Raw genomic sequence first — 72,089 nt, 5'->3', positions numbered from 1 at the left:
CAAGTATTTCCTGATTTCAACTATAACTATCGACTAACAAAGCTTTTCGTGAACTAGAAAAAAAACCCATATGGTTTTCTATGCAACTAATTTAAACAATGACAATTACAAATTCCTAAATACCGTGCATTAATCATCGATTGTAAGGCATATTCATTATATGAGGCAAAATATTTGATCAGTTAATTGTCATTCGCCCTTTTGATAAACCATTCATGACCAACGCCATAAGACGTAAAATGTGCCAACGTAATAGGATTTATTATAAAGCAGAAAACTAATAGTGACTACCAATGGAACAAATATCGTTGCTTAAGAAATCAGGTTTTCGACATAGTTCGTACTGAAAAAAATAAGTTTAAGCAGAAACTTACATCACAAATATTAGATAAATCAATTCCTCCTGGTAAATGGTGGCGAATAGTTAAATCATAAACAAAGTGTAACAATAAGAAAAAGTACCACCTCCAATGAAGTCAATTGGGAAAATACATATACATTCAGTAGATAAAGCATCAGAACTTAACAAAAAATTGGAAGCATATCACAAATAGAAAAAAACCCCTAATGAACCCAGGCTTCCACCTCAGGGCCCAGGGCCCCCTCACAGCATAGAATGAATCAACATCATAGCCCAAGATGTTGTTGTTCAATTATTAAATCTAAATATCACCAAACCTCCTGGCCCAGAGGGTATCTCACCTAAGATTCTTAAAAATGTCATACCTTCAATCTAGCATCCAATCGCTAAATTATTTAACCTTACACTATTACCTTTTATATGGAAATAGTCACATATTACACCTGTATGTAAGAACAAGGGCAACCCAGAGGACCCTTCAAACTATAGACCAATTGCTATCACATGACATGCACCTTATGCAAAATAGTGGAAAAATTATTTTCAAAAACCTGCATAATTATATGAAGGACCACAATCTTTTATTTAAAAACCAATCAGGATTTCAACTATTAATCAGCTTACTGAAATTTATAATATTTTAATATCTAACCTTGATAAAAGGTAAAATATTATGTTCATATTTTTGTGATATATCAAAAGCATTTAATAAGGTCTGGCATAAAGGTTTCATCTATAAATTACAAAAGTTGGGAATCAGCGGAGAAATCTTTGGATGGATATAAAACTATATTACTGATAGAACACAAAAGGTTGTCATCGAGGGCTATTCCTCAGGAATTGAAACCACGAATGCAGGAGTACCCCAGGGGTCAGTACTAGGACTCTTTCTTTTTCTTATTTACATTATTGATATTGTTGAAAATATATGCAACCAAATAAGACTTTTTGCAGATGACACATCACTTTTGTAGTGGTTGATGATAATGATAATAATTCAGCTAAATCATTAAAAGCTGATCTTGAAAAAATCAAACAGTGGTCTAATCAATGGCTGGTGGATTTTAATCCAAACAAAACAATAAATGTTAACTTTTCTATAAAAAATCAATCCTCAAGTGTCTTTTGGTAACAATTTAAACAATTTAATCCAAAAATATAATCATTGTCTCTTATGACTTACTTTGCAATCAAATGGGGGATGGTCACATCATATGTCAAATATCTACGAAAAAGCATGCCAAAGATTGAACATGCTACGCATTCTTAAATACAAAATAGATAGGGAATGATTGATTAAAATATACATTGCATTCATTCGCCCTGCGTTAGAGTATGATGATGTAGTCTGGGACAATTGTACATATGAACAAAGTAATTTATTGGAAAGCATAAAGATTGAAGCGGCACGAATAATTACTTGTCTTGGACAAAACTCATCTGAACAATACATGTACCTTTATCAGGAATTAGGCTTGGAAACACTTAAGAAACGTCGAAATAAGCATCAATTATTATTGTTCAAAATATTAAACAATTATACCCCTGAATACGTATCTAAAATTCTTGGCGAATGTTTCCCCCACATAATACCTACAATCTTCGTTACAATTTCATCTATTGCACTCCTGTTACAAGAAGAACATCTTACTTCGATATTTTTATACCATTTACAATTATACTTTGGAACAATCTACCTCAAAATACAAAAAAAGAAATATATAACTGCAGTTTCAGCATTTAAGAACAGCCTTAAAATATAGTTTTTACACTGTCAATTATATGCCTCCCAAAGAAAATCTCTATGTAATTATATAAACGACAATGCCATACCAATCACAATTAAGAATCTACTTTTTGGAAGTGATAAACTAACATTTCAAAAAAATAACTGGCTACTTTTTGATAAAACTCACTTTTACATAAGAAGTACAAACATATTTAAGTAGGTTAGGTAAAAATGTACACATTGTATAAAAATGTATCAAAATGGGTAAGTCTGACTTTCCCTACACCCCATTCTTTTCATTTTTTATTGCCTATTTGTTTTCCCCCTCCCACCACCACCCCCTTCCCCTTCAACTTTCCATTTTATGTACTCTTTTTTCAATTTTTGTTTTGTTATTATTACATTACATATACTTTTTTTCTATTTTCATCCTTAGCAATTAACCAGTATTTTTCTATTTTTTTTTTATTTTCATTTTCCTATCATTGGCTATTTGTTTTGTTTATCTATTTATTTTTCTTACACTGTACCTCCTATGCTATATATTATGTTAATCCTTCATTGTGTTGTCCCATTGTTCATTATATATTATTCTGAATTGAAAATTATAGTCAGTTGGAATCAGACCTTAGGTGCTGACGCATACCAAACTCACGAAAAAGTATATTTCATGTAAAGTCTAAATAAAAGTCTGAAAACTAAAATGCGTGTTGGCTTGTTGGAGAATACATGAGACTGGATCAAACAACAAGAGAATAAGCTCACGATTGGCCCACGATTAGTCCTGCACGGGAGAGAGCGTCCCGTAATAAACGTGTAAAAATGTCCCTTCATTTGGTCACTATTCTTTAACTAGGTAATTTGTATACTCAACGATCTACGCAATCTTTAACTTGAACATGGTTTTCAATGAGATAATTATATAATGTATCAACATATAATTTTAATGACAACTATTTTTTATCACAAATATGGAACTTATATCATCTAAATCGGTGCAACAATTTAGTATTCAAACCATATCAACGTTGCATTAATGTTGTACTAAATCTGCATTACTGGTTGCTCATGACGCATGTTATAGTGTTTTCTGCAGAGAAACTGTTAAAGTTTAAAAAAAAAATAGATGACCCTCAAAATGTTATATGCAGGAAATACGTGGGAAAATACCATGTGAATTAAGTGATTTTTTAACGTTATCTACGCCATGAGCGAGGCTATTGGAAATACATTTGCTTGGTAGATAGATGCATAGAATATATGCATAATTACCTTTGAATGGTTTTTTTTTCGCATAAAATACATGTATAATTGACCTAATGATTGAGTAATAAAACAATCATTTAACCCTCAAACAATGAACAAAGCATATTGATTTATAGACGATAATGCGAGCTTAGAAGTTTGAGGAGGTGATAAACATTACAGTTGACAGTTAAAATTACTAACTATAGAATGATTTGTTACAACTGTAAGGAAATGGGGCAAACAACGGTGTGAAAATTAAAAACAAAACCAAATGCTTAAGAAGAAGCACTAAGGGTTCTTTTGTTTAACTGACTCTCATGACAGCTTATTTGAGTAAGTTATAGCCATTTGTACAGTGTTGTGTACGTTTATAAGTTACTGAAGTTATGGATGATGGAAAAGTTAATTTGTTACATTATAAACCATGCAATACTGTGATTTATCGAAAGAAAAAAATTGATATTCTTTCTCACTGTGAGTATATGGAAATGGATTATGTCACAGTTAAGAGTATATGTCAACCTACGCTACGTTTATATATATATATATATATATGAATAAGTGATATCCCGTAATTACTTCTTATAAGTATATCGTTGAAGTGTCGTCTGGATAACTCAAATAAAATATTGAAAATCGAAAACACTTATCTGACAGATAATACTTTACAAAATCCGGATTTTGAAGCAATGACAGGAAATCAATTAACATGGACAAGTTAAAAGAACACACAATTCCTGGTCAGATTACTTTTAATATAGCCTACAGAAATGGTTACACACTCACAAATGATGGCACATGCGTGTCAAAACATTTATTTATACATAATATGTAAACAAAACAAGACTTGGTATATGTTGCTCTTTGCCACCAGCGTCACTTTAATTGTTACATAAAATCTTTACACATAACGTACAATTACATGTACATAAAATAATATTACGTAATACTATAATTGAGATTTTATAAAATGATGTCACAATTATGCATTTGGTATTAACATTATGTAATTATCATAAATTTCTGATAACAGTTACATGTTTATACAATTATGCAGTTTATTGATTGGCTGTATTTGGAAACTGAAATCGAAAATTAGTTGCGAAATATTTATAATTGTACATAAACATTAAAATACACGCATGAAACAGAAGAAAAAAAAAGAAAATTAAAGAAAATACTATGAAAAATTAAACATTAGAGGCAGGTGGGGAATTTTAAAGAAATATTCCGAAAGAACAGAATTGGTAGTCACAGGTTTTACGTGTACATTTGCAGCGTCCTGAAAGAAAGTGAATTAGCGCATTTTTCAAAACATAAAGAGTCGCTAGAGTCCCCGCGTTTAATTTCATTCGTCAAATGATGACAACAATATTGAGTGACCAAATACAACACTTTCTACTTCTTGATGATATACATTTAAAAGTGCAATAACTCTAGATCTTAAGCCTAAAAATTGTAAAATCAATATTTATATAGGGGGACGAAAATGGATGTAAATACAGGGTTTTGTTTGTTTTGAAAGTTTAATCCGTCAACGTGACGACACAATTTGTTATATATACAAATAAGATACTTTGTCAGAGAAACAGTACACATAATAAAAAATGTTCAAAGAGGACTAATTTATAACAACTGACGGAAACCGTCCGGTTTATCCATAAAGAATAAATAATAATAATATACTTGTTACGATCAGGTAGTGTTTCAAACATTTAAAATGAATACATTTTTTTTAACTGTTTCATAAATTAATACTTCACATATATAAGATTATTATGCCATTAAAACTTTACAGGAAAAATCTAAAGGACAGTATACAATTAAATCAAATTGCCTTCATTTCTTGATTACCCCATGCATGGCATGAAAGACTGTGGACGTGAAAAAAAAATGCCAATGTTATTAAATCAAGAAACATGTTAATAATATCACTTTTCATCATTGCACCTTTAGAAAATATCTATAGTTTGCTTTTATTCATATAAGCATTTCTTAATTATACCGTTTAACTTTTAATCAACTCGCTCCAAAGACCAATTCCATAGACATTATTAAATGCATGTTTAAGATCATGAAATGCACATTCAAGCATATACACAAGAGTTTATAATTAAAATTGCAGTGTTTTTTTTTTTATCTAAAACTAAATGGTTTTATTTTTCTAAAACAATCTACTTAGATTTCACTGATAAGGTTAATCTCTGATGCATATCTAAGACTCCAAAGTCTGATGATCACGCCAAAGTCCCTTGATCTGCGCCAAAGGCAAAACCATAAACGGGCAAAAAAGTCCGATGGCGACGGAATAAGAATGTCTGTGACGTCTCCTCACACCATCTTTGTTTTCAATATATAGACACCATAATTTTACACCTGAATAATTTTCATATGTACAGCTAATGGCGGGTTTCTTGTTTCAATTTGAAAAAACAAAGAAAACGTTAAGACTTGAGTATGTTCTAATTACAATTGTAGAAATCGATACCATCAAAGTCTTGTAAAATTTTAAGTACAGAAGTGGTATATAGGACATAGTTTACGGTACTACTGTCAATACAAGTTGTCCCACCTTTATTCCTGCCACTACCAGATCGACTATTAATATTGTTTATTTCATTAATTAAAAAAAATCAATTAATTTATATCAATAATTATATCAGTGGTATCTTCTACAGTTCTCTCAAGCAGAACATGACAGCTTTCAAATGCCTGTTCAACAATAAATAATGTACATCGATTTAAAGGGGCATAGACCGAATTTGATTAATATTATTTTTCCGATGATAATATTTACAATGCTTCAGTAAGACAATTTTCATCGGCAACCAAACTTTGACTGTCTTTCGATGAGTAATGCACTGTTTTAATATGTACACGTAACAGCTTTTGTTTACATTTAATGTTGAAGTGGAAATTCAAGTTTTCATTCTAAACTGAATATGTTGAGCGTTACATGTAGGAAGTGTTGACTTATGCTTTAAATAAATACAACGATAGACAAACCAGCTTGAACAGATTTTAACTGGCATATTCAACCTATGTAAACAAACAGAAAACAAAAGCAAAAAAAAAACACGTCACGAGTCTTGTTATTAATCGAGACAAAGTTCTGTGAGCCCTACTGGCACTGTACCAGTTATCGGCTAAAATTTAACATTTTCTTTTCGTAATTCCTTATTTCTTGATATTTGTGGATAAAACTTGACATACTTTGAAAAGTGAACTCATTATTTATCAATCTGGTAGTTTATATCATTATTTAGAACCCAAAACATCTTTCTTTTTTTTTTAGCGCGCCCCGAATTTGCCGAGTTTTTACGATTTACTGTACCAGTTATCGGCTTCGTGATAATAACATAGTAAAATCCGTGTTCATGTCGATTTTATACTCTGCTAAATGTAGTTTGAATTATGCCCCGTGTGGGGTCAGACTAAAGTAGTCGGGGTCATGATACATTATAAACAAATCTCTAAAATTATTCGTTTATTATCAGACGGTAATACGCCAAATCGTAGACTATTCAGAGCATAATTATGCAATCAGGCGTTCAATTGCGCTACGAATCTGTCGGAAATTTGTAAATTCCTTTTGTTTATTCATGTTTAATGTAATGATTTTATATGTGAAATCAAAGAAGGGATATAATTACGTATCACAAAGAGGTAATATTCTATTTTTAACTTATTACGTCACTTCCCCCACTGCCGAAAGTGCAAAGATGTAAACTCAGCGGTAAACAATGATCGTTTAAGCTCATGTATAAAACATATTCAAGAACATTTTCAAACAAACTTACTTTTCTTTATTCGAAAAAGACGACTGAATTAACAAGATATATGTGAGCCAATGCCCACTAGTGATACCCCCGCTCTGATGTGAATATGCAAACTAAGCAAAGTCGACATTTAACAGAAAGCTGGCATCCGATTGGTACAGAAATATATCCCACAATATGGCATGCCTAAACAAATAGTGTGTTAAAATTTCAAGCATCTGCGATAAATAGCTGCTGAGAAATCTTTGAGGAAAATTTGTTTGAAAATTTTGGCTAAAATAAACAAAGTACTCATTTAACAGAGAGATGACGTCCGATTGGTACAAAAATATATCCCACGATATGCCATGCCTTAACAAACACTGTGTAAAAATTTCAAGCATCTCCGATAAATAGCTGCTGAGAAATCTTTGATGAAAATTTGTTTGAAAATTTTGGCAAAAAATAAACAAAGTAATTATTTAACAGGAAGTTGACGTCCGATTGATACAAAAATATATCCCACAATATGGCTTGCCAAAACAAATAGTGTGTTAAAATTTCAAGCATCTGCAATAAATAGCTGCTGAGAAATCTTTGAGGAAAATTTGTTTGAAAATTTTGGCTAAAAATAAACAAAGTCGTCATTTAACAGGAAGTTGATGTCTGATTGGTACAAAAATATATCCCACAATATGGCATTCCTATACAAATACTGTGTACAAATTTCAAGCATCTGCGATAAATAGTTGCTGAGAAATCTTTGACAAAAATTTGTTTGAAAATTTTGGTTAAAAAATAAGCAAAGTCGTCATTTAACAGGAAGTTGACGTCCGATTGATACAAAAATATATCCCACAATATTGCATGCCAAAACAAATAGTGTGTTAAAATTTCAAGCATCTGCGATAAATAGTTGCTGAGAAATCTTTGACGAAAATTTGTTTGAAAATTTTGGCAAAAAATAAATAAAGTCATCATTTAACAGGAAGTTGACGTCTGATTGGTACAAAAATACATCCCACGATATGGCATGCCTAACTAAATAATGTGTTAAAATTTCAAGCATCTGCGATAAATAGCTGCTGAGAAATCTTTGAGGAAAATTTGTTTGAAAATTTTGGCTAAAAATAAACAAAGTACTCATTTAACAGGAAGATGACGTCCGATTGGTACAAAAATATATCCCACGATATGCCATGCCTTAACAAACACTGTGTAAAAATTTCAAGCATCTCCGATAAATAGCTGCTGAGAAATCTTTGACGAAAATTTGTTTGAAAATTTTGGTTAAAAAATAAGCAAAGTCGTCATTTAACAGGAAGTTGACGTCTGATTGGTACAAAAATATATCCCACGATATGGCATGCCTATACAAATACTGTGTACAAATTTCAAGCATCTGCGATAAATAGTTGCTGAGATAAATGCGACAGAAATTTTTGTTACGGACGGACAGACAGACAGACAGACACACAAGGGTAAAACAGTATACCCCCTCTCCTTCGGAGCGGGGGTATAAAAAATCTTGGATTGTTGCCTGCTTTAAACCCGAACTCTCAGTTTAGCCGATAACTGGTCTTAGCCGATAACTGGTACAGTACCAGTGTATTTTGCATACTACTCTACGACTGGCTTTCGGATTTTATTAGATCGATAGTAATACAGTCATAAAGCACTGTAAATAGTTAAAACATATATTTAAAATAGAATTTAACTATCATCATAGCTATGTCCCTTCAAAATATATTAATCAATGTACTGAAGTACTGACGTGGGTTGATTTTATCGATTATTATACATTTCAAACTCGACAATATCTCATATTGCATAAAAAATAGTTTCTAATATGTATTTGAATAACACACATTTTTTATAACATGGATTCTCTGACTTTTTCAACAAGAATTTCGAGAAAACCCAATATGAAACATGTGTAATATTTAAAAACAGAATTAATCCATCAAACTGCGTATCAATAATCGAAATGTGTCTTGAGAAGTTGTATTGATCCAAGCAATATTGAACTCTGGTTTCGTTCACGCAGACGCTCGGCTACTAGTATGTCCTTTAATCTCCGAAAAACAAGAGAGACTCTGCTTGTCGGAGATTTACGGAGACAACCGTCAGATTGAACGAGACTATATTAAACTATGGCGTAGGAAAATCTACGACCAAAAGAAATATTTAGATTGTTTGTACCATTTAATATCTGACAATTTTACAGGTATTAATAAATAAGTTTTCTAGAAAAAACAATGGTTAAAGACAATGTACATCGAATTCATCGATTATTTTTAAGAACTAAGTATTGTCAGTGGTGATTTGTGCTTAGGTCCAAAAACTGTTTCACTTTCGGTTTGTCATAGTAAATGCATAGAAGAGTTGATTAATATCAACTCCCAGAAATCGTCAAAAATAAAAACATCGTTCCAATTTAGCTATAAATCAGCTATGACATTAAAGTTGCCCATTAGACAAGGACATTAAGATTCATTTGTAATACTGATCAATTCTTGTTTCTAATAATTTGTAATAGTTTCTAATAATTTCTAATAGTTTCCAATAAACAGGCAGGTGATGCATGGACTACATTCTATTGGAATGTAATCAACGCCGCAAATAAGTTTTCATGCACATTTGGAAACACTTTGTCGTTTTTAAACCAAAACACATATTCACAATTTGCGTCATTTCTACATATTTTACAGTTGTATCCCTTACCACTTTGAAGATTTGAACAGAGCGGGCATTTGTAATCTATCGTCTGTTTTATATGTTATATCACCAGGTACTTAAGAAATAAACAACAATTTAAAAAGTTCACCGGGATATGATGTTGGTTGGTCACGTGATCAAATCATGTGAAGCCCGAAGGGCTTCTCAGTAGATTTGATCACGTACCAACCAACTTGATTTCCTAATGACGACCTTTTAACATTACTGATTATTACTTATATTTGTGTTTGAAAAAAAAAACACAAAAAACAAAAACCGAATCGTTCAGAACGGTTAAAATTACAGATATTTTATGTATACAATAATTCAAGCGACAAGCGATACACGCGCATTATGGCCATTGTGAAGTCACGAAATATTTCATACAGCATTGAACGTTTTCGCTATTCTATAGGTTTATATAAAGAAACATATTTGCTAGTGTATGTATTTGAGTGTCATCAAAATAGTCAGTTTTGGTTTCAGTAAAACCTATTTCATCATATTTTGTAACGACCTCTGTAAGTTCTCCAGTTGATCCATATCTGCCTGAATGATGATCGGGAGTTGATCTTTTACGCTGCTTTTTGTTTGGTTGTCGGTAACTTCCTCGCAGGGTTTGTTGATGCGATTGCTAGATCCATTCTGTCACTTACATGCAAATTGAGGGTCGGATTCGACACATGAAGACGTTTTCCTCTATGCACAAGACACCACGGATCAGTTTTGCACTTTTTTTTCTTTCTTGGCATAACACGTGTCCGAGTAAAACTTTTCTTCTATCTACAATTTATTTATCAAAACATTCGATCCCTTTATTTTCTCTGCAGAGTGGGCCCGGATGAACTCCCTTGTTATACCTGAAATATGCCACAATGTTTCATGGATGTTCACAAAAAATGCTCAAACTTCCCCTCAAAGAAACGAAATGATATTAGTCTAATTCCCCAAGGTGTTATATACATAGGTGCCATGTTATGTAATAATTATCATCATTATCTTAAAAAAAAATCTTTTTTTAACTTTTCATGTCTTGAACAATTTTCCTCTTTTCAGATAATCTCTCTAAGCGTTCTTCTACAATTATTTCGACCTTTGAGTCTTACACGGCATGCTGGACGAATGATGGGAATTTAAACACGTCGCAAACATATTGCTCTCACACTGGTCTAAATAAAACGATAACATGGTTGCAAGTGGATCTTTGGAAACCTTGCGGAATCAGCAGTGCTAAATTATATTATAGAAGAGAAGGTAGCCACATTTTTAAATCTGTTTATCAAATCCAATTAATTGTGTACATGAACATACCAAAATGAAATGATATTTCAATGCAATTGAGCTTACATTCAAATCAGAAAACGTACAGTGTCATTGATCAAAAATGTAAATAATGGAAAAGAAGAGGCGCGTATGGTATAAAACAATAAACGCAACAATCAAACAGATATGCCTTCAGCTAATGCAGAGCTATTGAACTGAATTTAATGGATTGAACATAAATAGAAAGTTGAAACCTGAATCGGCTGAATTGAAAAAGAAAGGGGAATACATGCGATGGCTTGTGATATTATTCACTTTGTAGCAAGATTCGACAAAACTTGTCAATTCTTGAATGTGAGTTAGATCGCTGGATTATGTAACTGGTCATAGCCATGATGCAAGAAGACGAAATCGCGTTAATCATGGACTAAAATAGTTGATATGTCGACAAAGACTAGTACGTATGTGCAACTTTTGTAAATGTGGTGGTGACTAGATAACCAAGGAAGTACTTAAATGGCCGTATATCTGCCGCTTGGAATACGCTGAAGTAGTTGGTGCACTATTTAAATCTTCGCTTTACGATGCTTATTCTGATGACCGATCATGTACGTGTGTTGATTTAGCAAATTTAAACAGCAGTGATACCGTGATAGTTTATAGGCCTATATGCTCATTAATATAATTATTCCTGGAATTGGAACAGTCAGCTTCGCCGTAAATGTTGATCGTTGATCTCAAGCGGACGAAATAAATAGAAGACGCTTAATGTTCTATTTAGTGAATTAAATAATGTGAACTTTTAATTTTTCATGTATAGGTGTATTTTTGTTTGTTTGCAATTAAACAGAAAAACTTTACATTTTGTTGACAGTGTTTATTTTGGAAATAACCGTTCTATAAATAGAGTTAAATCAGAAGAGAACAGAAATGTAGCTCAGGCAAAAAGCCTATTGATGCAGGTCTAAAAACTGGTTTCGACCAATCAGAGGCGTCACTATTTCGTCAAACTAATAAATATTAAATAATATTAAAAGACAAACTCTTGGCTTAGCTGCAGATCTAGAAAAAACTGGGGTTAACATGCAATAGGGCTACCGTTTTTATTATATACACACCTACACACACGAAAAAAAATTAAAATTACACCTAATTTTTTTTTTATTGCATATTAGTGTAAATTTTTTTTAAACATTCTGTTACAAGTAAATACCAAATGCAACCATTATACGACATTTTACTACTAATTTCATCAATATTTTTTGTCCTGACGCTTACCGACATCAGATAGTAAAGTTACATTCAAATCAATAGTTTCATTTTTTACACGTTAACAAAGCTTCTTCACTTTATGAGAATGACTAGTGTTTAAAAATGTTCACAGTCAACTTTAGAGTCGACATCTGAAATAACATGTATTAATATTTTGTTATAAAATATTTGTGTCCATGGTGGAATATTATGTTCTGCCTTTTTTTTTTGCTTCGGCATTTGTGCATGTTTATAGACAAGATATAAAACATTTGTTACAGGCGACATTTTTAAATGCAGTTAAAAACTTCAAATGCTACCAAATGTTTTAAAGCATGCAACTTTTACATCTTCGCTAGCAAAGAGTTTTCGGTTCACTTCGCTCCTCATAAACCCTTGGCGGATTTTCTTACGAAAACTCGGTGACAAGCTCCGTTTTATGATTGGCTGCAGCCGAGAGTAGCTGATCCAATCGCAGTGCTGGTAATATAAACGTAAAAAGAAAACACAAATGTGATCTTTGGTAAAACATTCGGTGCTTTTAACAATTTGAGACACAAGTTCTCGAGTATAGAGCTTCCCCAACGATGGTCTAACCAGATCGCTTTAAAAACCTGTATGTCTTACTGGGAATTAACAAACTTGTCAAAGCTCGCGTGATAGCATGGGGAGTAAACATGGCGAATGTAGAAGTTGCCTATCTTAGTATATACGTTCCTGTTTATGGTTATTGCTTTTAAGGGTTCAATGAGCTGGCCAAATAAACTTTTTCTTTTTTTTTTTAAATTTGTATATTTCTGAATCACGGACTGAAAAAAAATATTTTAATTTAAGCAAATATGTCTAAAATGTTGACTTAAGTCTGAAATTGCTTCATGATTCTGAGGCCAGATGTCCAATACTTTGATCATTAATATCTAGAAAATGAGAAATATGTTAAACTTCTACTTAGAAGATCAACTTTATTGTCCCGAGAATTGTATTATCCACTAAAGGCCTGCAAGTCTTTTATTACCAAAAGTTTACAGTTTAAGTAATTCAAGATTCCTCCAACTCTTGACCCCCCCCCCCCCCCCCCCCCACACACACACCGCTATCTTCGTGAATATCTGTTTTTCAAACACAAAAAAGATAAAAGCAGTTAAAGGAGTCACTAGTGTGAAGTGAAGCTTCAAATGCAAACATGAGACTCTGATATGCCAATCTATTTTTGACCAAAATTGTGACCATGTCCCTTTAATGTGAGATTAAATGAAACAATCAAACTTACTACCAGTTTGATATGAACGTATGAACAATAATCGTTAATTTGTATCTATTCGTTAATAAAAACGATTTATCTCGACAATGTTTCTAGCAGTATATATGTTTAGTCGCGAAGTAAATGAAATGTTAATATGGCTATTTTCTGTATGTTTCATATCCCTGACTAAAAGCGTATATAATGGCTTTAAAGTGACGATACACAAATACTTCATACAAATACACATCGAAATGGATATAAATACAAGCTGAACAAATTATCATACTGCGCGGTTTACAAATGTGTCTGCTAAGCTTGGTTTGTTATAAGCATTCAATGGTTAAATGAACTGTTAATTTAAATAATGGTAGCTTGTCCGAATTTAAAACGACTACAACGAGATCATCGGTGCTCAAACTTTGAATTGATTCGGTTAATCTTGTATTGATCTTACAATTACAAAAGCATGCTTTTAGTTGTGCATAATTGAACTATAGAACACAAACCAACAAAACCCCTTTTCAGATTTAAATACCCTCGATGAATCACATTGGATTTAAAAAAATGTTAAAGCTTCGTGAATTGTCTGCAAACTACTTGATGTAAACAAACGTTTTCAAAGTCGTGTATAGGTTTATCAATAGTTTCGGATTTTCAGAACAAAAACGTAACCTACATAACAATCATTTTGATGTATAGCGATGTTTGAAAATGAAAAGACTGCGTGAAGTTTTCTTTATTTTGATTTTTGGATTATTCCAGTATTCTCGCTTCCATCTCTTCGAGTGTGTAAGTATAAAGACGATATCCATATTTTGTAATTATACCCCCCGAAAACTTCTTTTGTAGGGTTAGGGTATAAAGGAATCACCTTGTTTGTCTGCCTGTCATCATGCAGCAACAGTTAAGTTAAAAAGTAATTTAAAGAATGGAAATTGGTTTGGGTATTTATATTAGCTTTAACAATTTAAAAAAAAAGCTAGTGCAGCTGTTATCGATAGAGCACGGACGGTTAAATCATAAGCATCCTTCATTTTCTTTTATAGAAAATATTTGAGTTATGCAGTTTTTCTTAGCGGAGGTTATCATTTGTGAGCTTCCTTACAGTACCTTTTATATTTGCTTTATCAAGTTGAAATAGTGTATATAATTCGGAGGTATAAACACAATCTTTACATGTAGGATAAAGCAAAAATAAAATGACAGAATAGACAACGTCATTTATCTCATACGGTTGTATTAATCTAAACGCTTCCGAGACAATCCCAAATAATGACTGTGTCGTCAGGATTTACTTTCTTCTATAGGTAACGCGATTTGCTCTTTTATTATCAATACATGTACGAGGGTTGTCCCAAAATAGCGTAGACAAATGGCGTTATTCAGTTAATCGAAAACAAAGGACGATGAAATTTGTGCCAAAAAGGGTTCAAGAAATTAGCATTCAAATAATGTTTTAAAATTGAATATTATTTGAGATTAAATAAGTGAAATGATAGCATGTTAGATCAGAAATTCGACATGCGGCGCAATGTCAAAAACAAAAAGTTAAAATCAACATAATGAATTGAAAATAGGGCGGAAAAGTACTTTTCGAATGAAAAAAATTCAAATTAAACATACACTGATATTTGATAATAATTCTTTCATTTACTCAAAAAATGTTTTGGCTATAACAAAACATTGAAATATTTTATAGCGCGTTTTGTGACAAGTTGAAAAGTTAACTGGTAATAAAATGAAGTTGTCAGCGTTTAAGGCGGCGCAGCATTAACTGATACAATATTGTAAGGACCATAAAATAAATTCTAAGCGGCTTTGGAAGTAAATGATATTAACAAAATCGATGAGAAATGCGTTTTGTGAGTAAGTAGTTAAACAACATTGAAAATATTTGAACAAGTATGATGACAATAAGTGGAAAAAAGAAACCCCGAACGATATCAATGGACGTCAAAATGTTGAACGACACATTTCGGTAAGACGGACGTTAGACAACAAGTAATACAGGGCAAGTTTGGAGCCGACAGATCGTTTATACTTAAAACATATTTAAAAACAAAACAAAACTAGAAGTATATATTGAATGTGCACGCAGAGTACATGTTCAAAGATACTATTTTTTCTCAGACATTTTCGGATATAAAACGTAAATGTTATCGTGAACGATGTGGAGGGTTTAGAAACAACGTAAAACTGGAAATTTTCGACGTCGCACAATGCGCCGCATGACAAAACTTGTTGTTACTAATTATTCATGTTCTCGAGAAATAAATAAAGTACAGATTTGAACTTTTTAGCATTATTTGCCAAAGGGTCATTGAAGAAAACACGGAAGTCTAATGAAATTGCAGTGAACAGATTATAAATTATGTGTCCTGTCTACATTATTTTGGGACAACCCTCGTATACCTGTGTGTTTATTCTAAATGTTAAAGGGACCTAGAAAGGATTTTAGCACATTTCCAATTTTTTTTCTACTTTTTTGTCACCTGAGTCACTTAGGTGACCTATTTCAATTAGTTCTGGTCCGTCGTCATGCGTCAGTCATCAGTTAACAAGTTTACATGTTTAGCTTATAATTGAAAACTACAAGAAAAGTTGTGACTCAATTAATTATCATCTACTATAATTGTAAATCGTATTTTTTTCATTAACAACATAGAACAATGAACAAATCAAGAATTATCGATCACTTTTATTTCATTTTCTGCTGCTGCGAGTGCTGCCATTGAACTCTAATCTATGACGTTCCACAATCTTTTACGGCTTATTTTATCAACATGTATAAAAAGACCGACCACTACACGCCTGCAGATCTCTTATTACCAAACTTTACAACTTTTGGCACGTGCATGGAGAAAGGGGTATACAAGCCAAGATTCCCCCGACTCTTAAAACCTTCGCACACTCTCCATTTTCATGAATGAATGTTTTTAAACATAAAAAAATAAAGTAGGGTAAGAGTCTTAGGAGTCTCAAGTTAGGTTGTAGACTTCAAAATGAAGCTAAAATTGCAAACATTAAACTCTCTGAAACGTAATATAAGTGCTATCGATTCAGTTGACCTTCAAGGCGTGTGAGTCCTTTGTTAATGCCGCGCAATGTTGTCGATTCATATTTTACTTGATGAAAATTCCCACCCGGTTTTGAATTATTCCTTCTTTAGTAATATTTACCGACTTGTTTTGTCAGATGGGTTTAGCTTTAACGATGACTGGCAGAGTCTCAAAGATGGGCTTGTTTCGAAGCTGATACATTAAATTGGTGCAATACATATTTCATTTGTTATTTAAATGCCAATAAAAGGAGTGGTATATGTGTTGAAACAAAGTTCAGAAAAAAATGCAAAAAAATTTCACGTATTTTCCGTTTTAGTTTTCTACCTGATGATAATTTGTTATAACATGTATTTTAAAAGTTTTTGGTCTTACCGATACCTTTCATTCGGTATACAGAATAAAAGGCTGGTCCCTATAACTAGGGAGTTAGAGGCGTCAAAAGTTTCTTTAGTCAATTACTTGTACAGGAATACAAATTTCTAATGAATTATTGAAGCAAAGTTGTAAAGAAATTAATTCCGAATCCTTCCGTAGTATTCAATTTGATGGTTTCGTAATTTATAGTCAATTTTTGCGGATTTTTTTTTGTCAGTTCGGTCCATTTTTGTGGGGGTGTGCACGTTTAGGAAGTTATGAAAGGCCTTCGTGTGATGCACTAATTGATACATGCAGCGCATAAAGATGATTCCACATAAATTCCCAAGAGTTTTATAAAGATGAAATTATTTGACCTTACTTTTGTTGTTTGTTGCAAAACTGTGCCTCTCTCTATATTTTGATGGATTACGAAACTCAGGTAACCGATCGATAGCAGAGTCGCTAGCTGTATTACAGACGACAGTGCATGTGCTTGTAGAGCTGGACGTACACATGTTAAACGCCCCACTGTTTCACAGTAACAAAGACATCTTGAATTGTTTCAGTACTGGGAGATGTGTAGATAAAATGGTTCCAATGCATGGTAATAAAACCAAACTGTTCTACAATACACGGCCGTCATATAAAGCACAATGTGTATTACTGACATGACAAATGTACGCTGGCAATTTAAACGAACACTGGATTGCTTCCGATGGAACATTTTTTTAAAGCAAAACAAAATACTGATTTACGATAAAAATAATATTATCATTGTGGAGATGATTTTAAACATGAACTTAATATTCGACTACGATGATATTTGAATCCAAAGCCGCTTAATTTAAGTTACGTTTATTAGGGATATTGATTATGACTTGCCCCGCGTTTTGCTTTTTTTTTATTTGGAAAACATTTACAAACGAAAATATCAAACAACCTTCAGCAGCAATTTATAAATTATTTATTACATACAGAATTTTAAAGAGGTATTTAAATAATTTGTGCTTTATAATTGTACTCGCTATCTTCCGTGGAAAAAAAATTACATGGAAAAAATGTTGTTCAGTGTTTATCAAATACGCTGTAATAAGCCCTAGCATTCGAAAATAATTAACAAACTGTATATTGATAGATTGACATATTAACAAACATTTAGACCCACAATGTGTTTTATACAAATTCTATAAAATGTAGACTCAATGACTGAATTCTTCACCGTTTTCCGTTTGGGGTTTTTTGAATCATATGTGTACGCTATGTGTACATATAGATTAAAAGCCATATAGATAAACACTTTACGTGTTGAATTTTTAAAAGATATTGTGTCATGCAAAGCAATGCAATTCTAGGACTATTGAAATTCGAACAATGTATATGGTGATGGTCGGACTGATACTGGTTCTGCTTGTTCTATAAGTAGCGAATTTAAGACGAAAAATTGGTGTGTTATTTTTTAAACAAATTAGTATTTCTTAAAAGCTTGCAATACTACACAAAGTGCATGTATTTCATCGGAAGCATTATTAGTTACCTTAGCTGCATATGTAGATCTCGGTCTGGAAAAGTTGACTACCATACGAAACTTTTCATACAAAGGCTACAGCTAACATTACCTTTGAAATTACATTTTAGAATTTGCTGCTGTTCATAAATTTATTAAAAAGACGCGCAGATACAAGTGGTAATATGTCGTTTGATATGGGATTGATGACGTCTATTTATATCGTTTTCATTTATATTATATTGTTATTTCAAGCTTGTGGGTGGAGTGAAAACAGTTTTACAAGCTATATGACATAAAGATAAAAATATTCAAGGCATTTCCGGTAATTACAAGCGATGATAAAAAGGACTCTCAAAAAAGAAAATAGACGCAAAGTAAACTGCATTCACAGTACATGTTCACATTGTATGATGTGTCTCAAAAGTTCTTATTTTGGATTTCTCCACTTTAACTTCAAAAAAATTAATGAGATATTCTGGCGCGGAGACTTGTAAATGAAATTTTCATTTGTCAAAATGGATTCTTCCGTGAGGGTCGGGGTAGGTAAAGAAACCAATTTAATCGTTCAAAGGTTTGAAATGTTAACGATATAACGATTTATGAATTCTAATTACAGTCATTTTTAATCGGTTAATGTTTGAGCATGTGTATTTAGTAGGCGGGCATCATTACAACCCATTATTTTAAGACGAATGAAATCATCCAGCAGATAGAGAAAACAAAACTCCCTGGCATTTTAATTTAGATCTTCCAGTTTACTTTTCAGACCGCATGTTATTATTTATGATTTTGTTTGATAATAATAATTCAACATCATTTATTAATTAACAATGTACACTCTAGTACGTTAGCACATAATCTTGTTGCGATGATCCCCCCCCCCCCCACCCTTGTTAACTGTTAACTATAAGTTACCGATATCATCTCTTTGGAAATATATTTCTCCCTAAGTAAGTACGTTTAGTAACTGATAAATGTTCAACTTCAAACTGTTTTTTAATTATAATTAAACAATAGTTCAAACTTTAAATATTTGTTCGATAACATCAGTGAAACAATTTTCATATCAAATGTTGGCAACATTTATGAAAAATTTTCTATTTGAGGCCCTGTATTTCCAAAAATTGGCAAGTGACATGGGTCATAAATAAGATATATGAATATATTAGGTGCCCATCGTTATATCCTAGTGGTTTCGGATGATTGACATCACTAGTATTACAGGTGCCAGCCTCCTTAAGTTTGCTCTATTGAAATTGATTTACCTGTCTTAATATTAATATATAACTTAGGAAATTTGTAAGATACGACTTGAATAATCGACCGAATAAGTAATGAACTTAGGAAAACTTTTTTTTCTAAGATATCTTTGTCTTAAATAAGCTTTGTGAAACGGGCCCTAGTCCTATGATTTCATTTTCTTTGTATCGATTGACAGGAGGGGTACCCCAGCTTACCTCTTTTTCAATGACTTAAAAAATGTATATCTTGCAAACTGTAAACATTGTATTCCATACCTTTTTAAATAGTAAAACAAATCTTTTCACTATTACCTAAACCGTGACAGGTAATATAAAGGATTATAACAATTTAGAATGGTTATATATCCTTACAATTAACAATGTCTAATACCGTTTTGAATTTTGGAAGCTTGCTCATAATTGCTGGATGTGCAGAATGAGGGATGCATGATATATTAATGCAATATCACAATTATAACATACAACATGTAATTATATAAAATGAATCTGATAAAATATAATAAAACTGTTCAAATGAAATGCAAAGTAACTACCGATTAGCGAGTCACTTTATTTAGACATCAATATTTCAACCGGACGCACAGTAATGTTCAATATTCGCCAACTCATAAGATCGAACAGTCTATTTCAGGATTGCTCTTTGTTTATGATCTATGTCGTCAAGTATACCAATATCCACTTGCTTTCCTTACACATTTCCGTACCTTGAACCATTAAAGTGTCATACCGTTATTAAACTTTCTTATTCTAGAAGACAAACTACAAATTCCATGTCGTCTTTATTTATGTCGTCTCCCGTTCAAACATTACAGTCGTTGTTCTTTCACTGTAGATTTATGTCGCATGATATGAGCCTTTCTGTCATTCTTATTCATCTTAAGAAAAAAATGTTTTTTGAGTAATTGCCCTGCTATCAGAAGGTCTTCGTACTTTGCATATATACTAAAGAGTTTCCCAAAACAATACTTCGCAATAAATTACAAAGGGAAATCACTGCCATCATATGTGCCTGAAAATCTAAATCTTCTAATAACATAAATTAACTTTAACCGTTAAATGTTTATGTAAAGTTTTTCTTAACTAAACATTTTCAGAAAAAGTTGGATGGGTATAAGTTCCCAGTCTATTCAACAGAGGTGTGTCCCAGGAATCAAATAGAGTGGAAGGAGAGGTCCTCTGCTCTCAACTGTACTGAGGATAATGGATACTTGTGTTTACCAAATGAAAACATTACGGAACTGTTAGAGTTTTGTTATAGATATCGTTTCATATGGATACAGGAAGGTATGCACTATACTATATAACAAGCTTAACTTAAGTAATTTCAAATTTGAAACCTGGGGAATATAATTCTTTTTCTTCAAATATCATTAAATGCACGTCATTAGCACTATAGTTTCAAGAAAACAGTGTAATGTTTATTTAATTAAATGACATGTTTTTGGTTTCAGGTGTTTGTTTATATTTGAAATTCCGCCACTCATTAGTCGATTCATACAGCTGCAGTCATTTTCAAACTGGATGTCACAATGCATCTTTTCCTTCATATCAACTGTTTGAATGTAAGTCTTTAATAATAACAATAATAATAATAAAATTTCTCTATATGCTATTTATTAATCAGTGATATCTTTCCTACTTCCTTGCAGACCCAGATTGTACAACTATTGGAAATGGATGTTTCCTATCTGAATCATCTTGTAAAGGGTAAATATGTTTACCTTCTGCTATAACTGAACAATAAGTTAATATGTGTAATCCGATTTAGCCGAATAACAAACTTTGGAAATAAAGAAAAACTCCCTAGAAGGTCTTTTAAGGCCTATGATGGACCCTTACATGTATATGAAAATCTGATTTTAAGCTCATAGGGAATCGTATAGTATTTGTTTTCACTGTATAGTATTTAAGAATTGTTTTAATCTATGGTGGCAGGGGAGAGTATTTTTAATACAATTCACGGTAGCTAGGGGATGACTGTCTTCGGAACTCTGTATCTAGAATTTCCTCATTTCCCGTTCAGAACAAATGCCTTTAAATCTCTCTTTATATGGCCAATTTCTGAGTAAAATTACTAGTTAGAATGTTAAAATATTCTACATAATGGTTTCTCTGAGCTTTTGACCATTTCCTATTACACGTACGCCGATTTCCATGCTTTTTCAGCTCTATTTACCCCTGCCAGCTAATTTCCTGTAAAAGGCTGACCTTCCGTACCGTGTGCACCATCACATGTTAGAAACTCCCCGGTATATAGTTTACGATCTCCCATTCACCTACATTTTGTGTTATTTTACCTCCCGTCTGTAACTTGCAATTTCACTGTGTAAAGTCAACACAACAGTCATAGCCGCAAGTTTTGTATTTTACATATTGCATATAAAATTCAACAAGAAACACCACTCTAACTATCGATAATCATTAAGATTTATTTCATTCATTTTAGCAACACTCATTAGCCTTTAAGTACAACAACTCTCAATTTCATAAAAAATATTGACGTGTACTTCATGCGAAACTGTCCCTTGCTATCTATTGGTTACAATAACATTCAATATGTAAATAACACATCATTTTAAGATAATTATATAAACTATGTAAAAATAATGAATTGAAGATTTCATCAGGTTTCTGTATAAAATTTTGTTTTGATAGCATTTTGCAAATATTGAACGTAAATCTTTATCCAAATTGCATTAACATACTTAGGTCACCTGAGTGCCTCTGGTTGCAATTTGAATAAGGAGCACATATGTTTTAATTTTATGACTCTTGCCCCGAGAATTCGAAATTTGGCCTCTTTTCAAAAATCTCCTTCTTTACTCCCACACATCTGTCAGAAAACTGTTTTCATAATTATATATTTACATCTACCAAGCATCATTTCCCCTATTTCTTACAAAAACTTAAGTTAATTCATCTTTCTATAGAAACAGCCAGACTGAAATTTACACGCCCCATTTTTCGATTGGTCGAAATATATAGCGGCTAAAACTGACAAGATACTGACAGGACTGAAATTCGTACGCCCTGTTTATCGATTGGTCGAAACATACAGCGGCCTAAGAAAAATGAAACAATTATGAAGATGTCTGACTCAATGTCTCAAAGGGGACGCTCTGGCTGTTTCTTTTAGTTAACGTACTGATGTACATTAACAGAATTTGTGAATTATACAAACTCTTCATAATAAATTTATTAATGAGTTAAAGAAAGGATGTTAATGTAAACAATAGAATGCTTTCTTTAAGATTCATACGGGTTATGAAGGTAGCGATCGTTGCAGAAAAGAATTACATAACCCGCTTACGTGAGTTATGTATTTTTTCTGCAATGTCGCTACCTTCATATCCCGAATGAATCGCCAAAGAAATCATTTTATTGATTAAATAGACAAGGAACTCCACAACCAAAATTGTTATTTCATGTCCTCCAGGTAAGGGCACTGATTCTAGGGCGAAGCAACCCCAGTCATATAGTTAAAATTTATATAATGTTTTATTTTTTTTTTCTCTTTATGGCACTGAATAGAATCTGACTGCATATTTAGTAACACTAATGAGTCCTCTACTAAGACTTTCAAATGTCCCTCGTAGTAGGGGTTCTGACTTTAGGGAGTCGCAAAAATAGTTATGCAGTGTAGTGTTTATTTATACAATGTTTAAAAATCTCTCTTGTTACTTCTGCTGAAAATGAATTTAAACTGACTGCATATTTAGATAAACTATCAAAATTGTAATTAATGCAGGATGTGGCCAGAATGGTCATAAAGTGTAAATGTATATAATGTTCAAAAATTGTCTTTATGACCACTGACCTACAGTGATGACTGCCTATTTAGAAAGATCATTAATTTCAAGACACTTGAGGCAGATGTTCTGAAGTTTGATGAAAGAAATGAGTACATGTTAAGAAAAGATAGCGTTGTAACAGTAAATGGAGTTATATTCCCTTGCTTGTTCATACCTAAATGTTAATCATTGTTAGGTAAATAACATGTTGAATGATTAAAATATTTAGACAAGTCTTTTGACTCACCGAGTCGAAGACGGGGAGACCTCATGTTATACCCCCGGCGTTGGCGTCCGGGCTTCTTAAAGTTTTTGGAAGTGCCAAACTTGCATGATGTTGCGTCTGGATCTATTTTTTGACTTAAGAGACTTGGATGATAAATCTGGGTCATGAAATTTAGATGCTGGATGAGGTTTAGGTATTTGTTAAAAATTTTTGTGAAAAATTCAGTTTGAAACTTTGATTTTCATATAGTATGATAAAGGTTGTCTTATAAAGGCGATGCCTTATCTAAGTGAGCTCTGTAATCTTTGATTACTAATGTTGATTATATACAACATAACAGCCAAAACAGTTTTTGAAGTTTCTAAATACATGTAACAAATTGACTTGTATATAGTAAAGTAATAGCTGGCTAGTAAAAAATACTGAATTGTGATACAATGGATTTTGGATAAATGCTAGATTCATGTATTGGCACATTTTCATTAGTTGAATACTAAGAGGCTGGAGGATGATAAGTGAGAAAAGAAAGCAGTTTACCATTTATCGTTTAAATGTCCTACAATGTAGGTGGAAGAGCTATAAATATATAATTTCTTTTCTCGAAAACAGTTCAACATTTATGACAGACCTTCAAACCACTACTGAACGCATGCAATTGGAGAACAACACTTTTATGTGGATTATATTTGGGACAGTTTTTGGAACTTCGGTTTTATTGATTGTCTGCTTGCTGATGTTTATCTATTATAGAAAAAGTAAGACATTTTCTAATTTATCTTATAACATTGCTTAAACTAGAACGAACTATAACTTTATACTTAATATAATTCATGTACATTTTAATTTAAAAAAAAAACCTACTTCTTGATCACTGTGATTCATAAAAATACCAAAGTCAAGATTTATTTTTTCACTTGTCGATGGGATTGTTTAAATATATTTTGGGGAAAATTGTTTTTGTAAGTGTTATATGAAAATATAGGATTTTCTATTCAACTTAATTTATCTTTTGAAAATTTACAAAAAAAAAATTACAATTGTAAAGAGAGGTTGTTGCTGTTTATGATATATGATACATAAATAATTGAAAGTGAAAGAGGCTGTAAAACACAAGGCGAAACCTTTTTTAAAATAGAATTATTTGTTTTTAATTTTCTATTCATTCATTTGTAAAAATTGGCTCTACTCTGACCCAGGAACCATAATTTAGACAAACTTGCATCTTCACTACCTGAGGATGTTTCAAACGAATTTCAGTTTTATCGGCCAAAATTTTATTAGGGATAAGTAAATGAAGCTGTGCAGATCTTTTCACAAACTTAAATCTCCTTTACAAAATGATACTGTTTGTAAAGTTTCGATGATGTAGACCGAGTGGTTTTATGATTTGTTTTGCAAACGTCAGCGTGATCTTTTTTCCAATGTTGTTGGTCATGTACACGTACTATCAAAAACATAATTGATTGAAATATAGTAGAAGTGTTTTTTTACCCTATGTTTAGATGTATAAAAAAACCTCTTCCATAAAGCTCGGCGTCATGAGTGAAAATAGTCTTAAACACACTAAGTATACGAGTGTTATTCGGAAATTAATGAGACAACACAAATATTTCCCTTTTTAAGTGACGAATTTTGATGAAAACTGCATAAACATTGACGTAACGACAACAAATATTTAAACAAAGTTATATTGAAAGAATAATTAATATTTTCTTTACGACATAAGATAAACTAGTCGGTGGTTTTGGTACCCGGCGCAGGCATGAACTTGGAGGTTAAAAAAACTTAATCATTTACTTAAGTGTCCATAGACTTACAGTAAATGATAAAAGAAATCAAATTGAATAAGTTCATTTGGTTATTTTGTTTGCGACTAACTTTTGATCAGGTTTCACTGGTGTTCGAGTTGAAATACGGATATGGTACAAATATATTTACCAAGCAATAGAAATCGGACGACGTTTTTGCATAGAATTTTGACGTCGAGATGGACCAGCGAATATACATCAAACTGGTGGAAATCTCAGAAGAAGACCTTTAATATATTTTGAGGGCACGCAATTGCTTAAACAAAAAATGACAAAGGAAAAAGAGCTTCAGTTCATCATATTTTTTCACTGATAGTTAAACTAGAAGTAAAACAAATGCACTAAATATGAAGTACTTTTTACACACTATCTGTTGTCAACAGTTCTAAAATATGTACAAACAGACTACAGGAAACTTTCATTGTAATTTGACTTTCGGAAAAAAGGACTCGGATTTTTAACAAAAAAATCTAGAATGAGAGAAAATGCAAATGATGACACCTTAAAATGAAAACAAAAAATGAGAAATAAAGAATAATTGATTTTTATTTCTGATTTTTGAAAGGTGTTTACAATACAGGAGCAATGAGAAGCGGTAAATGACGTTGGAATATGTTTGCGGTTGTGCCAGGTCACTGAACGAAGGCACAATGATCTTCTTGCCACGATTGATCTAACCATGCCATAGACAAGAAACTTTACACATTGACAAACTCTACCCTGATTAACGTTCTCGTGAACTTTCAAGGGTTTATCTTTTTTCCTAAAAGAATAAGAGAAAATGTCTTAATAATTTTTTATACAACCCTCGTAGATTATGAAATGGATTGAAATTGATAAAGCATAGGTAATTTCACAAGTTTTTCTTTCTTTTCTTTACTTTAACAGCAAAACATGTTCATTCGATTTTTTACAACTTAGTTCTTCTGTAATTTTTCTGTTGAATTCAATAGGAAAGTCTTAAATTCTAAACATCATTCTTAATCGTTCTTTGGCATCATAATTTTAAAAAAAATGATCGCTAACCTCACATACTTCCAATGCCATGTTACAACGCACTTTGTTTGAAAAATTACGTACTTTGAAAAAAAAAATTCAAAGTGCTTTAATTTTGGGACCAAGTCAACGCACTTTGAATTTTTTTTTTCAAAGTGCGTTGATATCGTCGATATGATCGCACTTTTAAAAAATGTTCAGGGTTTAGTGAAAATAGTTGATAGTTTTATATACAATACATGGTTGTTTAAACATTGTTTAGTGTAATGGGATATATTTATAAAAGAACTCATTTCATTCGCAGCTAACTTGATAAACAGTTTCTAGATGTTTTTTTTTTCCTCATAAGACAATATCGACAATTTACAGAGAAAGAAAAATTCGGGAGGTTTGAATTATGACATTAAACCTCATCGCTTGGGAACTGTATTTTCCTTCTTTGAGTATGCAGCAAATTTACTTCTTATCTAGTATATTGGGATATGCCCGAAGGAATATTTATGAATTGTAGATATGAATAATGGAGATCAATGTATGATAGATGTGAAAAAGAATACCTTAGTTCTATTTATGAAAATCAATATAATCGTTTAGAAGATCAGTGCGAAACAATTAACCCACATCCTAATGCTTTGACTTGCATCTTTGGTAACCCCCCCCCCCCCCGTACCTTCATTTTACTTTTACTTGATTTTTTTTTTACTTGATTGTTTACTTGGGTTTACTTGATCCAAAATTTAACGCACTTAAAAAAAATTAAAGTGCGTTTATTTTGTTCAAAATTTAACGCACTTAAAAACAAATCTAAGTGCGTAATTTTTTCAAAGTGCATTGCCACAATGCCACCCACATACGGTTAACTTGTGTTTTATGATTTTAAAAAGTAATCATCATTCATTTTTTGTTATATTGAATAAAAAATATGAATTGTTTCGCGGGTATGTTAAGGCAACTCCGAGTTTAATGACCGTCAAAATTATGATCAATTTAAAAAGTGTTTATTTTTATGAAAACAGTGCGGAATATTAATACCAAGTGAATGTGTTCACCAAGATTTTATTTTTCTACTTCGGAATCGACTCGATCTTTGAAGCTGCCGTACCATGGTATCACGTGACAGTTAAAAATAGATCATTTTTTTACCTTAACAAAAAATCAAAAAGTGTAACACTACCCCGAAGTTCATTTGTATGTTTGCTACAATAATTCGATCGGCAATTAGTTCATGTTTATTAGTATTACTGCAAAATCCTATTGTTAATCGCATAAAATAAATATTGTAAATATTTATCGGAAACCCTCTCACCTTCTATAATTTCATTGAAAATACTACGTATTTTTCGTTTAAAACAACGAAGCACAGGATTCAAGCAGCACTTTTCAAGTAGTTTAGATAATATACCGTTGATATTTACCAAAGTCATCTTTCATAATATCCGGGGTAGTGTTACACTTTTGCCTTTTTTTTGTATACACTGACAGACGAAAGGCTGGTCAAGCCATATAACTGTCGATCTGCTTACCTTATAAAACTCGCTGAATAAACAAAATATCCATGCCTGTATTGTCCTGATTATATCCTATCCGACACTCATCTAAATCTTAGGTATCTGTATTGAATAAGTCTTATTTCGGCATTGTTTAAACTGCATTCCGATGATTTGTCTCCCGACATGATCTTCGCTATTAAAAGTGCTTGTGACGTCATCAATGATAATTATACGTAATATAGAGAAATCGAAGATATATTCAGTTAGAAGAGTTTCTAGTGATATGTTATGCCTGTAGTTTTTATAATTTAAACCAGAGATAAAGTTAAAATTGACAAGTTTCTGAGTAAAATATGACATCATGCTGCTTATTGTGACGTCATATTGATCAGAGGAATTTGATCGCTGAGAGTTGCCTTATCATACCCGCGTTATGACATTTCTAAAGATACTGTCTTCGGAATAGAATAGTTAAAATCAATGATTGATGTACATGTAGCTCAAAACTAAAAATTTTCTTAAATGTTTTAATTTAGCTATTAATGTTTTTCGTTATCTGTATTTCGTTTGTGAAAGCTTTTCAGCATCGCCTGTACCAATATATTTTTGATTTAATATCTGCTTCTTAAACTAATTATACCCCGCTCCGAAGGAGAGGGGGTATACTGTTTTACCCTTGTGTGTCTGTCTGTCTGTCCGTCTGTCTGTCTGTCCGTCCGTCCGTAACAAAACATTCTGTCGCATTTATCTCAGCAACTATTTATCGCAGATGCTTGAAATGTTTACACAATATTTGTATAGGCATGCCATATCGTGGGATATATTTTCATACCAACCAGACGTCAACTTTCTGTTAAATGACGACTTTGTTTATTTTTAGCAAAAATTTTCAAACAAATTTTTGTCAAAGAATTCTCAGCAACTGTTTATCACAGATGCTTGAACTTTTTACACAGTATTTGTATTGGCATGCCATATCGTGGGATATATTTTTGTACCAATCAGACGTCAACTTCCTGTTGAATGAGTACTTTGTTTATTTTTTCTGTTAAATGTTGACTTTGCTTATTTTGCTTATTCACATCAGAGCGGGGGTATCACTAGTGAGCATTGGCTCACAGATATCTTGTTCCAACAAAATTTTGCATCAAAATTTAATAAAGCTGTTTCAATAAAATGAAGTTCTCGCCAAAAGGGAGATACTATGAAAGTTTGAAAACAACCGTGGCATTCACTGGATGAAATATCTGGTTTCAGCGCTGCGGAAACCCTTTGGAAACTCTGCGGAAACTTAAGATTACTTTAAGTTTCCGACAGGTTTCAGCACGGAAACTTCAAGTTTCATTAAGTTTCCGCAGTGCTGAAACTTAGGCTGTCCATGAATCCAAATGGTTTCCGCAACGGAAACTTAATGAAACTTGAAGTTTCTGCCTAGTTTCAATCTCCATATACATTTGGGATACATATTGCTTACAAATGGTTTCCGCGACGGAAACTTACTGAAACTTGAAGTTTCTGCATAGTTTCAACCTCCATATACAATTGGGAAACATATTGTTTACAAAGGGTTTCCGCAACTGAAACTTACTGAAACTTTTTATATTTTTGCTTTCACAAAAGCTGAGCAAAGTTTCTACTTTATGTAAAAACAAAACAATTTCAAACAGTTCCAAATTTATTTTGTTCAAAAATCTGAAATTGTTTCCAATAATAAATAAAATACAGCCAACTTGAAGATACAATAATGGAGAAACATCCATATGGCAATTCCCTTATTAGGGACTTTTATTTAAAAAATGATAAAATTGCACAAGAAAAAAAACTCCCATAGAAATCTTTACATTTGTATTTTTTTTCATCTCGATTAAATGCCTATCAAATCTCCCTTTAAAAATGCAACAAAGATCTTACTTTTTTAAAAATATGAATGCAATTTACAAAATAAATGCACGTACATGAATAAACAAAGAAAACTTCACTGTTACATGAACATGATACACTTGTCTCAATTTGTTTTGAACTACAATGAATATGTACACCATAAAATATTTTTGAAAAGTCTTAAGTATCCATCTTTAAAAAAAAAATACATTACAAGATAGTAGTTGACTATAGAGGTATGACCCAGATTTGATTTGAATATGTCAATAAATTCCAAAATGAGGTCAAAGTGACCCACTTACAAGTTGTGATAAACCTTTTCTTTGTTTGTAATATAATATAATGTTTTACAATAGAACAGGATTTGATATCATTTTTTTGATAATCCATTAAGTCCAAAGTGAACTTTTCATTTCCACCCATGATGTACCAACTAATCAGATTTTAATATCATAAGCCTGTCAGTATTTAAATAGATGACCCAGAGGGAGATATGAAAAGTTTGTTGGCCAATAAAAAGCTAACAATGGAGCAGTCTGTCAAATCATGTGCAAAAATATGATGTACACATTTAATTAATTATGCTGATTGCAACACACTTCATTCCTGATGAATATTCTTCTTTACACACCGTTTACCTTCCTACATTTCACTACTTTACCTACATTAATATTTTTAAATCCAAGACATGAAGTAAAATATACATTGTTTATATATGACAAGTATTACTACATGCACATGTACTTGCCTTTTGTAGCATGAATGTATAAAATACAAAGTATCACACAGATCATTCACCTTACAATTCTCATCAATACCAGCATTTTACTTATGATATAAAAGCTAATTCCAATTATATATTAGTTACATAACACAGATTAAAATAAAACCCACATGGAAACAACTTTCCATCCAAGTAATTTTGTTATATAAAAATTGTAATACATGGGGTATATGTTGTCTTTATATATTTTCATATACGACATAATTGAATATTGTTTGGTGTATTTTATCATTTCTATGACCCATGCATTCATCTCCTAATGCAGTGTTTTTACATTTAAGATTGGTTTCTTAATTTTTCATATATTGCTGCAAATAAAAACTAAGTTATCAATAAATGTTTAAACAAAGAAAATGGAAAAAAAGTACTTAACACTTATCAACTTGGAGGTGTGAGGATATATGTTACATGGAGTCTAATATTTTATGCAATATTTGCAAATATAACAAATTATTTAAGAAAATGAAAGTTAATATCTGCAAGGTCTAATCAATCATTTAATAAGTCAAAACCATGTGATTTTCTAAGATTCTAGCTTACAGACAGACATTGTAATATACTGGTATTTGATCATATAAAAAAAAGTACTTTTACAGTTTATAGGTTTTTTCAAATGAGAATACTTTACATTTAAAAAGTCTTGTTCTGCAGAGGTTAAGTCGGGTCGTAGAGATGTGTCCATTCGAATCAATAAGGAGTGTCCTTGGCTGTTGTTGATGTAACTCGAGTCGTAGTTTATGGAAATAGGCCTTTTTGGGGGACTTTCGAGCATTGTCCAGTCCGGTGAAGCACTTATATGATTACATCATGGCTACAGCAGACTTAGTAGTTCTGGACAGTGGTAGCATTAAAATTCTTCTTCTTGCGATGAACTTGTTCCTTTCACTGGGCTGTACTTTATATGTCTGTTCTATTTATCTTAAACATGAATAATAAAGTTTCATTTAGATTTTTAAACAATAAACATACGTCATTCAGCCTAACATGTAATAAAGGCATTCTGAATAAAATTCTGAATACAGAAGCTACTATGCAGTTGCCAGTTGCTGTTTAAACTATGCCATATAATGACTACAGTAGTATCTGGTCTAAAATGTTTCATTTTATGTTTGAAGCTATGTTATTTTCATTTTGATTCAATTATTGTTTGTTGTACAATGGAAAAACTTATCAACAATAAGTGTGTTTCACCCCCCCCCCCCCCTATCAACCTCCTTTTCAAGAACTTAGACCTGGATTTCCCAAAAATTACTACAATAAATTATAAACATCCAACACATGTATAAGTTAATGGTGAAAGTAATCAATTTCAAAGCAATACCTTGCGTTCACATCGTCCAGCTGGTCAAAACATTCACCCGAATCACCGAACGGAGGATGCAACTAATCACCGGAAACATTGACTTTGTATGCTGTCATTGCTGAAAAAGAAAAACGTGAAAGATTTCATTTTCCGGATTTAATTAATAATTTTTTTTCGTTACATTTAGAGTTTGTAAATTGTATAATGTGCGAAAGATTCAATGTTCGTCTTGTTTACCAACCAAGCATTCATATATTAGGGACGTTTATATAATTATATATGTGTATACCCTGGATAATCTTGATTATCATGCATATAAAGTTGGTTAATGGTTAACTTGGTCAAAACGTATATTTAAAAGAGATACGGTAATAAAAATTAAAACGCCGAACCAAGTTTGAAAAAATGACGCCATCTTGATTTGATGGCGCGAGATCTCGTTTACAAATGAGAGATAAATTAGAGCCTTGAAAATGTTATTGGGAGTATCTATATTGTGAATTAAGTTACCTTGACATGAGTTCTTCGTTCCTGCATTTTCTCCTTGTTGTAGAGGCTATTTATTAATTTTACAACAGCACCTTCTTGTCCATTTTAACTTCGCTCGGAATCATAAAGTGCGCCAATACTGACCAATCAGAACCCGCTAAATCTTGGAAAAGTGCATCTTGGGATAGTTTAAAATGAATAATGTTTAAACAAAATTATCATTTTTTACCGAATAGTATACTTTTTACATGTATATTTATTTTCAATAAGAACTGTCGGAGTCAGTTTTTCCTGGTTAAATACGACAAAGTATTGGCGTGTGTTTGTTACAATTGTATTTGTAACACGTGATTAACCCCAAAAAATGGCCGACCGTTTGTTTACAAATGTCTAATGAAATTAAACAAGTTTTAATGAGACAAATGTATCAGATTTTGTCTTTAGCTATATTTTATTTACATGTACTGATGATTGCAAAACTAAATATGATAGAGCCATATATAGTTTACTGACAAGTTAGTCTTGACTTGTCCAATTTTCACCGCGATTCTAAGCACGGTCATATTCTTATTCAAAATATAGAGGTGTGAAAATATTATGTTCATCACAGAGAAGGTTCTGCATGAACACACAGAAATCACAAATAAAATTAGATGCCGATCAATTTACGGGGTCCGGTTAACAGCGTTCATCGGTACGGTGAATTTACAACTACGATGAACTGATGAATTGATGGCAATTATTTTACAGTTACACATACATGTGCACTGATTGGTCATGCGATGAACAGTACGTTAAGAATACTTATGAAATTAAAATACAAACGCGTTAAACAAGCCGGGAAGTAAGACGTACACGTCGGACTGATATATAAACAAAATATAATTTTAATTATTTGGTATACTTTCTACATCAAATGTATACTAATGTATAATCAAATTTTAAAAATTTGATTGTAATCACGTGCACCACATGGCTAGTGCTGGATTTAAAACTGATTTTGTAATATAACGTATAACTTCAGTAAAATTATAAATAATGCTTATTATATCTTATAACAGAAACATGTGCATGTTTCATAAACATGTGTCTGTTTCATAAACATGTATCAATATCTGTGTTTACAGTACAGAAAGTAAATACAAAGTATAGAAATGCACAAATCACATGGGCGTCGAACCGGGGGGGGGATGGCTAGGGGGGGGGCTTAGTGCAAAGTTAGACTTAACCAATAGGCATATAGCCCCCGCCCCCCCCCCCCACTTTTTCTCGCCGGAAATGTAATTGTTCCTAAATTTACCTTGAAAGATTGAGAAGTTGGAATAATAGGCATACTACCCCCCCCCCCCCCCCCCCCGACACGGATTAGGAATTTCATGATTTTGGGGGAAAAAATTTGGGTAGGGAAATTTATTTTCGGAAGTATATAGTATAGGTATACCTACCCCCTCCCCCCCCCCCCCCCCCCCCCCCCCACGGATTAGGATTTTCCTGATTTTGGGAATTAGGGTTTTTCCTCAATATTTCTGAGGATTAGTCTAGCCCCCCCCCCCCCCCACTTTCAATTTGCTTCCGACGCCAGTGAATCATGATACAGTCATACATGTAGTAAAGTCTGAAATGCATGTAAATAATTCAACAATTATTATATAAGACTCAAACTCCAAGTGGGTTTTACTTGTTATTATCAACTGTAGAATTTTTTTTAAAAAAATTCCTGTGTACATGTGTTGGCATGGTATTAAAAAAGAAATGAATTAGCTGTAAACTTCAGGTTGTACGAATATTTGGTACGATTTGTAAAAATTTACAACGACTTTACCTTAATTTGTTTGCTTAATTAGTTACTGTACCTCAAGGTTCATTCAAATGATAACTAAATGATTTAAGAAGAAGTCTTACAAAATAGGTATATTAATTTATTTTACTAAATAATTATAATTTACTTATCAGTTTTACTAACTCAGGTACACACAAATTGAAAAAAAATTCCCGCCGGGCTCCAGTTATAAACTCACGCTTCGTACTGTGTATATGTTATGTAACAGTCTTTTGTTCACTCCTGACAGAAAAAACCCTGCAATCCACACAGAATATACAGGAAAATCACAGAGGAGGTCACCTTGACAAAGAATGTATACACATGTATACACGTGCCCGAGTACCTAAGATTAATGATTTCATCATATGCATTAAACAAGATCAGACATCAGTTTTTCTTTTCAAATTCAATTAATTACTTAGTAAGGTTCTTAATCGCCTTATTTGCCACATTTGAAGATAGTTACATGTATACATATAGTTTCAGTCACGCTGAAACCTTACTATACATTTTAGTATGTACGGATTCATTATCATTAGGCTAGAATTAAACTTAAACCTGTTGAAAATAAATGATATCACTATTAAACTCAAATCAGTTTTAGTAATAGTTTCAGCAATGCGTAAACCATTTGGAATCTTAACTTAAAGTTTCAGCATACTGAAACCTAGCGGAAATGTTCTGAAACTGATTGATATTTCCATAATAATTTACACAACTTTTCACATGATTCAAATTTAGTTTCCGCATTGCGGAAACCATCAGGAATCTTAACTTAAAGTTTCAGCATACTGAAACCTAGCGGAAATGTTCTGAAACTGATTGATATTTCTATAATAATTTACACAACTATTCACACGATTCAAATTTAGTTTCCGCATTGCGGAAACCATCAGGAATCTTAGACTAAAGTTTCTGCTGACTGAAACCTAACGGATACTTGCTGAATCGATATAATGGTTTCCGCATTGCGGAAACTATACATGAAACTTCAACTTCAAGTTTCAGCAAGGTTTCCATATAGTTTCAGTTTTGCTGAAACTTGATTTTTCATCCAGTGATTGTATTGTTCCAGGACCAAAAACCAAGTAGGCCTAATGTCAATACATAAAATAAGCTTTTATGTACATAATGGATTCAAAATTGTCATAACCTATCCTTGAGGTTTCGCGAATGTAACAAAAAAAATAACGATTTTAAGATTAAAAATTATTGAAACTGCATTGAAGCAAACCATTTAACACATACCACTGTCTGTTTGTTTTATATAAAGAAACTAATAATAATACATGGGTTGGTTGCAATGACATATTTATTTTGTTACAATAGGAAATTGTAACCGCAAAAGAAATGATGAAGATAAACATGAAAATAAAACCTTGCCACTAGCATTTCAACCTAATCAATCCGAAAGAACAGTTTTGGCAGATGAAGGTATTGGATTATTCAATTAATTTTATAGTTTGTTTCAATAAATCACGTTTTACAATGATTCATAAATGATTTAATCATAGTTCGTTATTAAAAAAAAATAAATTCACGTTTTTCTCATCTAAAATTACAGTGGTATTAATTCCAATAAGAAAGATCTATTCTTTGCATATATGATCAAACATCATCTTTAAACTACGTTTTTTTTTTTTTTTATTGAAATCCCAGAATCGATATAACAAGGTGCTTGTTATTCAAAAAAAATTCTTCTGTTAAACTAGGATGTCTAATATGTGAAGGAAATGACCATGAAAATAATCACGACGAAGAAGATATTTCACCTTTAGTTCCACAAATTGAAAGTGGTGGACTAGAATCGACTGATGCAGGTATGACTCTTTGGATTTATATTTAGTTAAATATATATATATATATATATATATATATATATATATATATATATATATATATATATATATATATATATATATATATATATATAGGAATGGACATTAGCATTAGAAATGATGACGAAGATAAACATGAGGATAGAGAGTTATCACAACGATTTCCGCCGAATCAACCTAAAAGATTACTGTCGGATGAAGAAGGTAATTTTACAATTTTCCATAACAAGCAAAAGAAAATATTTTCATTAATTTTGCTAATCGCTAAGCATAAGGAAAATAAATATTTTAATACATGTGAAGGTTAGCATTGTACCTAAAATGTTTGAAACCAAACCATTTTTATTGTTTTCGGTGACCCTTGTTTTAACAGTCTAGAACTGAAACTTAAGGTCTTCCGTACCCATTGTTAAGGTTTTTTTTTTTCTTGATGTCAAACGAAAGTTCGTGTATAAATGAACTTAAATTATTCTACATGCTTTAACAAAATTAAAGAGATAAATAAAAAAAAATCGTTTTTAAAACCTCAATTTTTTGCCCTGGCGAGCTTTGGCGCCTTTTGCAGCAGACATATATGATTCGCTATAAACAAAACTACAATCATTTTTTACGAAAAAATCCGTACACAATTCGGTGATTAAAAATGACATAATAAATATGGAAAACGTCAGTCAATATGCAACAGAGCGGAACAACTATAACTCTTGTATTTTTATATTGTTTATATTCATTATTATGAATCATGTGTCTTTGAAACAAACTAATCTCGGGTAATAATTTTTTTTACGTTTAACACTAACCCCCCCCCCCCCCCCCCCCCCACACACACACACACTCCCCTTTATATTAAAGAGGACGTTCTCCCTGATGGCGATACCAACAACTGTAAAATATAAACAATATTTTATTGAGGTCTCAATGTAAAACATATTGTGGACTGACACCCCACAAATGTGTAAACCAAACCTTTTCTCATATACACAGTGCATTGCCGTAAAATCTATTTAACTCAATGTCAACTCTGGATAATAGCATTATTCTTAATAAAATCCAACAATTATCTGAGATTACCCAGCACACGCTGATGTTAGATCAGATATAACATATAGCAGAGGGGCGTTTAAAAAGTGTGGAAATAATTGGATTAAGTCAAATGAATCCATAGCCATAATAGAGTGCATTTTAGGAGGGATACACAGACGGTTCCGGACAAAAGTGATATACGCAAAAAGTATCCATTGTATTCATATAAATGTAGTAGACATATATTTTTTAATATCATTTTATATTTCAGACACATGGTCGGAACATTTGGATTCGCAAAAACTTCGAAATGTTTTGGAATCATTCAAAGTTGTAATACCAAGCAATTCGAAAAACTCTATTGCCAGGGACCTTCTTACAGGCCCAATATTAATTGAATTGGTGAAGGAAGTAAGAGATCTTGCAAGGAGTGTTGTATTTTGTAAAAACCTTAAAGAAGAAGAAAAAAAACCTGGAACAGTGTATGCCTGTGAGGTTGTTGTGAAGATTGTAGATAACCAAGTTGTCATTTACGAAAAGGTATTATAAATAAAAAAAACATATTATAATATTTATTATGCAGCAGATAATTCAATATTTCTAAGTGAGGCGCGGTTCTTTTTGTAACAATGTTTGGGTCGATATTGTGATGTTTTTTTTGTTTTTGTTTTAGGAGCCAGCATATTGGTCTGCTTTCCTTAAGGAGACGTACAAGGACCTCGTTAAAGTAATCCTGATCGAGGGCACTTGGCATGATATTTCCAAAACAAAGAAAATTGTTTACAAAAAATACAAACAGTACATTGATTCTGAAAATTTTCATCTACATCATGTGTCTGAAAAAATTGATGAAGTTGCAAAGTTAAGTGCACACCAGAAAATTATTTCGTATAAGCAACATGTCGAGTCAATAAGGCGGAGTTTTCCTTTACATTCCATTTAGGTTATTGTAAATGAAGCAGCAAATCGAGCTTTAACATACGAGAATATTAGAGATGTCTGCCGGCAAGCTTATATCAGTGAAATAGGAAACGTCTATAATGCTTCTTACACAACTCACTCAACTTTTACTTCAAACAGAATCAGTGTCGAATTAAAGCACAAAACTATAGAGTCAATTACAAGGTATTTAGGAACCCAAATTTCTTCCGAATTAAGGAACCATATAAGAATAGAGCCAAGAAATACACTTCGATTGGAATTAATTCAGGATGTTTTAAGTCGGGCCACCAACGTTTTGTATCCATCAATATTTAGTTTGATGGTTTCTATCGTTAACCCTATAGCTGGAGTGTTTGTTGCCGCAGGTGCTGGTTTCATTACATTTTTTGTAGGCACAGATGTCAATTCCATATCGTGGAGAGACATGGTTGCTTCTGAAATATACAAGGAGGTCTCTAAACGTCGACTTACTATTGAAAACGAGTTTTCGTCAATTCTCAGGCAAAACATGAATGTTGCATCAGATCATTTAGATACTGTTGCTAAAAGTCTGAATGGCTTTAGAGAGAATTTAGACATGATTGACTTAATGTCATGTTAGTATATATCTGCTTTTTTAAGTTATTTTGCAATTCTTAAAACTTTTTCTTTGAAAGTATGCTGCAATAATGTTGGAATGAGATACTTTGAACCAAACTTTTAGGAGTAGTACTCTCTCTATATTACACTTAGCATTCAACTAATAAAAAATGTATATGTTATTGATGTTTGAATTGAATTCAATATGTTATTAGCCTAACAATGTGTGTGTGAAAAAAAGTTTTTTAGAGTTCAGTGAATGCGTTACTATATACGCAAACGTGAAAGTGGCTTGTACTAAGGATGTCAATTTTCGCTAGCTGATTTTCATAATAGGTGCTGCTTCTATTTAATTTTTATAATTAATCGTTTTTAATTTTTAAAAAAAATATGTAAAAAACGATAATATGATATCACCTTCTTTTCATGAGATTGCAATTAAATATGTTTAATTTATTAAAAGCAAAATTGCCATTAAATTCACATAATTGCACATTAAATTGCATTGCCTTAAACATGAAACCTGTATATCTGGTATTCCTCTGTTAAAACAAACATCACGCTATAAAGGGGCATGGTCACGATTTTGATCCAATGCAATTTGACTGTTTTTATTATTTACATTGCTTTAGGAATGTAAGATGATTGGCAAGATACAAGGCTCACAGTTCTTTGTCATGCAAACAAGGCGTGCACCCTGTTTTTGTTTACATAGGTTCAATATACATGTACATGTACCAGTACAACATCTTTTATAAGCTGTTTTTTGTGTCTTCTTATAAAAGCTTTTGGTCGTTATATTAGTTTTGTTTTGATCGCTCCTCATCTGTCACTTAACGTGCGGTATTCAATTTTGTTATACTTTCATGTTAAATACTGAAATCTGATTGGTTAAGACGCAGTTAATAATATTTACTATTACCCTCAGCGTTAGCAATGCAATTGGCAACGGGTAACATTAAAAAATGTTACATGCGCGAAAATTATGCGCGTGCGGTTTAGAATTCACGTTATTCCTATATAAAAGCAGTAAAATTTTCTTGAAAATTTTTAAAAAGACATTCAGTATAACAAAATAAATAGTGCCTGTTTGGGAGGATAACAGTTGAAATTGACACCCCTCGAAAACCATTGTCAACCTCCGCTTCGCGTCGGTTGACAATGGTTTTCTCGGGGTGTCAATTTCAACTGTTACCCTCCAAAACAGGCACTATTTATATAAGACTGCACCGCTTGGTGTGTCATAGGGCCGACGACATCTAAAAATTAACATCCAATGCTTACACTTATATTTTCATACTGATATTCACTGGTATGATATACTGTGCATCACCTCTATAAAGCCATTTTGACGCTCTTAGGAAGGAATATAAAAACATACATGAAACAGCAATATTAACACGTTAATTAGGTAGCTTCCGATACAAAAAAAAAATATTGTGCTATAAACCTTGTGGAGAAATATCTATTTTATTAAGGATATATATATATATATATATATATATATATATATATATATATATATATATATATATATATATATATATATCAAATTTTAAGACTGAAAGTGTCAATTAATCTTACAGAAATTAATACACTCGAAATTTGCAGCAGATTTCCAATGCAAACATAAGGATAACTAGATACGATGTCGTTGCGAGCAACGAGTGGGTCTTCCGTCCGATTTTTGAATTAATAAGATAAAACTCATCAATTCAAAGATAAAATCGTAAATATAAGCGAAAATTGAGTGAAACAATTTTGCGGCACTCGGGACTTCAACCCGGGTCGCCTTGGCCATGTCCACGACTCTATCGACTGAGCTACTCGGACTCTCGCTTCAGGACTTAGATGCTTAATTTCTCGAGAATGCCTTCATCGATTTTAAAACAAATTACATATTCTGAATCAGTAAAAGGGTCACTATCACCTTATTGAGAAAAAAATATATAACACAAATTTTCATTTTTTAAATTTGCTTCCGGTGACGACCGGAAGTGACGGCGGACATTCTCTTGACCGAGGTTCACTAGGAAATAGCTAGATCTTGCATCTCTGAAAATTGCAGTTTTCTACCTTTACTCGTTTTTGAGAAACGTCACCGACAAAATTGACTTTTAAAAATCGTAAAACGACGATAACTTCTGACCGGAAGTAATTTTTCAAAAAATGTCCTGGCGGTATAAAATTCAGATAACGAAGAATCGACCTAAAAATTTCAAGGAAATCGACCCAGCCATCTTTGAGATACCGCCTGCACAAAATTTGTAAGACCAAAAAAGAATAATAACTAGATACGATCTCGTTACGAGTAACGAGTAGGTCTTCCTTGCGATTCTTGTTTTAAATCATACTGTGATGTTTAAGAAACATTCTATGTACGACTTACTGAGTAAACATTTTGAGTTTCACATGTCGGCTGGAGCCGAGCTGTTTTGCTACAGAGCATTATGTCGTTTTGTGTGAAGTGTGCAGTGCCATAGTGTAAGTGTATGTTTATCGCATTGTATATGTATCTTTCCAGAGTTTTGAGTGAAATTCTAGTATGCATAAGCTTGCATTTTCATGATAGTTGAGTATTTCTCTCCAATGTCTATCGGCCGACATGACCTACTTTCTGCATAGTGCGCAGATTCATATTTTGCATAGCATGCAATTGTTTCATTGTATAAGCATACAATATAAGTCTGTATTTTATCATACAGTATAAGTTCTTGGCAAATTTACGATGTATAAGTAAATGTTAATGTTGTAATTTTGGAAGGTTTTGCAAAACACGTGGTTGCTGATGAAACTTAAATCTATGGAAAGCAGTTCTAGTCAATAATACATTTGTATACGGAAATGTATGGAGTCGCATTATTGTCATAGTTATTATGTTTGTAAATGTATGTGTATTGTAACAACAATTCATTTGTTTTTTGTAGCTTTTTACTAATAAAGTATGGAGACAAGTATGCATTCTTAATCCAGAACAGTAAAAAGACTGGCTCTACAAGCACACATGGCAACCATGAATCCAACAGAAGAGGACACAAGTGGTCGTCCCAGAAGGAAGATCGTTTTGACAGAGACAGGAAGAGCTCTCTTCGAACAGTCTGTTTCAAAATTTTGGACAAAACTGAGAACTGTGCGTAGGAAGTTAGAAGCAGAGATGAAAGAAATGGCTACAGACTCTAAGGAATCTTACCATCTCCAACGAGATAGACTGATCAACCTCGCTAAAGAGTACTGCGGAGTTCAGGAAGAATTGTTGGCCTTTCTGGAACGCTCTAATACAAAGGAGAGTGAGAGAGAGAAAGCATCACAGAACGTAGTGACAGACTTACTCATGGACAAAGTTAGTGAGTTTGTGCGCGGGCTAGACTCAGAAATGTCGTCCTTTGTGATGAGTCCCAAGCCTGTGACAATGAGGAGCCCCAATCCTGTCCAAGTGAAGACTCCGAAGCCTATACAGGTAAAGGCGGAGCCTCGGGATTCCCCAAAGCCTGCGGAACATGAAGACAGAAAGTCTATTCGATCAAGGAGAAGCGCTGGGTCTCATCGATCTGCTGCCTCTTCCATCTCCTTGGCGCAGCAGCGTCTTGAAGCGGAGGAGACCAAGGCTAAACTGCAGTACGCACGGAAGGAAGCCAAACTACGTAAAGAGCAGGCATCTATTCAAGTGGACCTGGAAGTCCTTGACGCCCAAAGAGATGCTGCTGTGGCAGAAGCAAAGCTACGTGCTCTTGAGAGCATGGAACCGGACTACATATCTGTTTCCTCCGAATCAGTGGCCGAACCTGTCGTAGAAGTCGAGGATCCGATTGAACGGGCAAGAAACTTTGTCGAAGGGATTATTCTACAGCCAGTAGAGACAACCTTAAAGGAACCTCTGACAGAAATGTTGAACGAGGAATCCCACAAAGCAACAGAGAAACTTAACAGCGAGTCAGTCAACCCAGTTACGAGAATATCTACACCTGTTCCCAAGGGATTGGAATCATCCAAGAACACTGTGTTTGATATTTCAAGCTTTCTACTTAAGAAAGAACTCATGATCAATAAGCTGGTCAATTTTGATGATAAACCTGAGAACTTTGTACCCTGGAAGACCAGTTTTAAGTCAGTTATTCAGGAGGCATCAGTTTCGCCCTCAGAAGAACTCGATCTCCTCATCAGATGGTTGGGCCCTAGCTCCAAGGAACACGCTAAAAGCATCCGAGCAGCATCAATAGGAAATCCTACACAAGGCTGTGAGACCTTATGGACTAGACTGGAGGAAAGATACGGCTCACCTGAACTGATCGAAACAGCAATTAAGACCAAGCTTGCGAATTTCCACCGACTCAGTGCGAACGAACCAAGACGGTTGTATGAACTTTCAGATATTTTGAGCGAAACACTGGCGTTAAAGGAAAATCCAAAATACAATCAACAATTCAGTTATTTTGACTCATCAGTAGGAGTGCTTCCCATTGTTCAGAAGTTAACATCTGGTTTGCAGAATAAGTGGACTTCTAAAGCCTCGAAGTACAAACAGACTCATGGAGTTACTTACCCTCCATTTACTATATTCTGTGAATTTGTGAAGGAAATGTCAACCATGATGAATGACCCTGGCTTACAAGTGACTCAGGCTTTTGTCAAAGAGACACCAAGATACAACCAGCAGAACTTCAAACCTGCAAAATCAGTGAATGTCAAGAAGACTGATTTTAAAGACTCAGGAAGAGACTTTAAGACCACAGGGAAGAGATGCCCTATCCACGATGCTGAGCATACCTTGAATGAGTGCAGGGCTTTCAGGAAGAAATCCATTCGTGACCGGAAATTATTCCTCAGAGAACATAACTTGTGTTACAGATGTTGCGGATCAGACACGCATACGTTCAAGACCTGCCGCGCAGATATAAGATGCGAGGAATGTGAAAGTTCACAGCACCCTACAGCTCTCCATCCACCTGAAAGCCAGAGACAGAATGGCGGGGAGGGAGCAAATATCCTCTCTAAGTGCACGGCGGTGTGTGGTGAACAGTTTACTGGACGTTCGTGTGCAAAGGCTGTACTTGTGGACGTATATCCGAAAGGAACCCCCTCACAACGTTTACGAATCTATGCTCTGATTGATGACCAGAGCAACTCAACACTCGCAAGATCAGAACTGTTTGACTTTATGAATGTGCCTCACTCACAGACACATTTCTTTACACTTACCTCATGTGCGGGCCGCATACAGACGAGTGGTCGTAAGATATCAGGTCTGATGGTAGCAACGACTGATGGTTCTGTTGTGATGGAACTGCCTACCATTACAGAATGTAATGAAATTCCCAATGAGAAACATGAAATACCGACCCTTGATGTAGTGAAACATCACCCACATCTTCAAGACCTACCTTTAGCTCCTATGAATCCACAAGCGGAAATTCTACTACTCATAGGACGTGACCTACTGGAGGCCCATTATGTGCTGTCTCAGAGACTTGGACCTAAGAACTCACCCTTTGCGTTGCAGCTGAAACTAGGTTGGGTCGTCATTGGAGATGTATGTATCAACAAGTCGCATAAACCATCGACTATCAATGTGCTCAAGACTAACATAGTTACCTGTGAACGTCAGTCGATTTTTCAACCCTGTCCTAACAGTTTCCATCTAAAGGAGGACATCGCATCCTGTCGAGACGATGTTGGGTTCCACATATTCGAGCGGAACAGGGATGATGACGAAGTTGGGATCTCTGTCGAAGATCGCCAATTCCTCAGGATTATGGACAATGAGTTTGTGAAAGATGAAGACGGGAGATGGAAAGCTCCACTCCCTTTTAAGCTTCGTAGACCGCAGTTAGGGAACAACAGAAGTCAAGCGTTAAAGCGTGCGCTGATGCTAGACAGGGATTTGAAGCGGAACCCTATAAAGAGGGAGCACATGATCACGTTTATGAAATCAATCACGGAAAGTGACGCTTTAGAGATTGCACCACCTGTCCCTCCAGGAAAAGAGTGCTGGTTTTTACCTCTTTTTGGGGTGTATCATCCACGAAAACCAGAACAAATACGTGGAGTTTTCGACTCATCAGTGAGTTATGAAGGTCTCTCTCTCAATAGTGTCTTACTGTCAGGACCTAATCTAACGAATGACTTGCTTGGTATACTGTTACGTTTCCGTATGGACAAAGTAGCCATCATGGCGGACATCCAGCAGATGTTTTACTCATTCCTTGTTAGTGAAGAGGACAGAGACTTTTTGAGGTTCTTCTGGTACAAGAATAATGACTCGGATGAAGAACTTATTGAGTACCGAATGAAGGTTCACGTGTTTGGGAACACACCTTCACCGGCAGTGGCCACTTATGGTCTACGGAAAACAGTAGAGAACGAAGATAGTGATGTAAGGAATTACGTGATGAAGAACTTTTATGTGGATGATGGTCTTATCTCCTTGCCCTCTAGTGCAGAAGCCATTAGATTGCTAAAGAAGACTCGGGTTGCGTTGAACAATGCAAGAATCAGACTCCATAAGATTGTGTCAAACGATGTGGAAGTCATGGAAGCTTTTCCATCTGAGGACTTGGAAAAGAACTTAATGTCACTGGACATTGGATCTGATGATTTGCCTGTCCAGCACAGTCTAGGCCTGTCATGGGACATTAACTCGGACAGCTTCACATACAGCACACGCATTCTAGAGAAACACTTCACAAAGAGAGGACTTCTTTCTGTTGTCAACAGCTTGTTCGACCCTTTGGGTTTTATTGCACCCATAGTGATACATGGCAGAATTCTGTATAGAGAAGTTGGTGAGTGCAACAGTAGTTGGGATGATCCTTTACCTAGTGACCGAGAGGAAGAGTGGACAAGATGGAAGGACTCCTTCAGCTCTCTAGAAGACTTGCACATTCCAAGAATATTTACGCAGCTTTCCTTAAGCCGTACTCACATGAGGGAAATACATATATTCTCGGACGCTTCTTAGAAAGCGATCTCAGCAGTGGTGTACCTGCGTACAATCAGCAACTCTGGTGATGTTCACGTTGGATTCGTCATTGGGAAATCTAAGATAGCCCCACTTCAGACTACAACTATCCCGCGTCTTGAACTTTGTGCAGCAGTCTTGGGCACAGAGTTGGCTCAGACAGTGTTCAAACACTTGGATATCGACCCAGATGCAGCGACGTACTACACAGATAGTAAGGTAGTACTAGGTTACCTGAACAACCAAACTCGCAGATTTTATAACTATGTCTCGAACCGAGTGGCTGTCATCCACAGACGCTCTAAGCCTTTACAGTGGAAATTTGTACCAATTGCGCAGAATCCAGCAGACATAGGGACTAGATGTTTGACATCGGTAGAAGAGCTAGCAGAGAGTGACTGGCTTAGAGGACCACTTTTACTCAGATCTCCTCATAGTAAAGAAGAAGTTCTTACCTTTCCTTTGGTCTCTCCTGAAGAAGACAATAATGTACGTCCAGAAGTAAAAGTAAAGAAAACGGGAATAAACACACCATTTGTGGCAAGATTTGAAAACTTTTCAACTTGGAAAAGTTTGGTGCGTGCTGTTTATAATCTGAAGAAGATTTGCCGATTGAAAAGAGGAGCTGCAGATTCAGCAGCATTCGATGTTGAGGTCATGCAAGAAGCTGAGCATTTCATCCTGCAGGAAGTACAAGCTTTCTTTTATAAGGAAGAGATCAGATCTTTGAAAGACGGTAAACCTGTACCCCCTTCAAGCTGCATTGTGACTTTGAACCCATTTATGGACAAACGGGGCACGGTACGTGTTGGCGGACGTCTCAACCAATCTAACCTTCCTGTTGATGAGAAGAACCCAATAATCATCCCTGGAAAATCTCATGTTGCAAGAATTCTTGTGTCCCATTTCCACAGCAAAGTTTATCACCAAGGAAGACTTATCTCAGAAGGTGCAGTGAGGTCCGGTGGGTTCTGGATCACTGGCTGTAAGACACTTGTGAACTCAGTTATACACAAGTGCGTTACCTGCAGGAAATTCCGAGGAAAACTGGAACACCAGCGCATGAGTGACTTACCTGCAGACAGACTGATGCCTGGTCCTCCTTTCTCAGCAGTAGGTGTCGACGTGTTTGGCCCGTGGACTGTAGCCGCGCGCAAGACCAGAGGAGGATTATCTCACAACAAAAGATGGGCGGTACTTTTTACATGTTTGACTTCAAGGGCCATTCACATAGAAGTCATAGAAGAGATGAGCTCTTCATCATTCATAAATGCACTGCGACGTTTTGTGTCTCTACGTGGCCCAGTGAAGGAGATGCGTTCGGACCGAGGGACCAACTTCTTAGGCGCCCTGGACGCGATTCAAGCGGATGCCGTTTATACAGAGAAACGACCTATTAGAGATTACCTTCGCAACAACAGGATAACATGGACCTTTAATCCACCCCATGCATCACACAGAGGAGGATCATGGGAGAGGATGATTGGGATCTCTCGCAAGATACTAGACGCCATGTTGTTGAACCCAAATGCGAAACAGTTGTCCCATGAAGTCTTGTGCACATTCATGTGTGAGGTGTGTGCAATCGTGAACTCCCGTCCTATTTGTTCACTGTCATGTGATCCTGACAGTCCTTATGTCATCAGTCCGTCAATGCTACTTACCCAGAAAGGTTTCACAGACATTCCTCCACAGACTTGTGGCGACATAAAGGAAATCTACAAAGCTCAGTGGAAACATGTACAACACCTTTCCGATACCTTTTGGAAGCGTTGGAAGGATGGATACTTACAGAATCTCCAAGCAAGAAGGAAATGGTGTGAGGAACGTCCTGACGTGAAGGAAGGTGACGTGGTCCTATTACGTGACAAGGAGTTGCACCGTGGACAGTGGCCGATGGGTTTGATTGTGAAGACTTTCGAAAGTGGCAACGATCAGAAAGTGAGAACAGTTGAAGTTCGGGTGATCAAAGACGGCAAGGACACAACCTACATTCGACCAATAACGGAATTGGTGCTACTGATTGACTAACTTGTTCAGTTTATTAGTGTGCTTTAGTTTGCTCACATACTGTTTAGATTTTTGTGTATATGATTTATAATTTTGTATAATTGTAATATCCTTGGGATATTAGGCGGGGAGTGTGATGTTCAAGAAACATTCTATGTACGACTTACTGAGTAAACATTTTGAGTTTCACATGTCGGCTGGAGCCGAGCTGTTTTGCTACAGAGCATTATGTCGTTTTGTGTGAAGTGTGCAGTGCCATAGTGTAAGTGTATGTTTATCGCATTGTATATGTATCTTTCCAGAGTTTTGAGTGAAATTCTAGTATGCATAAGCTTGCATTTTCATGATAGTTGAGTATTTCTCTCCAATGTCTATCGGCCGACATGACCTACTTTCTGCATAGTGCGCAGATTCATATTTTGCATAGCATGCAATTGTTTCATTGTATAAGCATACAATATAAGTCTGTATTTTATCATACAGTATAAGTTCTTGGCAGATTTACGATGTATAAGTAAATGTAAATGTTATAATTTTGGAAGGTTTTGCAAAACACGTGGTTGCTGATGAAACTTAAATCTATGGAAAGCAGTTCTAGTCAATAATACATTTGTATACGGAAATGTATGGAGTCGCATTATTGTCATAGTTATTATGTTTGTAAATGTATGTGTATTGTAACAACAATTCATTTGTCTTTTGTAGCTTTTTACTAATAAAGTATGGAGACAAGTATGCATTCTTAATCCAGAACACACATAATGTTGAACCAGTGTAATGAGTTCTAGATAACTCATTGTAAGTGTTCATTCAAAGCTTCATTTGCGTCTTTCTAATTGGTGGAGCTCCAACAAAAGGGAATTTCTCTGTGCTTTATATATATCAATATCATTCGCTATGTGCAGGTATATGTCATGTTGATAGTTATTGCAATGTTTGTGCTAATTATATTTGTGTGTATCTATGCAATGTGTATCGTTCCGATCCTCTAAAATTGTCGTTTAACTGTATTCCACCTGTCTCTCAAGCGACCGTGTAGTACGCAGCCAGCGCGCTAGGTTCCGTTCGTCATCGAAGGCAAGATTTTTGTCTCGCTTAGATGGCCAAGTGGGGAGTGCGGTGGCCGCTCACTGCTAGGAGAATGAGTTCCAGAGGTCGTGAGTTCAAGCCTCGGTCGGGGCGGAAAGTGGAACTACAACAAAAGGGAATTTCTCTGTGCTTCATATATATTTATATCATTTACTACGGGCAGGTATATATCAATTTGAGAGTTATTGTAATGTACACACAGCCACAGTATTGCATTTTTTAATATTATGATCACTATAAATCTGCATTTTGTTTTTGTATTACCAATGACAGTTTTGTCGGACCTTGCATTGCGTAAACCTACCAAACAGTCGTCAACCTTCTACATTCATACAGCTGAGTATGCTGTAGATGGTAACTATGGCACAGACCTTATGATCGACCAATGTACATCCACAGATACAAACGACATAAACCCCTGGTGGATGGTAGATCTGCAAACTGTGTGTTACATTACATCTGTCAGAATAGTCAACAGAGGACCGGATAGCTCCGGAATAGGTAAAGCTGCAAAGAAAATTAAATATTAAAATAAAGTGCACTGTTACAGCCCCTAACTTTATCTTATTAGATTACCCCCTCCCCCCAAACAACAGCAAAAAGCAAACAAACACCCCCCCCCCCCCCCAAAAAAAAAAAAAAAGAAGAAGACAAAAACAGAAGCAAAAACAAAATGACCCCCCCAAAAAACAACTCTCGATCTGTTTTTAAATTTTCTTTGCAAATAGATGATGCACAAACAAGTAGTATTTGATCAGATACATTTTTGCAAGTTCAAAAAAAGTTTAACCATTAAGATGAAAATTGATTTAAGAAAATTACGATGGTTGTTTCATATGTAATGTGGTTTGTAATACTGTGCAATTATATAACACTTTGCATATTTTGTAAATAAAAACACTATTGAATACCTATATTTAATACCATTCAAAACGTGTAAACAAGAGACTTCAACACCTCATAGTTTGAAACTTATAGACATTTAAAAGGGTCAATAGAGCCTATCGTTGACCACTGTTGTAAAAAATAGTAAAAAAACGGGTTGAGAGTATTGGACTATCGTACAATACACATTACAATTTGAGGTATTTTTCACTTACATCTTTTAATACTTTTCCTTTGTTTTGATTGTTAGATTCATCAAACCGACTGCAGGATGATACTGTCACTGTAGGGCTGACAGAATCAACTGTCAACATTGTCTGTGGTTTCTTTGCTGGCCCCGGTACTGCGTCACAGGTGGTCATCATCGACTGTCCGACAATACCAGAGGGGATATTTGTAAAAATATCCAAAACAACCGAGTATCTTACTCTTTGTGAAGTAAACGTCTTTGGACTCGCCGTATAATCATTGTCATAGCCAACGTCTTATACTTGAAACGTTACGTAAATCACTATAATTTTGCAGAACTAGATGCACGTATTGTCCACAGGGGTCAAGCCCGTTTTAACATTAATTTCAATGTAACCATAAATAAAGAAACGGGTCGAACTCTGACCCAGATAAAAACTACCAGCTCGCTTCAAAAGCCTAATTAATCATTTATTTTTTTTTCAACACTTGCAATATGCATGTATTTTTCAGAAAAGTAATGTCTAATTTACACTCATTGAATATCGCATTTATTATTCAAGGAACTTGATTTGCTTAAATAGTCGGGATTTTCATAACCTATAGTTATCGTTCGTAACACGAGTCATCTCTCCATTAGAGCAGGTATAGGTGGCAGGGAAAAGTTTTTTTTAAATATACAATTCATTGTATCCAAGGGATGCATGTCTTCGGAACTCTGTAACTAGAATTTCCTCTGTTTCCATTCAGCACAAATACCTTTAATTCACTCTTTATAAGGCCAATCACCAATTTCTGAAGAAAATTACTAGTCAAAACCTGTAAAATTCTCTACATACTGGTTTTTATGAGATTTTGACCCTTTCATATTTTGCTAATTTTTCATGATTTTTCAGCTTTTTAGACCTCCCCCAGCTAATTCCCTGCAGAGGGACCTTTTGTACCGCGTGCATGTTGCACTATCACATGTCAGAAACTTACCGGTGTATAGTTTACAATGTCCCATCCACCTACTTTTCGTGTTATTTTACCTCCCGTCTGTAACTTGCAATTTCCATGTGTAAAGTCAGCACAACAGTCATAGCCGCACGTTTCGCATTTTACTTCTGATTTTCATGTACCTAACATAAGGGCCCTACATATTGCATATCAATTTCAACAAGAGACACCCCTCTAACTAATGATAATCATTAAAAATCATTTCATGAATTTTAGCAACACTCATAAGCCTTCAAGTACAGCAACTCTCAATTTTACAAAAATATTGACGGGTACTTTATTCGAAACTGTCCCTTGCTACCATAGCGCTGTGTAAACAATATAAACAGTTGGTTGAAAAAAAACGTTTTTCGTCTTGTTTAATCGGTTATTAATGTAAATTGTCAATGTAGAAAGACGATTGTGCAATGAAAGGATGCTGTTATACTTAAATACTAAAATAAAAAAAAAATTAAAAAAACAAACAATAGGGAGATTTGACGAGCACGTTTTATTGTACCATATCCAGGCACATACCATAGTTTTTGAAAGTGGATTGGGAGGGGTGGGTGAGGGGGGGGGGGGGGGGGGGGTTGTAGTGTACTACTTTACTGTATGCATACTATAAATCATAACACCATTTCCTTCTTTTCACAGATTCACAATTTATTTACTTGTATTTACTTTTATTGTAAAATATAAAATAGTCACAATTGTCCAAAGCTAAAATTCCGGGATTATTCAGTTTATAATATCCGTGTAGTGACTGCACGATGTGTACATAAGAGCTTATTTTTTTTTATTTACAACTAGCGTCTTTAGCGGTCAAGCTGACATGCTAACTCCCATGATCAGCAGTGCTTGCAGTATTGATATGTCAGCATCTCCCTGCCCCTGACCTAGATAATGGAATTGGCCACTTGCTGTACGCAGAACTCAATCTCAATCCCTTGTATCAAAACTATCTTTTGTTTTTAAATGTAATGTAAAAAAATATCCAATATTTCATTAAATGAAATCAAAACATTGATATTGAAATTGAATAATACAACAATATAATAATTCAAATAATAATAAAATATTATAAAAATATATATGTATATATATAAACCTGTTCTGTTTTTGTCTCAAACAAAAAGACAGAGTGCCTTTCGACATGTACTACAGTTCTACAAATTTAAAGGGAACCACTCAGACACGGTGACTTTTAAAAGATGGATGTTTAAAATTTAACCAAACGTCAATTGAAAGAATGTGATATGACGCAATAGGATACTTTTCACACAATGTAAACTTGGCGGATCTAAGCCACGCCAATGTTGTTATACAATATCAAGATGCGTAGTGAATGGATAGGTGTTACTTTACTGGTTGAAATGAAATCATTTTATTTAAGAAAAATCAGTGTTGCATAAAAACATTGTGGCCGGAAAGCTTTGGCTAAGAAATAAACACGCCAGGTCAAATTCTTGTTGCGAGCTTCCAATTTAATGTTGGAAGGCCATGTTGGATTTTCTAATGCGCATTCTCATGCTGTTTTTAATTGCATGTGGTTAGACACAGATTTTACCGTGCATTTGTAGATTACAAGAACGGAAAGTCTGAAATGAATTCCGTTCAGTCATGAATTTAACCAAATCGGATTAGAAAGAAAAAACCCGGCTAAGAGAAAATGTAAACGAAATTAAAAAAAAATCGGTGTCAAGGAAGGGAGAGTTATCCTTCGTAGAACTTCACTAAGTGTCGTCACAGGTTGCTGATAGAAACTCAAGTACATATATTTAGTGTAAGTTGAGCATGAATCATTAGATGCAAATATCGAAGTGTTGAATTGTCGTTTCTCCGGATCATGGTTTGATGCCGCCGAAGTTGATCCTTTTCTTCAATTCTTACCATTTCGTTTCAAATTTGGCAGGCATTTAGATTAAGGTGTTTAAAGTACTATAGAATTTTACTGGAACTGGAATATTTATTCAGAGGCATGTTCTAAAACGTGGTCTGGATCGAATGAGCAGTCAGAGTGTCAGACTTCGTAAAATTTTGACAAATGTTTGTAACACTTTGTTGGGTGTGATTCGATAAGAAATAATAAATTTCAAAGTCAATCATCACATGTCAAGGAAATATAGGATTCAATCATTGTAGAAATTGGGCAGGGGGGGGGGGGTTAGTTCTCGTTATTTTAAATATAAATGAAACTGATATACCAGTAATTTGCAGATTCTTATTACATCAAGGTCAAAGGTCAAAGTCGTTCAAGATAGCTCTTTACGAAGAGTTTTATATTTCTAGCAACGAATAGTCATTTTTAGGCCCTTTAAACTAGCTAAAGGGCTGATTTAAATGTTGAGCACTGCAGAACCCTTATTTTTTTCGAACTGTATAACCAAAAACTTTTCCGATCTGCGCATTGTGTATTATTATTCATAAAAAATATTGTAGCCTTATCTTGAAAACTGTTTGAGAAAACGTGACACGCGTGATTTTAATTTAGCATAAAAACTCCCATAGTCGATTTTCATCGAGTCATAAAACAGAAAGTACTCAATAGATTTGATTCAAACTTGGAATATATGTTTATTAGTTCCATCTAAACAATATCTAGACGTCTTATAAAATCCGTAAGGTGTTCTTAGATATTATGTTTATCCCAGTTTTTAGTATTTTCTTGATCAAAACCGGAAGTACGGAACATGAAGTCCAAAACCTTACATACACGTGAGGTAAGGATTTGCGTTAAGACTGTTACACAATTGTTTTAGTATGTCTTTCCGTTTTCAAAAAATCGCTGACGAAGGTTTGTCGAGAATACGAAAAATAATAATAAAACAGAACAAAAACAATAGGTCTTTTCGAAAGAAAGCCCTAATTAACATAATTATTTGTAAAACACATTATTTGATACTTCCACAATTGACAAAACATAAGTAAAAGCTGACTTTGAAAAATAAAAAAAAAGGTAGTTTCAATTTGAAAAGCTGTTTTAGTTTCATTTATTAAAACGTTGTTTCAACGTAGAAAAGTGGTTGATGTCTTCAACGTTGAAAATAAGTTGGGTCTTCAAGTTTTAATCAACGTAGAAATACGGTTTGTGTTTCAACGTTGAAACATCAACATTGAATCAACGTTGAATAATGGTTTAACAACGTTGCAATTTGTTTTTTAACGATTCCTCAACGTGTAAACAACATTTCGTGCCCACTGGGTTTATTCTTTTGAACTAATCGTATAAAATTATTTTAGAATTTTTTAGGGGCAGGCCGCTCCTGAAAGTTATTTAGTCCAAAACCATGCAGAAATATACCATTTTACTGAGAAAATGCTGTTTTAGCCAACCTTGAAGATCAACAATAAAATTATTAAAGTAATATGAAAGGTTCAAAATCCAAATTCGATAAATGTAGAACTATGTAAGATTAAAAGAAACAACAACTACACACTTTGATTTTTAAAAGTATTTTTTTTTAACAATTCATCTCTCCATTTGGTAATTCTTTTGTTATTCGTAATAGATCATTGAATTCATTATATAATATGTACAACCAACGTGGATGGGAATAGGTAAAGACAACAAACGAACAAGGCAGGATTAATCTGTACTTTCAATAGAGAATATAATTTAAAAATTGTTGGATGAAACAGAAACAAAGCAAAATTTCCCGACTGTGATTTTGTACTTCTTTATATCTATTTATTTTCTGTAATATAACTTTTAAACGTCGGTTTGGTGTCTTAATCAGGCAAAGTAAATGATCTGCAGTTTGGTAATTTCGATCAAATAATATTTTGAGGCTCATTGCAATTCTTTTAATAACCACTATTATCGAAAAAAAAAGCTCGCATTTACTCCATGTTCAATATGGCAATATTAACAATATTAAAAGTTCCACACACTGTGCTAGTCCTACTAAGGACAATGATATCTATTAAACTTAATTTGGATATGGATAAAATTTCATCATTTTCAGGTACTGGTATTGATCTTTTTATCAACTGCACTGATTGATGACATAAGAGAACATGAAGTGTGCAAGAGGAATGGTAAATTTCCATAAATGTTCTTGTTTTTTTTTAATAATTACAAAAATTATTAGTAACAATAAGAAAATCTGAGCATATACTTAAAATCTTTGTCGTTTATCTAGTAGGAAAGTAACATAAATCATTATGAGACAAAATTGCCGTAAATTTCTACCTTAAACTAGACACCCCTCCGCTTTACTAATTAGACGATAGTAATGGTTTTGAGCAATGGATGAATTGATTTTCTCAATTAAAACAATCTGATAATTATAAATAATGTCAACAGAAAAAAACCCGATGAAACATTATTTTAATGTAAAGAGACTATATCGGTAATACGTTGCATGAAGAATTTAATAGTGCAAAATGTTTTCACAGAATGTGCGTATAAATTAGATTAATCATTCGTCAAAAACTAGCGCACGTTTGTGTGCGCAATAAATAAACTATTTGTTTGGTTCAATGAGGAGCACTGTATCTCTCAGGGCGTCGTTCCGATTTTATTTTCAAACCGAAAGCTACAGACCTGCAGCTAGATTTGAATTTGTTAGAAACAAGTAAAATAACAGTTATTAACTATTGTTAAGATAAAACAATAATATTTCACCGGAAAGCAAGCGGTAGAAAATGTATATTAACAATTGTTGTTTTTTTTTAGCAGAAGGGAATAACTCTAGTAAAATGTCAAGTATACTGGTACTGTACCAGTTATCGGCTAAGACCAGTTATCGGCTAAAATGAGAGTTCGGGTTTAAAGCACGCGACAATCCAAGATTTTTAAATTCAGTCGTCTTTTTCGAAAAATGAAAAGTATATTTGCTTAAACAATTTCTTGAATGTGTTTTATACATGAGCTTAAACGATCATTGTTTATCGCTGATTTTACGTCTTTGCGCTTTCAGCAGTGGGGGAAGTGACGTAATAAGTTCAAAATAGAATATTACCTCTTTGTGATACGTTATTATATCCCTTCTTTGATTTGACATATAAAATCAATACATTTAACATGTATAAACAAAAGGAATTCACGAATTTCCGAAAGATTCGTAGCGCAATTGAACGCCTGATTGCACAATTATGTATTGAATAGTATACGATTTGGTGTATTACCGTTTGATAGTAAACGAATCATTTTATGAGTTTTGTTTATAATGTATCATGACCCCGAATACTTTAGTCTGACCTCACAAGGGGCATAATTCAAACTACATTTAGCAGATTATAAAATCAACATGAACACGGATTTTTAGTATGTTATTATCACGAAGCCGATAACTGGTACAGTAAATCGTAAAAAATCCGCAAATTCGGGGCGTGCTTAAAAGCACAAAACAAGATGTTTTGGGTTCTAATTAATGATTTAAACTAACAGATTGATAAATAAGGAGTTCATTTTTAAAGTATGTCAAGTTTTATCCAAAAATATCAAGAATTAAGGAATTACGTAAAAAAAAACGTTAAATTTTAGCCGATAACTGGTACAGTGCCTGTATTGTATTTGATAGCTATTAAAAAGTATTTTCAATAACTTAAAAAATCACTGGACTACGCATATGTTATTCTAAACCATCAATTTTTACACGACTGTCGATGCATTGAAGCTGAGTATCACCATTGCACAAAATCTTTCGAAAGACAGATCGAATCAATGAGTTGCTCGTTTTATTGGTATTATAAACAAACAAATAACAACAAGCCTAGACACAAATGCAGGTGTGAAGTATGCAATCAAGTGTAGTTGGTGGCGCACAACTGGTAGAACTGCAGTCGCTTGTAGTCATGCAATTTTCTGCATACGCTTAAAAGATATATATTCAAGATTATTAAAAGACGTATTTAAAGTTTTAGTTACTGTAACTTTTTTTTGAAAAAGGAACAACTTTGATATATTATTTAAGCGATTAAAGCTTTAAATTTGAATTGACTTCAGTTTTTAACACAACTGTTTTGATAGATGTAACCAATAACTCACACTCACCTATGCTGATACATGCTGATACATATATAATGCAACTGACGATTATTGACCATGTATTCCTCATTTTCTAAAATATCACAAAGACATATTTCTTAGTATCATTATCTAGTATCATTAGGTTTTTTGTTTGTTTTTTTTTAAATTAAGAAATATTTGACCAACACTTCTAAATTGTACCTACCATAAAAAAGTTAGATCATTTAATTTAAAAAAAAAGTTTGAAATTTTTTTTTCTTTTTCAAAGAGTCACAAAATTAAAACATATTTGTTGGTTTAAGATTTTAGTCAACAGAAATGGGAATTTTTTTTTTTTAATTTATGTTTTTATTCATGACTTTCACAGCTTTCTTACATGCTACTCAACATTTTTTTTTACATACAATATACATGCAAGAATAGATATATAATAGTTCACAATGGTGTAAAAGTTTGTTTTTTATGTTTTTAGTGGGGTTGAGAAAGGACAGAAAACATTGAGTGAAAAAATATACATATAAACACAAACAAAAGACACAAAAGAAGAAAAGCAAATAAAAAATATAACATGCACACAAACTTATAAATTGACAGCTCTAAATTTAAGGATTTTCCAATATGTGATTATAATATACACAAACAACAGCATGAACATAATATTTAGCACGTACATATACATATATTTATTTATGAGAGAAAAGAAAGCGGAGAGAAAAAAGCTGACGGGGCAATGGTTGATTTTTGGCATAGCTGTCTATCAGGGTTTGCTTATCAAAAAGATTGATTTAGATATTTTTAAAAAGCATCATACATTCTTTTAACAAATAATTGGGGATATAATAAAGACTTGCTAAATTCTTTCAATAATATTATCCAAGTGTCCCTCAAATTTTTCAAATTCACAGTTCTTTAAAAGTAAATATTTTTTCACTAGAAGCCTGTTTTTAATTTTCCTTTTGAGTTCCAACATATTTAAAGTTGGGTAAGTTTTAAGTCTACCAGTGAAAATATACTGTTTTACAATATAACTTAACAGGTTTTGTATTCTTAACATATGGTAGTTTTTATATTTACCAAAAAGTATACTTTGCTTATCAAACATTAGGGACACCCTGTAGTTTCTTAAAAATAACTCTTCAATGTCACTCCATAGTTCTTTTACAAATGGGCATTCTACAAAAAGATGACTGATTGTTTCAGAATCTTGTTTACAAAAAGAACATTTAGGGGATTCAATAAGTTTAAGCTTATGCAAGTAATAATTTGTTGGTAATATCCTGTGTAAAATTTGGCATTGTAACCAATGGAATTTAGATTCTTTGGTTGTCTTAAAAGGAAGTTCAAATATTCTATACCAATCCATCTCATTAAATATTGTGTCATTCTGTTCCCATTTTAGTATTGCTTTATTTTGAACCCTCTTTTCCCTTATCAATATATTATACATATCTTTACATCCTTTTCTATTTTTGTAGAATATAGCTAGTGTGTTTGGGATATATGGTCCAACTGTTGGTTTATTTTCTTTTATATTGCATTCACCTATTCGTTTTAATATACTCTTTTTTAGACCATTATATTCAACAAAGTTAGTCTTAATACCAAGTTCAATTAAAGATTCAAAACTTCTAAAGTCACCATCTATATCAAAAAGGTCAATGATGCAAACAAAACCAGCATTAAAAAAACTTCTCAAAAATATACTTTCCTTGTTTATCTTTACCCTTGGGTTATACCATATGTGTTCAAAAAGTGGATTGGTGTTTTGGGAGATTATCTCGCTTATTTTTATGTAACTTAGGAACACCTCTGACCAAAATTTATTACCTATACTTTTACTGTGTTTAAGTAAATAATCCGAGCCCTTAATCCATAAGTTATTTATTTTTATTTTCATTTGAGCTTCTAATAAATTAACCCACTTGGATTTTGATATGAGGAGTCTACGAATCCAACTTGATTTCAAAGCAAGTGTAAAATCAGAGTAATCAATCATTTTCAATCCCCCCAGTCAATAATCTTGAATGACAATATTTTTTTTAATTTTGTGGACTTTGCCACCCCATAGGAAATAATAAAGTTCTTTATCAATTTCTTTTAACATTTCATTGTTAGGGTTTGGTAAGGTAAGAATAAGGTGCTTAAATTTTGCAATAATTACATTTTTCAAAACCACTAGTCTTCCAAAAGGTGTTAGTTTTCTGCGTTTCCATTGTTTCAAAGTACTTTGAATTTTTTGAAATATTGGGTTGTTATTTAAACCAATCATTTCAATAAGATTTATGGAAAATTTAATTCCTAACAAGTCAAAAGTGTTATTTCCCCATTCTAACTTCCATCTTGAATGATGAAAAACAGAAATGGGAAATGACAGCATGTATCTTTCATTTTAAAACTATATTGTCAAACACAGAATCCAGAAATATTTGTAAGAATAGCCTAAGAATAAACTGCTCAAAAAGTAATGTTTTTTTTAAATGGTGAGAAAACTTGTGAAAATTCGATCCGAACAGTGGTTGTAATGAGTAATTGTGGTCATTGACGTAATCTGTTTAAATTTGTTGTGTTTTCTAGACAGTGCTTAATCTGTCAAGAACTTTCCAATGTTTGTAAATGTTGTACAGTGAATTAACATCATATTCATTCAAATGCACTTCTTTTATGTTAAATAAATTTGATAAAGAAAATATTAAAAAAGTTGATTGTATTTTGATATTCTGGGACACCCAATAATACCTCATATAGCATTTTTTTTTATCTCAGCTCCAATCTAACAAGAACTATAGAGCATATCGGTTTGATTATCTTTTGAATAGCACGCAATAATAAATGCCACCTGAACACTACCGTTTTAGGCAATTCAATACAATTCAAACACATATATACAGAATAAAGAAGAGACCCAAATTATTTTAATCGTGACCTTTCATTTACTAAAAGAAAAACTCTGATAAGTTATATCAACGGTTGAGGCTACACATATGATAAATCTTAAACTTGAAAACCTTGAAAAGAGTACCAATTTTAGGCTATTTTAAACTGGTTTCAAAGGTTATTAATATATTGTTCTTTTACTATAATTTTCTTTTTTTTCAAAATATTTTTTCTCATTTTTACCTCAAGTAAAAATCAATAAGCTTTAAAGAATATGTCTCGTTTATTCAGCTTGCTATACTTTAACATAGACAATATCTATATTTCATCATATATTAATTATTCAATTACGCGCGCTTATTTTTCTTATAGCTCGGTTTGATTGTCAGCGCAGCTATTTGTATAAGCATCAGCTTTGCAGAACGTTTAAAAGGTTAAAAACCAATATCAACCAATATTTATGAACAAAACTGGATTCATAAAAATGAAGTGCACACTTACTGCAATTATCCAGATTTAAAAAAAAAAATATTTCATTACTTACTTGAGTTGAAAATCCAGTCGTGGTGTAAAACTATTTTTGACAGTACTTGTGGCGTTTTATATACTACAATTTCGCCTACGCACCTACATTATTCAAATGCATCCTGTTCTATTTCCCCCTTTTAAGCTGTTATTGTGTCGCTATTGTGTTGTTCTTTTTTGAGATTTGATCTATAGTGTATGTAACATGTTATATTTTGTTTCCTTCAAAGGCACACAACATCTGTTTTCACCTGACAACATATTGTAACATTTAGTGAAGCTAGTTCCGTAAGCTCTTGTTACCATAGTATCCGTGTGCCTGAAAGGATAACCTTATAATATGATCATAATTGTCATTTAAGGAAGTACACCAAAGTAATCAAAACATTTTAAAAGTTGGTTCAACAAATAGCACTGTATTTTTTCTAACAGAATATAACAAATATTTTATTAATATGTTTGTTTCCATGGTAACGATATCCAAACATACCATTGTTGGAAATACTTTCGTTCATCAAAATACACCACTTGCAACATAAATGAAACAATGCTACATAGTTTGTAATCATTTGATTTCATTTTTTCTTACATGCTGTTAATAATACATTGGATTCAGGCAGAGGGTGGCACTTGTGCATGATGAAAAATATATTTGATTATTTTTATGTAATGTATGTTTACAGACTTAAGCTTTGAACATGCCATTTTTGTCATTGATCATTGTTGCTATGGTAATTTTCTTTTTCTTTTTCAACACAAAATCCACCAAACACTGCAAACTCCATAAAGAAAATTTTGTTAATTTCAAAAACTATAATAAAAAAATGTGTTTATTTCAACAATTCAAGTTTTGATTTTTTTAATGTTTCTAAGCAATACTGATTCTCGAAATCCATAACTAGTCCAGTTGAACAATTATCAAAAATGCCTATATCTTAATTACTTTAAAGTGAAAATTTATGAACAAGAAATCAATGTGTAATACATGTAATAAGAACCGCACAAAAACAATAAGTCTCCAAATTTCATTCGGGAGACTTAATAATAAAAATTAAATACAGATAGGATCATCAAACATCAATAATTTAAAGATAATTGACAATTTCTGATTCTAAGGCGGTCAGGATGACCCCTTAGGGTCATGACTTACATGCCATAATGATCTGATTCACCATTACCTAAGGAGGGATAATATCTTTGGATTAAGGTGGGAGTCACAATGGTTTTTATGATATTTGATAATTTCAGGAAGAGCACTTGGGATCATGACCTATACATACCATCTGAAATGCCTTGAACAAAGAAACAATAATATGTGTACATGATATATGATTCAATTTAAGGACCATGATATTAGATCAATCATCTATGTTTTGTAATACTTTCTATATATATATATATATATATATATATATATATATATATATATATATATATATATATATATATATATATATATAAATATACATGTATTAGTTTATGTTTTGTTCTATACTATTCATGTTCATGACTGTAGTATGACTTAGTCTTATTTTAAATTACATTATAAAATTGTCAAATATATATCACTTGGAACCCCACCCCCAAACAAACTCAAATATAAACTGTAAACCAACCCCCAACCCCCCTTAATTGTCGAATGATCTATAAAATTAAAATATAATTTGGGGTCTAAACAGTTTTATAAACTGGTAAAAAATGTTATTCTTTAAAAAAAAATTACATTACACCTTGCATAATTGACAAATGATCTATTAAGATATGATCAGAAGTCATTTTTTGACCTTGGGACCAATAAATAGTATTCAGACAAGTTAAAATTATTAACAATAAATGATTCAAACTAGAAATGTTTACACTTCACATCCAACCCCCTCCCCCCCCCCCCCCCCCCCCTCCAATCAAACCTGGTTCTAAAGATTCAGTCTTCTTACACTCTTACATGTGTACAGTAGCAAATTTTAAATCATGTCTTGATTTTTTTATCTCTCCTAATGCACATTAACATTTTGGAAATTGCTTAATTCAATGTTTAAGATTTATAAACAAAATGTTATATGCATGTGTATTAGCCTATTTGGGGCAATTGTAAAGTCTCCTAAATAAAGCAGTGTCATCATTAGGCTAGGAATTACCCACATGGATCTAACACTACATATGAATAAGATTAAATACTTTATTATTTCTAGTTCTAGAATGTCAGGGTGTCTCCAAAGGGGAATAACCTATATACAATTCCATGCGCAATGACACAGAGCAAGAATGAATTATATGGTTTAGGGATGAGGATCTCAGAAGTTAACAAAATACACAGTGTACATGTATTATCATTTCCTATTTTATAAAAGGGGGGGGGGGGTAAAGACAACACCTGGGGGTCATGTACTTTACACCATCTGATGCATCATAATGACATTAGAAGATATTTTGTATTTTCCTGTTTCATGGGGTCAGAACAGTCCCATAAGGTCATGACCTACATTGTATTTGATGCATTATAATACATTAAGAAAGAAATATTCCTTCCTTTCTTCCTATAATAACTCATATAAAAATGATAAGTCCCTACACTTACTTACATGTAATACACAAATTTAATACGAAATTGTTTATACAGGGTCAAAATGGGGTCAACTCAATAGTGTAAGTCTGAACAATGAAAAAATAACTTGTGCAATTAAAATAACAGAAACCTTAAAATGCGAAAGAATAGGTAACGATGGTCAGCTTATTTAAAAATACAGTATTCTGTCAAAGGGAGATCACTTATTTAGAAAGTGAAAGTAATACTAATGTCTCATTGTGTGCTACCACATGTAGTATGCTTACCTATATTGGTCAACACCATAATGATAATCCAATTAAAGCACAATAATGAATTCCTTTAGCTGAACATCACAAAAGAAATGTTTATGCATGTTAACTAATCTGCATATAAAAAAAACATACATGTAAATCAAAGAGCTGGGTAAAACTAATACCTGCTAATGAGACCTGCAGACCTGTATTGTGTACGTAACTTCAGACAAAGATCAGTTATTTGTAACATACATGTATTTTCATGACCTATTCTTCAAAATCCCTTGCACTATTTTATTAGGTAAATAACAGCTTTATGGTGTAAGAGTCACCTGCATATAGTAATGTATACTTCCTATTGAAATAAACAATAAAGTATAAATTTAATATTTACCCCCAAAATAATGTTACCTAAAATTGTAGCGCAATGGGTTAAAGTGTTTACATGTACATGTCTGTAAGAGCATTGGGGTCCAAGGTGTATTTTTGGGAATTTTACTATTGATATAAATAAATTGTCATGGAGGGGGGTGTCTGGACCCCTCACTCCCACCCCTTCTCTAAATATGTGCACACGATGATGTACATGTAGGCACACAGAAGCAAATCTAAAGCCCGCAACCGACACGGGGAGGGGGCATACTTTAATTTTTAATTTTGTTTGTTTTATAATATAGACCATTACAGTATATTTTCTATGACATGAAATGTTCATATTACTGATTAACTGAAAATTCAATGCAACCAGTTCAACCCCAAATTGCACATAAAGTGCTGCTCATGTGTATTACCATATGGGAAGGGATCTCATCCTTCATTTATGAAAATTTTAGTTTTTAAATGTATTACCAGAACTTGCATGTGGCCTTCATTTTAATTAAACTGGTACAGAACAGTCTTATTTAGGGGCACACATTTGGTGCTGGTATTAATGTCTAATGACAGCATCTAGTTTTTAAATGTTATTTGAGACTTGATTGCATGATGTTAAATGATTTTTGGTCCCAAAAAAGTCATCTTAGAATCCACACATGTCTTAAACTTATTTGAACCCTACACTCTTAATGAAGCATTGAATCAGTTACTTATATGCCATATCTAATTAGGAGTGTTACGGCGGTTTAAGTAGCACATGTCATTTTAAAATTGTAATAAGGCCCGCCTCTTCAGGAGTTCACCTTATGCATAAATCAGTTAATCCCTACGGTGTTGTGAATATTTTTTTGCATACTTCGTCATGTTGTATATTATCCCAGTTTCCTTAACCCTTTTATACAATAGGTTGCATTTGGTCACCAAGTCCTTACAAAAAAGTACAGCTTTTTTTTTTCTTCTTTTATTTATTGAAAAGATCCATTCTATTTGCAGAAAGAGTTTCTTGCATAAAAGGTTCAATTTCTGATTGTTTGTAACCTCGTTTTTCGAGATGAGTTCTTAAATTTTTAAAAACATTTTGAAATTCAGCTTGATCATTAGTATTTCTCAGATATCGGGTACATTCTCCTTTATTAAGGCTTTTAAATTAAGGAATGTTCATTAACATAATTATTACTTATTTCGGGATAAAGTTAAATGTAAACATCCCCACCTTATGACCAAATTGGCCACATCTTAGAAATGAACCCTTGACCAGGGGGCCAATAATTTCACCATAACTTAATCGGAATAATAACCATGCTTATATTGTATTCTAAACTATACACGTATAAATTTTGAATAGTAAAAAAGAAAGTTTTCTACATTAATTGAGTGGCGATAATGGCCAAAATATAGTGCCTCAACCACTGACCAATGTACCATATCTTCGCAATTTTCGTAAAGAGCTTCATTAATATCATAGCAATGTAAAGGTTTACCACATGTGTAGATATAGAGACAGTTTTTCATTATTTTTTAAAAGTAGTTATTACATATTAAAAAGTACCATAATTACATTTAAATTATAAAATATCAATCAAATTTGGTAGAGTGAATTGCAATTAAAACAAATGAAAACGAATTTTTATGTATAACAAAATCATTTAAGAATATGTCATTCTCAGTTTAAAAAAGATATCAAAGATCAAATTTTAATAAATTTCAAAGACTTCAGGAGATTGTTACTGCAATGAAATGGTTGTTTGGATTTCAACTTGTTGTTTTGTATAAATAGTGGGTTTAACTTTAGGGTGTATTATTCTTAATGTGATATAGATTAAAAGGAAATCAATTTCAATAAAAATCAAAACCTCCTTGAGACTGTAAACATAGAAATGACTGATTTTTTTTTTATTTTATAATGTGTCATTTCGAGTATATTAAAGATATATTTAAAGGAAATCAATCTTAGAAAACTCGAAATAGTGCAGGGGAACTCAATGAAAGGATTGTTAGAATTTTCATTTGATAAATCCTTTTGATAAACCATTCAATATTCAATGCGCTATTTTGAGTATAAAATATAAAGTCCATCATTCTTTATTAATGTCAAAGTCTACCAGTGATTGCAATGGAACGATTATCTGAGCTTTAAATTAAAAAGCAATGTTCCAAGTAAGTTTGAAGATTAAGACGTAGCATAAAACATTTTCAAGTGCTTATGTTATTTTTTTTTTCAAGATTAGGTGACTTTTAATATAAAAACAAGAGGCTTCTAGGCGCTGACGGTCACATCAGCACCATCACAAGATGATGGACTTGTCAGATAGTTTAAAAGGATTTGTATTTTTTTTATTTTATTTTTTTTATAATCGTTATTATCATTCTTATAATCTGATGTATGCAAACATCAATTAACAAAAAGGGCGACACTATCCGAAAAAATATCAGGGTTTTTTTTAATTCTTGCCCCTGGGACCTTTAATTGCAATTTTGGAGTGGGTAAAATAAAAGTTTGTACCCTAAAGAGTTGGATGGTTTAATAACCTGAGCACACTTTTGAAAGTGAAGTTGTATCCAGCGGCCATGAATTCATGAATCTAGATAATGGACTTATTGGACATTTTTGCCTGGCAACTAGCATATTTTCAAACTTTTTTAGAATTACACAAAAAAAATCTTTGGTTCAATGAACCCCACCCAAAATATCTACCTCTTTGGAATGTACCATTGACCAAGGAACCAGGGATTACTCAGTAAAGATGCTATTACTGTTATCTCGAATGTGTATATGGGAATAGCAAAAAAAAGTTTGATGTGTTAATAAAGTGGCCATAATAGCCAAACGAAAGAGCCAAGGATTACTTAGTTACTAATGGAACCTCCAATAAACCAATTTTGCTTCATGAACATGAAACCTGCGCATTTAGTGTTTTTAATACATTCAACATAGATACATATTCAAAGCTCCGCGTCGCTTCGGTTGACAATGGTTTTCTCGGGGTGTCAATTTCAATTGTTACCTTCCCAAAACAAGCACAGTTCATATAATATCATAATTTATTTTACATACATATCGTTTTGCGAGTAAATCAACGCAAAACGATAAAGTTGAAAATAAAATAAATTAATCACATGACTTTAAAAGTTCCCTGCATGTACGAATTTTAAATCATTACTACATACAGGGATTTTAGCATATTCTGAAGACAAAAAAAAAACAAGAATGCTTATAAAGTAGATTTGATTATGTTGAATAAAGTAGAATTTATTTCAAAGCAGATAAAACTATCAAATAACAGTAACGACAGTTTAAAAATCGTAAGTTTAACAAGCTAAGTTAATTTTGAAACAACAAAAGGAATATAGTAGGGGATCTGAATAGAGATGATAAAAATATGACCATTGTATTGACGTCAATAAATTGCACTTAGAATGTTTTTGCAGTACAAATTCAATTTGTTCATGAAAGTCAAGTTGTATTTCGACAAAAGTGAAGAATTTTCTAGAAAACAATTCACTAGTAACTGAAACATTATTCTTTTGTTCATGTATTTAATGGTCTTAGGTCTAAGAGCTAATTTTGTTCTTCCTATTATATTTGAAGTACAGAAACAGAAGTGTTTGTGTTATTTATTGCAAATATTGAAGTTGTTTGAATATATTAAAATAAATAGGATAACTTGTATTTGGATTGGTTGCTGTACGGATTGGTTGATCTTGAAAAGTACATGTCATTTCAAAATTGTAATAAGGCCCGCCTCTTCAGGAGTTCATTTTAAGCATTAATCAGTTAATCCCTAAACTCCAGTTGGTTTTAATTTGGATCTAATGATAAGATCACCCACCTATATTTGTGTGTTTACTGTATGCAACCAAATGAGACGTTGTGAATATTTTTTTGCATACTTCGTCATATGTTGTATATTATCCCAATTTCCCTAACTCTTTTATACATAGGTTAACTTTGGTCACCAAATTCCTACAAAAAAGTATTGCATTTTTATTGTTTTTCTTCTTTTGTTTATTGGTGAGATCCATTCTATTTGCAGAAAGAGTTTCTTGCATAAAAGGTCCACTTTCTGATTATTTGTAACCTCGTTTTTCTAGATGAGTTTTGAAATCTTCAAAAACATTTTGTAATTCAGCTTGAGTACATGTACTAGTATTTCACAGATGTCAGGTACATTCTCCTTTAATAAGGTCCTTAATATGAGGAATGTTCATTAACATAAGTATTACCTATTTCCGGATAAAGTTATTTGTCGTCAATTTTTTAATTCGTCTCCTAGGGCCCACCCTAGCGCCCGAACGTCTGGCCCTGTAGCATTTAATTTTACAATTTCGGTGAAGGGATTTTTAACATCGTAACTGCACATTTTGTTTATATCCAACACCTGTGGAAGAAGAAATCCATATTTAAAGATTTAATACATTTCCGTTGTAAGACTGTAAAATACAACAATGGAGGAAAATGATTTTAAGGACATCATAAGCAGATATTTAGTTTGTTCTCAAATCTGTATAGTACAAGAAAGGTACAAAGGAAGATTAACTTAGATAAAACAATCCCACCTTATGACCAAATTGGCCACATCTTAGAAATGAAACCCTGGCAAGGGGGCCAATAATTTCACCATAACTTAATCGGAATAATAACCATGCTAGTATTGTTTTCTAAACTATACATGTATAAATTTTAAATAGTAAAAATGAAAGTTTTCTACATTAAGTTAGTGGCAATAATGGCCCAATTATAGTGCTTCAACCACTAACACATGTACCATATCTTCACAATTTTCGTAAAGGGCTTCATTAATATCATAGCAATGTAAAGGTTTACCACATGTGTAGAAATAGAGACAGCTTTTCATTATTTGTTTTTTAAATTAATTATTAATTATTAAAAAAGTACTATAATTCCATTGAAATTATAAAATATCACTCAAAATTGGTAGAGTGAAATGCAATTAAAAAAATGAATTTTTATGTATAAAACATTTAACAATATGTCATTTTCAGTTTAAAAAAAGATATCAAAGATCAAATTTTAATAAATTTCAAATAGTTCAGGAAATTTTTATTGCAAGAAAATGGTTGTTTGGAATTCAAGTTGTTGTTTGTATAAATAGTGGGTTTTACTTTACGATGTATTATTCTATGTATGATATAGATTTAAAGGAAATCAATCTCAACAAAAATCAAAATCAACTTGAGACTGTAAACAGAGAAATGACAGAATTTTTTTATAAACAGCGTTTTTGTTTGTTTGTTGTTCTTTTGTTTTTTATTTGTAGTTTTTTTTTTTGTTTTTTTGTTTTTGGTTTTTGCAGAAACTTTTAATTTTATAATGTGTCATTTCGTGTATATTAAAGATATATTAAAAGGAAGTCAATCTTAGAAAACTCAAGATATTGCAGAGGAACGCAATGAAAGGATTGTTAGAATTTTCATTTGATAAATGCTTTTGATAAACAATTTAATATTGAATGTCCTATTTAGAGTATAAAAATATAAAGTAAATCATTCTTAATCAGTGTCAAAATCTACCAATGATTGCAACGAAACGATTATCTGAGCTTTAAATTAAAAAGCAATGTTCCCTTTATGTTTGAAGATGAGGACGTATACAAACATTTTCAGTGCTTATGTTCTTAATTCTTTCTCTCTCAAGATTATGTGATTTCTAATATAAAAACAAGAGGCCTCTAGGCGCTTACGGTCACATCAGTACTATCACAAGATGATGGACTTGTCAGATGGTCTAAACGGATTTGTGGGGGTGTTTTTTAGCTTTTTTATATTCGTTATTATCATTATTATAATCTGATGTATGCAAACATCAATTAAACAAAAGGGCGACAAGATCCGAAAGAATATCAGGGTTTTTATATTCTTGCCCCTGGGGCCTTGAATGGAGTGGGTAAAATAAAAGTTTGTACACGAAAGAGTTGGATGGTTTAATAACCTGAGCACACTTTTGAGAGTGAAGTTGTATCCAGCGGCCATGAATTCATCAATCTAGATAATGGACTTATTGGGCATCGTAGCCTGACAATTAGCATATTTTCAAACTTATTTAGAATTACAAAAATTAAATGAACCCAAGCCAAAATATCAACCTCTTGGGAATGCACCATTGACCAATGAACCAAGGATTACTCAGTAAATTTGCTATTACTGTTGTCACGAATGTGTATATAGGATTAGAAAAAAAGAAAAAAGATTGATGTGTTAATAAAGTGGTCATAATAGCCCAACCAAATGACCAATAATTACTTAGTTACTAATGGAACCTTCAATAAACCAGTTTCGTTTCATGAACATCAAACCCGCATATTTAGTGCTTTAATACATTCAACATAGATACGTATTCAAAGTTCCGCGGCGCGTCGGTTGACAATGGTTTTATCGGGGTGTCAATTGCAACTGTTACCTTACCAAAACAGGCACAATTCATATATCATATTTTGTTTTACATACATAGCGTTATGCGAGGAAATCAACTCAAAACGTTAAATTGAAAATATAACAATAAGTTAAATACTGGGCTTCAAAAGTTCCCTGCAGGTACGAATTTTAAATCATTACTACATACAGGGATTTTAGCATCTTCTGAAGACAAAATTACCAGATATGAATCTAGAATTTATGTCAAAGCAGATAAAACTATCAAATAACAGTAACGGCAGTTTAAATATCGTAAGTTCAACAAGCTAAGTTAATTTTGAAACAACAAAATGAATATACATGTAGTAGGGGATCTGAATAGAGAAGATAAAAATATGACCATTGTATTGACGTCAATAAATTGCACTTAGAATGTTTTTGCAGTACAATTTCAATTTGTTCATGAAAGTCAAGTTGTATTTCGACAAAAGTGAAGAATATTTTGGAAAACAATTCACTAGTAACTGAAACATTATTCTTCTTTTTTTCATGAAATTAAAAGGTCTCAGCTGTAAGAACTAATTTTGTTCTTCCTTTCATTTTTGAAGTAAAGAAACAAAAGTGTATGTGCTATTGATTACAAATATTGAAGTTGTTTGAATATATTAAAATAAATAGGACAACTTGTTTTTGGATTGGTTGCTGTACGGATTGGTTGATCTTGAAAATTTGTTAATCGAAATATTGTATTTTATATGTTTATGCCAAATATTTTGTTTTATTTATGGTTCAATATTGGGAAACTGCAGAGAAAAAAAAACAATGATTAATTTTATAGAAGCAGTTTTATATCTGCATTTGATCATATTGATAAATTCTAACCGACCTGTGTTTTCATCTACTTGGCATTTTACCAAAATAGGACATGTTTCTGAGACGCAGGATGCAGACGTTTTAGATATCCAACCCCTTCACGTCAATTCTCTTGGAGAGTGTGCGATGCATTGTGGAATCAATGCACTTTGTATTGCGTTTGATTTTTGTTTTCTTAATGGTTCCCACACTTGTCGGTTGCGCTCTGGACACACAATACCTTCAAACACCGCTACACAATGTGGACTTTACGAAATGACAGCTGTAAGTACATTTTTACATTAAGACTTTTACACCTTAATCAATGACATGATACTTAGAAGGGGTGCAGAGAAGAGAGAGAGAGAGAGAGAGAGAGAGAGAGAGAGAGGGAGAGAGAGAAAGAGAGAGATTTTGTAAAATTGAGTAATATTCTCTGTTCGTTTTTTTTTAATATACATAATAATACACATATACATTTACAGAAGAAAGATTGTTCGGGTGGAATCTTCATAACATCTCAAAGAATATGCAAGAAAAGTAAGTTAATGCTTTAAAAGGGCGATAATTGCAAACCTGTGAAAATTCTTCTCAAAAACCACTGCACTAGGCATGCCAATATTTACACCAAAGCTTGTATACATCGTGAATATTCGGAATTGTTAAAATTGAAATTGCTAGACCTTTACTGGGGCCCAAAGAGGGATTTAAAGTTTATTAACTGAAAAATAAAATTAACAAAGAAATGTATAGGAAAAAATGTCAATTCTCAAGGACTTCAATGCTGTAATAATGGAAATAATATACAAGTACCCCAAGATAGTGGAGATTCTAAATTGTGAAAACAGTGACCGCCGGACAATTACTAGAGCCCCAACAGATGACCAAAGTTTAAAATATACATGTACATTTATAATGGGAAACTGTTCAGGAATCTTCTTCTCAATAATTAGAATGCTGCAATTTGTTCATATTCACATATCGCGCGGTATTCAATTTGTCTGTACATGTACCTGTTGGTTTGTCATAGAACTGACAACTTCCGAAGATAAGCATTCAATCCCTAAATGAATATTTTTTATATTTACAGTGAAATAGAAAAAAAACATATTTGACTGCAAAAGGGTATTTTAGACCTGAAATTTTAGTCCGATTTGATGTATAATATTATTATGAATACAACCATGTCAAAGATGTTTTGTTAAACTCTTCAATCTTTCATGTAAAAATAAAATGTTTCTGATAATTTATATTTTTATTTTTTATATTATTTAATCAATGGATCAAATCTAAAGATTAATTGTCACATAAAGCACTAATCAACGATTTTATTATATTTTAAGAAAAGTTTCAAATAAACTAAAATGCAAAACAATAATTTTACAAAAATTGCAGTTTATCAAATTTGAACCGATCTTGATTGAAAAAAAATGTGATCCTAATCAGAATATTTTGAATTGAAATTTTACAAGAAATGC

At 33.0% G+C, this 72,089-nt stretch overlaps 3 protein-coding genes and 2 long non-coding RNA genes across 5 annotated transcripts; 4 read left to right on the top strand and 1 right to left on the bottom strand.

Moving 5' to 3' along the window:
* Positions 1-14,172: 14,172 nt before the first annotated feature.
* LOC136273702 (uncharacterized) lies at positions 14,173-24,573 on the top strand. The gene is made up of 5 exons (XR_010711928.1): positions 14,173-14,360; positions 20,854-21,043; positions 21,211-21,321; positions 21,409-21,466; positions 24,386-24,573. It is a non-coding gene; the product is annotated as an uncharacterized lncRNA (long non-coding RNA).
* A 16,518-nt stretch (positions 24,574-41,091) lies between these two features.
* On the top strand, positions 41,092-45,694 carry LOC117684412 (uncharacterized). Its single transcript, XM_034456527.2, has 2 exons — positions 41,092-41,215; positions 41,659-45,694. Exon 2 carries the CDS (start codon positions 41,736-41,738, stop codon positions 45,684-45,686), a length of 3,951 nt encoding a protein of 1,316 aa, XP_034312418.2. The 5' UTR covers positions 41,092-41,215; positions 41,659-41,735; the 3' UTR covers positions 45,687-45,694.
* A 649-nt stretch (positions 45,695-46,343) lies between these two features.
* LOC105328764 (uncharacterized) lies at positions 46,344-47,717 on the top strand. Its single transcript, XM_034459542.2, has one exon. It carries the CDS (start codon positions 46,344-46,346, stop codon positions 47,715-47,717), a length of 1,374 nt encoding a protein of 457 aa, XP_034315433.2.
* Positions 47,718-48,795: 1,078 nt separating this feature from the next.
* Positions 48,796-50,135, top strand: LOC117688486 (fucolectin-1-like). Its single transcript, XM_066085957.1, has 3 exons — positions 48,796-48,853; positions 49,059-49,286; positions 49,921-50,135. The coding sequence occupies exons 1-3, from the start codon at positions 48,796-48,798 to the stop codon at positions 50,133-50,135; spliced, it is 501 nt and encodes a 166-aa protein (XP_065942029.1).
* Positions 50,136-56,505: 6,370 nt separating this feature from the next.
* On the bottom strand, positions 56,506-60,324 carry LOC105323028 (uncharacterized). Its single transcript, XR_899225.4, has 3 exons — positions 60,233-60,324; positions 56,839-56,905; positions 56,506-56,658 (listed from the first exon to the last, which is right to left on the bottom strand). It is a non-coding gene; the product is annotated as an uncharacterized lncRNA (long non-coding RNA).
* Between the last annotated feature and the right edge of the window lie 11,765 nt (positions 60,325-72,089).

Source organism: Magallana gigas, chromosome 1, assembly GCF_963853765.1.
Source record: "Magallana gigas chromosome 1, xbMagGiga1.1, whole genome shotgun sequence".
Taxonomy (NCBI): Eukaryota; Metazoa; Mollusca; class Bivalvia; order Ostreida; family Ostreidae; genus Magallana; species Magallana gigas.
Note: the sequence above shows the minus strand (reverse complement) of the source record. Positions and strands in the feature narration are given on the sequence as shown.

Bases quoted from the DNA above. Each gene is read 5' to 3' on its own strand.
- LOC117688486 (XM_066085957.1), top strand. From the start codon at position 48,796: ATGGCCAAGTGGGGAGTGCGGTGGCCGCTCACTGCTAGGAGAATGAGT. The intron at 48,854-49,058 runs GTGAGTTCAAGC...TACCAATGACAG, and splicing joins GAGAATGAGTTCCAGAGGTC to TTTTGTCGGACCTTGCATTG. The intron at 49,287-49,920 runs GTAAAGCTGCAA...TTTGATTGTTAG, and splicing joins ACCGGATAGCTCCGGAATAG to ATTCATCAAACCGACTGCAG.
- LOC105328764 (XM_034459542.2), top strand. From the start codon at position 46,344: ATGCAAGAAGCTGAGCATTTCATCCTGCAGGAAGTACAAGCTTTCTTT.
- LOC117684412 (XM_034456527.2), top strand. From the start codon at position 41,736: ATGGCAACCATGAATCCAACAGAAGAGGACACAAGTGGTCGTCCCAGA.